The sequence below is a fragment of the Carya illinoinensis genome, chromosome 15 (assembly GCF_018687715.1).
Source record: "Carya illinoinensis cultivar Pawnee chromosome 15, C.illinoinensisPawnee_v1, whole genome shotgun sequence".
In the NCBI taxonomy this organism is placed as follows: Eukaryota; Viridiplantae; Streptophyta; class Magnoliopsida; order Fagales; family Juglandaceae; genus Carya; species Carya illinoinensis.
The window spans coordinates 16210988-16283076 of record NC_056766.1 but is presented as its reverse complement, the minus strand read 5'-3'; the positions used below and the strand labels follow the sequence as shown (position 1 = coordinate 16283076).

General features: G+C 35.7%; 3 protein-coding genes and 4 non-coding genes across 7 annotated transcripts; all 7 read right to left on the bottom strand.

Annotated features, from left to right (window-relative positions):
* Positions 1 to 18069: 18069 nt before the first annotated feature.
* Positions 18070 to 18149, bottom strand: LOC122298031. The gene has a single exon (XR_006239089.1). It is a non-coding gene; the product is annotated as a small nucleolar RNA R16 (small nucleolar RNA).
* A 192-nt stretch (positions 18150 to 18341) lies between these two features.
* LOC122298032 lies at positions 18342 to 18421 on the bottom strand. Its single transcript, XR_006239091.1, has one exon. It is a non-coding gene; the product is annotated as a small nucleolar RNA R16 (small nucleolar RNA).
* An 18252-nt stretch (positions 18422 to 36673) lies between these two features.
* LOC122295825 (disease resistance protein LAZ5-like) lies at positions 36674 to 42227 on the bottom strand. The gene is made up of 5 exons (XM_043105082.1): positions 41683 to 42227; positions 40048 to 41152; positions 39211 to 39495; positions 38121 to 39122; positions 36674 to 38041 (listed from the first exon to the last, which is right to left on the bottom strand). Exons 1-5 carry the CDS (start codon positions 42207 to 42209, stop codon positions 37481 to 37483), a joined length of 3480 nt encoding a protein of 1159 aa, XP_042961016.1. The 5' UTR covers positions 42210 to 42227; the 3' UTR covers positions 36674 to 37480.
* Positions 42228 to 53184: 10957 nt separating this feature from the next.
* Positions 53185 to 60635, bottom strand: LOC122295984 (pentatricopeptide repeat-containing protein At4g01400, mitochondrial-like). The gene is given in 4 exon segments (XM_043105285.1): positions 53185 to 54532; positions 54535 to 54656; positions 58248 to 58831; positions 60309 to 60635. Coding segments are annotated over 3 exon segments (1608 nt in total). The 5' UTR covers positions 58667 to 58831; positions 60309 to 60635; the 3' UTR covers positions 53185 to 53465.
* Positions 55678 to 55757, bottom strand: LOC122298034. The gene has a single exon (XR_006239093.1). It is a non-coding gene; the product is annotated as a small nucleolar RNA R16 (small nucleolar RNA).
* Positions 59854 to 59930, bottom strand: LOC122298033. The gene has a single exon (XR_006239092.1). It is a non-coding gene; the product is annotated as a small nucleolar RNA R16 (small nucleolar RNA).
* A 6879-nt stretch (positions 60636 to 67514) lies between the features above and the next one.
* Positions 67515 to 70884, bottom strand: LOC122297688. The gene is made up of 3 exons (XM_043107827.1): positions 70477 to 70884; positions 69167 to 69505; positions 67515 to 68309 (listed from the first exon to the last, which is right to left on the bottom strand). The coding sequence occupies exons 1-3, from the start codon at positions 70759 to 70761 to the stop codon at positions 67794 to 67796; spliced, it is 1140 nt and encodes a 379-aa protein (XP_042963761.1). The 5' UTR covers positions 70762 to 70884; the 3' UTR covers positions 67515 to 67793.
* Between the last annotated feature and the right edge of the window lie 1205 nt (positions 70885 to 72089).

Genomic DNA, 72089 nt, shown 5'->3' with positions numbered 1-72089 from the left:
TGAATATTGGATTTTGATCATGTGAGCATGGGATGGATTGAAGAAGGAAGAGGAGAGGGAGCTTCAAATGACTCAGAAGAGGAAGGAGACAAGACACTAGGGTTCGGTGACAAACTAAGCAGTGCTGGAGAAGACGAAGGGATATCGGGTTGAGAGGAAGAAGCAATTGTGTTAAGAGCATTGTTAATAGATTATGCATATATAAAGGACAATTTTGATAAATGTAAAATGAATTTAGATTTTGGCTATTTCATTTATATAAGTCTCCACATTGGAATAGCTATTTTTTTATTATATAACAATAAAATAATATAAGATAAATTTAACTTTGACTATTCACATCAAATCTCTACATTGGATTATCAATTTATTTATTATATAGTAATGAGTAATTAATAATTTAAAAAATATTTAATTTTATTAATTATTATTTTATTTTATTTTATCATATTTTACTATTTAATTTAAAGAAACTGATGAAAGTTTATAGATGTAGATGAAGAGAAGAGAGAGAGTGTTATAAAAAATAATAAAATAAGTATTTGATATATGTACAGTAATATCTATCAAATTTGGTTTTAGTTTTGGAATTACAGTAGCTAAAAGTTACTGTAGCAAAGCTTTGAATAATCCGATGTCATGCTTTTTTATGCCCTATTATGCTTTTGAAGATATTTTTTTAATGTTTGGCTATTCCATTAACAATTCTCTTAGATGAAGGGGGCTCAGGTGTGAGGGTGAGTGACGTGGGCTTATTAATTTGAGGAGTGGGCTGAGTGGGAGTAGAACCCGAGAGATGGTGAGAAGATTTGAAAGATTGTATTTCGGAAAAATGGATGGGCAGAGTGGAAGAGTTGGGAATTTCAAATTGACTATCATGGGAAGCAAACAAAAATTGATTTTCATTAAAGCGAACATCTCAAGAAATGTAGATTTGACCCGTTGGTACATGGAGGCAATTATGTCATTTATCATCGGGGCTATAGTCCATAAAAACACAGAGTTAAGAACACATATCCATTTTATAACAATTAAAGGGTCGTAAATTGGGCCAACAAATAACACCAAAAATACGTAGAAAGGAGTAATCAAGGTGTTGCTTAAATAAAACTTGGAATGGTGAGGAATTATTAAGAATTAGCGTGGGCATATGATTTATAAGAAAAATAATTGTTTGAAAGGCTTCAGTCCAATGTTTAGTAGGAACCAAAGACTAGGCTAATAAAGAAAGCCAAATTTCAACAATATGAAGATGACATCTTTCAACACTACCATTTTGAGCATATGAGTATGGACACGTGACCTGATGAATAATTTCAAATTTTTTAAATATGGTTTGAAGAGGGCGAAATTCGTCACCCCAATCAGTTTGAATGGAAATTATATTTGAAGAGAAAGTATTGCACACATATTTGAGAATGACTACAAAAATAGTAGTAACATCCGATTTAGCATGAAGAGGAAAAAACCAAATGTACTTAGAAAATCATCCACAATAGAAAAATAAAATTTGAAACCATTAGAGGAGAGCACAGGCACTGGTCCCCAAACATCAAGAAATAAAAGTTGAAATGATGAGATGAACGGGAGGGAGATGGGGGATGGGGGATGGGGAAGTACATGAGACTTAGCTTGGAGACAAGCAGAAGAAAGAGGAAGAAATTGAAGTAGAAGTAACTGGGAGATGAAATTGCCAAATGGTGAAGGATGTTATTCGTGGGGAGGGATGGCATAGGCGGGAATGCCATATATGTGAGGAGGTTCTTTCTCTAATGAGAGCTTATTGTGGAGGAGGTGTAGTGGAAAACTTTTGGGAAGAGGGAGTCACGGCCTCAGCATCAGATAGATGAACATACAAACCATTCATAATGGGTCTCCAAAGAAGCACCTCCTGAGTATGTAAACCTTCCCAAGAAAACTGAATAAATTAAATTCAAAGTAAATAGAGTTGTCAAAACAAAATTGACACACAGATAATAAATTTCAAGAAATTAAATGAATATGAAGTAATTGATGAAGAAGAAACTTGTCAGAAGGTGTTTGAAGAAGGCTAGTGCCAAAATTTTGTATGGAAATAGAGGAGCCATCGCCTATACTGACTTGAGAAGTCAGCCGTGAAGTGGTTTGTAGCCGTTGTATCAAGGAACCAATTGGTAAAATTGGAAGTGGTGTTTGGAAGAGTTGTGTAATTGGCCGATAATGACGATGGTGCAAGAGCTTGGTAGGCCTAATTAAATCTATGGTAACATGATAAGACTGTGTGACCCATGATCAGCTTAAAATTTTGTCTTTCAAGCGTAGAAGCTGTCAAAGTAATACAAGGATGAGTCCAGGATCGTATTCCACAGGGACAAAGAGTTATCAAAGCGTTCGTGAGATTTCCTTTGTGTAAAACAAATGTATCGATTATGAAAGATGAAAATAAATGTGAATCTATGTTTCTAAAATTACCAAAACTAAGAAGTTTAGAGAAAATGTGTAGCAAATGAATTAAACTTGTAAGAAACAATAAAACAAACACTTGGGATACAATTTTCACCTACTGATTTGGAGATGGATTTACTTCTCTTTTCATCTTCTCTCAACCATGCTCTCATTCCTATAAATCATGGTCGGATAATATAGCAATGAATCTCAATTCTTAGCCTAATAAAATTACTTGACAAATTATATAATAATTGTGAAATAGTGGAAGAAAGCCATCAAAGTCTTGTTACTTGTTCAAGTATTAATTGTGCCTTTATGTCTACAACTAATCTAAACCAAGAACAAAGAATTTCAATCCTTTCTATATGTAAATTGAAATATTATCCAACAAGTTAAATATTAAAGTCAAATAATATTGAAGAAAATCCACTCCTAAACAGTCATAGGTTACTCATTGAATCCTAAGTCTAAAATCTAGCCTATCATCTCTAAATTAGTAAAATGCTCAAAAATGATAAATCCTAACATTTCAAATTATTGTATGAAAATAAATGAAGAAGAATAAATAAAACAATTCAAATGAAACAAATCTGGAAACCCAACCCGTAACGTCAAACGTAAAACTAAGCAAGAAAAATAATTAAATCCAAACCAGCCGGCAATCCTTTCTTCACTATTTGAACGAAAAGTAAAGAAAAGAAATTAAGAATTCTTCTGCGCCGAACGAAAACGAAGTGAAGTAAGAAAAAGAATAAAATGAAGCCGCCTTCCCTCAAACGAAAAGAAGCAGAAAAATAATCAATAAAAACTAGCCGCCAGCGTCTTCAACGAAAGAAAAATACTCCCTAAAGAAATAAAAACTCTACTGTTGTGTCCCCGTCTGAAGGAAAGAAAGAAAATAAAACTAAAACTCCCCCTGCTTTCTTCAGCTAAACGAAAAAGAAAATGACTAAAAAACAAAAACTGCCACCTAAAGAGTCTGGAACGAAAGGTAAGACACAAAAAAAATAAATCCTCAAAAATAAACTGCTGCCGCCGAACAGAAACCAAAAGAAGCAAAGTGAATAAAATCCAAAACCAACCGCTTCCTCCAAAACGAAAAGTAAGCTACTCGAAAGAAAAGAAAGACTAAGAACTCAAAGCTACTCTACTGCCTGCGTCTTTACCAAAAAGAAAGAAAATAACAACTCCCAGCTAAGCTACCGCTAGGTCTCCAACGAAAAATAATATAAAGGCAAAGCTCAGAACTCCTCTGTTGCCTAGCGTCTGCAACGTGCTGCCTCATAGATGAGATTCCAACATGCTGCCACGTCCAGTGGTCTCCAACATGATATGCAATTGATCTCCTGCTGCTCCAGCTACCCGAACGAAAAAGAAAGAAAAAATAACTCTGCTGCTGCCGCACGTCCAAGTTGGTGCCAACGTGATCTTCTGTCAAAGTTGAGGGCCAGCTGTTCTGCTGACCTGCTGCACGTCCGAGTGCCCCCTTGTGTTCCCTTCATTTATTTCTTTCACTTGCTTTTTGAATTAAAATTATTCTCAGCTTGGACGTGGGCTTCAGTAGTCTTTTATCTTCATAGATTTTTTTCAACTATGTAGGCAATGGCTTTACTCCTGGACACCGACCAAGATTCAAATATAAGTTTTACGTAAGCATTAGTCGGCCACACATCAAAATGCATGCATTTATGTTTAATTAGGGGTAATATCTTATTTCGCATGTCAAATAAAGTTAAGTCACATTATCTAATTAATACTCTTATTTTAACTCATAAAGCACTTTTAACTCAAAATATTTAAGAGTATTAATACCACATAATTGACTATTTATCAACCCACTTGGTGACAAACTTGACAAATGGGTCGATTGGTGGTATAAGAGGAGAAGAAGTTGGAATTCGAAGAAGGGATGTTACGACCACTACCCTGACCTTGCTGAAAGCCATGGCCATGACTTCGGCTAGATAAAGGAGATTGTGAAGGTGGCCTGATGGAAGTGGCGTGGGCATGAACTGTCGGAGAGGAGGGTCTGAGTTTGGTGAGCAAGGCGTGACTCATGGTTCAGGAGATAACCATAGATTTGAGAAGAAGAAAGAGGGTCTGGTCAAGTGCTGATGGATGTTACTAGAGACTCATAGTCAAATCCTAGACCTGCTAAAAGATAGATGATAAATTCAAAAGAGGAGAGGGGCTATCCAATGGCGCTAAGGGAGGAAGCTAGGGGAGTTGCTTCGTGAAAATATTCAGAAATTGTGTCTAAGCCTTTTTTGAGAGTGGTGAGTTGGAGCTAGGTTTGCATTATATAGGCAGAAGTTTGGGCAAAGAAAAGGTTGTGAAGCGTGGTCCAAACCTCACATGAGGTGGAGTACTCCAAGACATGGGAAAGAATAGTGGGCGTAAGAGAGGAGTTAAGGGTAGAAACGAGCAGTTGATCTTGAAGGAGCCATTTAGTGTGTTCATGATTGGGAAGCCTATCAATGGTAGACGCAAGCAGTGTTCATTTTCTTCCATTCCTCTCAAAAAAAAATATGGTGAATTTGTTTATGTTGAATTTAATATTTAGCATGAACCAAATTTTCTTTATTATAGGAAAATGATGTAATCTAGTTTCAAACTATGCTTGTTTTTCTATACTAATTTGATGTAATTCTCTTCTATATTTGTCTAATTTGTTCTAAGCTTATTACTTCTAATTGACTGACCATTAATTAGGTGATTTTGATGCTATGATTTGCTATCGAAAGTGGAAATTATAGTATAGGACATCGATATTTTAGCAAAGGTAAATATAGAGATCGAAAGACTTATATGAACCTATTTAGTCTTAAAATTGTTGGTCTTAATGTTTTCTTACTTTATTAATTTTCATATTCTTGTGTAAAATAATAAACAAGAATGTTTCCAATTGACTATCAAAAGAGGCTTTTGGATGAGTTTGGAGTTTTTGATAACAAATAGAGAGAATTAAATTTAATTAGTTAGATGAAAAAAGTATAGTGAAGGATTAGATGAAATCAATTTCCTAGAAGTCTTGTTTCTCATTAATCTAATCTTTGAACAACAGCTTTCTTTTCCTTTGAATATTTTCTTTAAATTGATTTTATTTCAAATTGCAATTACAAACAATCTTAGTGACTTTTCTAAATAAAATCGAGGTTTATGTAATTTCGGTATACTAAAATTATCAATTCCTGAGGACAATACTTTTTTCATCACTTTACTATACCGAAATTAAATAAATATCGACTTTATTTAGAAAAGTCAGTAAGGTTATTTGTAATTTTAGTTTGAAATAAAATCAATTCAAGAGAAAATATTCAAATGAAAAGAAAACTGTTATTCGAAGATCAAATTAATAAGAAAAAAAAAACTTCTAGGAAATTGATTTCACTTAATCCCTCATTATGTTTATCTAATAAATTGAATTTAATTCTCTGTTTGTTAGCAAAAACTCCAAACTCATCCAAAAGCCTTTTTCAATAGTCAATTGGAAATATTCTTATTTATCATTTTACATAAGAGTGAACAAACTAATAAAGTAAGAAAACATTAAGACCAACGATTTTAAGACTACAACGGTTCATATAAGTTTTTTTATCTCTATATTTACCTATACTAAAATATCAAAGTTCTATCCTATAATTCACTCTTTCAATAACAAATTATAAGATCAAATTCATCTAATTAATTTCCAATCAATTAAAAGAAATAAACTCAGAATAAATCAAAAAAATATAGAAGAGAATTACTTCAAATTAGCATAGAAAAGTAAGCATAGTTTGAAACTATATCACATAGTTTTCCTACAATAAAATAAACAAATTTAGTTCATGCTAAAAATTAAATTCAACATTAAAAAAAATTACCATATATTTTTTGAGAGGAATGGAAGAAAATAAACACTCAAAAAAGATAAGCCTCGCAGTTGCAACATCATCCTTGCAATCACAGCGTCCTCTCTTCTTTTCATCAATAAAGTCCATCCAAAAAAAAAAAAATCCCCAAACACTTATGACCCTTCTACGTGTTTATTTCGTTTGTGCCAGCTACTTGCATCCCTCATTTGATGCCTTGCCAAGTCAAAACCAAAATCCCAACGTGTGTCTGATAAGCCACAACGGTCGGCAATGGCCCTTAGGCCAAATCCCAAATACTTAGGACGAAGTTGGATGTGGAAAGATAATTGCATGAGACAAGCATGCAGAATTGTACATGAGACATATGTGAAAAGAGTCACAGGCGACGTAGAGTCACAGGGGACGTGCAGGCAGAGAAGAATTATGGGCACGTGAAGAATGAGATAATAAACTGGGAAGACTGGGTCACATGCAAGACTGGGTCACTGGCATTGCGGTTGCAAGTTTTACGTCATTAGTTATTGTTATGATTTGAACCTGAATACTTATTGAACTCAAGGATCCCAACACAGAAACCCAATCAAGAATTTCAATATGATAAAATAGATTCAACATCGAAACCCAATCGAGAACTACAATATGATAAGATAATGATAACAAGATAACAAGATAGGCAAAATAAATCTATAAAACAACAAGAAATATGCAAGGAATAAGGAAACAAAAGATACAAACAGGGATTACGTGGTTCGGCCCTAATGGCCTATGTCCACGACAAGAACAGCCTCAGAGATCATTTTATTGATGAATCTGCAAAGCCAATGTGCCATTGTACAAGATTGAACTAATATCGAGCCAAGAGAAGCCACAAGATTTGGCTCTCCTTTTCCCTCAACAAACCCTAGTTCTCTCTACCTCACAGATTCACTCACAAACTCTCTGACGGCCACACTGTACAGAATCTTCTCCCTTAACCCTAACTCGAAGAACATTTATATATATATATACATGAAGCAGAGATCAATCGGATGACTCTCCTGCATTCACATCCTTTAATTGAGATGGCACCGTTTAGTGCACTGCTTGTGTGTCGTGTAATGCACTGCAGGTGTGTCGTTTAATTCACTGCATGTCCTCATTACTTCATTTAACATATAAGAGCTGCTGAATATCAACATGAATTTAATTTCTGCATGAACATCAGTTAGTAACAAGTTGAGTATAAAAATAGTTGACACATTTATCACAGTTATGCTACTTTTATTTCTGTTAGTTACGCTTTGTGTTTACGTATTGGTATTGTTCTGTTTCCAGCTTTCATTTTATTTCGGTTTCCTTGTACATGGCTTGGCTTATTTAAAGCAGCTGTAAGATATCAATGAAGGCAAGTAATCAATTGTTATCCAGAACTTTGCGGTACTTTCTCATCCGAAGAGAAACCCATTTATTTATTTTCATATTACGTGAGTTTGGGACCTATCATTGGACTCAGAGCTAGGTTACTATGGGAACCAATAAAGAGCGTATTGAACTGTTGGAGGCTGGGCTCGGTGAAGTGCAAGATGGGCTCCACCGGATGGAGCTCGGCGTGGCGGATAGGCTACGACATTTGGAAGAGACTCTTAACCGTCTCTCTAATGTATTCCTTGCAGATCAGGAGCCACCAAATCATGGTAACCAATACCGTGAAGGCCACAATGGGGGACGGCTTGTCATATCCTCCAAAACAGCAAAACTGAAGTTTCCTCGATTCTTTGGAGATGACCCGACGGAGTGGTTCAATCGTGTGAACCGATTCTTTGAATTCCAAAACACTCCAGATAACCAGAAGGTTTCTTTGGTCTCTTATCACTTGGAAGGAGAGACCAATCAATGGTGACAATGGATCCACAGGACGTTCCAAGAAGAAGGACGAGTTCTCTCATGGGTAGGTTTTGAAGATCAACTTTGGGCGCATTTTGGACCTTCGGATTGCGAGGATTTTGATGAAGCTCTATCACGGATCAAGCAGATTGGTTCCCTATGGGAATTTGAACAATTAGGCAATCAAGTCACCGGCTGGACGCAAAAGGCTCTTGTTGGAACCTTCATGGGTGGTTTAAACACTAAGATATCCGACGAGATCTGCATGTTTAAACCGCAGACATTGAAAGACGCTATTCACTTCGCACGGATGAGAGATGACCAACTAATGAGACAAAAGGAGGGTCACTCGACCTGCACCACCAGTGCAAACTCCCCTAGCTCTTCTGCCAACAAATCGTGCAGCACCCACAACACCTGTCTGGCGATTGAGTTGGGAAGAAATGCAACGACGACATCTCCAAGGTTTATGCTTTAATTGTAATGAACGGTTTACTGCCAGACATAAATGTCAAGGGCCACATATACTTATGTTGGAGGGACGTAAGGATAGCAACAATGTATTCTGCAACGACGTCACAGAAGGACAACAAGCGGAAGAAAACCAAGAGGAGCCCCGCGAACTAGAGATTACATTGCATACAGTAACGAGATGGTCCGCGCCTGAAACCATGCGTGTAGCTACCAAGATCGGTTCCCACGAAATCATCGTACTCATAGACAGTGGGTCAACTCACAACTTTATTAGTGAGAGGTTGGCCAATGAACTGAGGTTGCAAGTAGTGCCAACCGAGAGATTCACCGTGCGGACAGCTGATGGAGGCAAACTAAAATGCTAGGGGCAATTTGACGAGGTGCGAGTGGACCTCCGAGGCACACTTTTCTCTTTAACTCTTTACTCTCTTCCTCTGACAGGGTTGGATCTAGTTATGGGAATTCAATGGCCGGAAATGCTAGGATCCGTGGTTTGCAACTGGAAGCAGTTAACCATGGAGTTTCTTTGGGAGAACTAGATCAGGCGGTTACAAGGGACCAACGGTGAAGTTATTCAAGCCGCATCATTCAAGGAGCTTTCAAAGGAGGCTCGCCAGGGCCATTTCATTTTCACAATATGCCTATCCCTCGGTGCCCAGGAGTCAAACAGAAAAATGCATCCGGACATGCAGAAACTATTACAAGAATTTTTGGAATTATTCCAAGAACCTTCGAGTCTACCCCCCACCCGAGAAGTTGATCACTGCATCTCGCTCAAAGATGGAACCAAGCCGATTAACGTCCAATTGTACTGATATGCATACTATCAAAAGGAGGAGATCGAGAAATAAGTTCACGATATGTTAAATGCAGGCCTCATCCGACCTAGTACAAGCCCGTTTTCATCACCAGTACTATCAGTGAAGAAGAAGGATTGAAACTTTTTTGCACAGATTATCGGGCACTCAATGCTGCCACTGTGAAGGATCGCTTTCCCATTCCCACGGTGGAGGATATGTTGGATGAACTCTATGGTGCTTCGTATTTCACCAAGCTAGATCTGAGAGCTGGGTACCATCAGGTACGAGTAAATCCCCCAAATATTCCTAAAAATGCTTTCTGTACTCATAACGAACATTACGAATATTTGGTTATGTCATTTGGCCTGTGTAATGCACCTTCTACCTTTCAAGCTATTATGAACTCTATATTTCGCCCTCATCTTAGAAAATTCATACTAGTTTTCTTCGATGATATATTAGTTTATAGTCTGACTTGGGACAAGCATTTGGTGCATGTAAAACAGACTTTGGCCATATTGAAGCAGCAACAGTTCTTTGTCAAGGCTAGCAAGTGTGCTTTCAGGCAACAAGAGCTCGAGTATTTAGGGCACATAGTCACCTGTCAAGGAGTGAAAGTAGACGACAGTAAGATTGTAGCGATGGTAGCATGGCCCCGACCTACTAACATTACTGAGCTAGGTGGATTTTTAGGGTTGATAGGATATTACCGGAAGTTTGTCAAAAATTATGGCATTATAGCATGGGCCCTCACCAACCTCCTTAAGAAAGGCAAATTCAGGTGGCACAAGGAAGCAGAGGATGCTTTTCTGACTCTCAAAAAAGCCATGACCACCACACCAACGTTAGCAATGCCCAACTTCAACGACACCTTCACTATCAAAACCGATGCATCAGGAGATGGGATTGGAGCAGTGTTGTCCCAACAAGGTAAACCAGTAGCTTTCATAAGTCGGGCCCTAGAGGTAGCAAAAAAATCGTGGTCCACCTATGCCAAAGAGATGCTAGCAATCGTGGAAGCAATACGACTATGGCAGCCTTATCTCCTAGGCTAAAAATTCTATATTCAGACATATCAAAGAACCCTAAAATGTTTTTTGGAACAACACATCTCCACGCCTGAACAGCAAAACTAGGTAGCCAAACTCTTAGGCTATGACTACGAGATCACTTACTGTCCGGGACGTGAGAATTCGGCAGCCGACGCCCTTTCAAGAAAACAAGGTAGCCCGGTTCTGCACAAAATCTTCATTTCTCAGGTTAACTTATGGGAGGAAATCAAGCGAGCTGCAAAGGAGGATCCCTATATTCAGAACATGAGCCAGGTAGTTGCGGACTAGCCCAACAGCCATTATGTGTGGCGCAATGGTCTACTACGTTACAAAGAAAGGGTCATCGTACTAGCCAATCCTACTTTACGTTCCAAGCTAATGCACGAGATGCATGACACCAAGACGGGCAGACACTCAGGCGTACTGCGCACATACAAAAAATTGGGGCAACAATTTTATTGGTCGGAGATGCTCAAATCGGTCCAGGAGTACGTCAAGGGCTGCATAGTGTGCCATAAGACAAAGGCTAAAACCTTGGCACCAACAGGGACTCCTACAACTATTGCCCATTCCATATCAAGTATGGGATGACATCACGATGGATTTTATTGAAGGGTTACCGATTTCACAGGGCAAGGATACCATCATGGTAGTCGTCGATAGGCTCAGTAAGTCAGCCCATTTCCTTACTTCAAGCCATCCCTTTACGACTAAAGGTGTCGCAGAAAAATTTTTGGAAGGTGTTGTTAAGCTACACAGGATGCCCAGATCAATCGTTAGTGACCGCAACCCAATTTTTGTGAGCAACTTCTGGCAAGAGTTCTTCAAGATGTCGGGCTCCAAACTGCAACTCAGCTCCGCGTATCACCTACAGACTGATGGACAATCGGAAGTCGGCAACCGATGTGTCGAACAGTATCTCAGATGCTTTGTACACCAGTGGCCACGCAAATGGAACTTCTACTTACCTTGGGCTGAATACTAGTACAATACCACTTACCACATCTCCACGGGAATGACCCCTTTTCAAGCACTATATGGTAGATTGCCACCCACCATTCCTTCGTACAGCGAGGGCCTCTCACCAGTGCATGAAGTTGATCAGCAACTACGAAACAGGGATGAATTACTCCAACAACTCAAGGCCAACCTTGCACGCTAAGTTAATCGAATGAAACAATTAGCAGATCAAAAACAACGTGATGTGTCGTTCGAGGTTGGAGAGTTAGTGCTTCTAAGGCTACATCCGTACTGCTAGCAAACCGTTTTCAAAAGAGTTCACCAGAAATTAGCCAGCCGTTTCTATGGGCCCTACGAAATCTTGGAGAAAATTGGTTTGGTCGCATACAAGCTCCGCTTACTAGACGGGTTGCGCGTTCATCCCATATTTCACGTATTCTTACTCAAACGGTACAACACTAACAAAGAAAATGGGGTGACGCCTAGCAAAGAGTTGCCACCATTCACTGACGATGGAATAGTCATAATGAAACCACGTGCTATACTGGATCACCGCTGGATAAAACGAGCCTAGATTATCGAAGAGAGTTTGGTCCATTGGGAAACTCTACCTGTAACAGCCCGCTAGAAATTCAATTAAGGAATTTCTATTGACTTTAGGAACCTCGTGAAAACTCTGTAAGTTTACACGAATCGACTAATCGCATAAATTTTAGCCTGTCAACATAGTTAGTGTTATCACTCACTATTGTGCCAGAAATGCGATTTTAATTATTTGAGATAGTTAAAAGTGTCAGAATACATTATAGACTACACCACTAGGCTTAATTGAATATTTAGAATTTTTCAGTACTAAGTTTATTACGTTTATTTTTGGAGTGAATAGTAACCTCGGTAAATGTACTGAGCGCAGTGTTTTCAAAATCATAGTGTGAAATGTCCAAATTAGGATAGCGATATTTTATTTGGACACTTAGCAAGATCTTAACCACACATAATGAATAGTATTAGATACTTGGCACAAAGAGAAACCATTAGATGGAATTGTGAAGGAAATCAAGGTGTGAGATCATGACACCTAAGCAAAATACACATTTGGAAAATATCTTAAGAATAGAGATTTAAAATACACATAGAAAGATTTTAGCCACCTTACTCTTCCAAGTCTACTCCACATTTGGAAAATATATTGAGCTGATTTTTATAGATACTATTGGATAGAATATTTTGAGATAATATTTTATAGATATTTTGGGTAGGAGAAAACCACACTCAACTCTCAACTCCAGCCTTATCATCTCCCTTATCTCTTCCATAAGCATCTCCAGCCATCACCCACGAACTTATCTTCATTTACACGTTTCTTTAAAAGAATATCAAACATTCTCTCTCGGACAGCTTTTAGGAGTTCTTTTGCATGCCCATTTCGAAGCTGTTGTAAGTGTTTTATCATAAAGTCTCCTTCATATAAGTTGTTCCTTTTTGAGTCTAGTTTACATGGATATCTTATTTGCCCCATTTGAAGATCATTTGATCAGTCAAATATTGTGTAAACTATAGAAAGGTCATTCTGGGAGATAAACTGGAGAATATGTTATAGTTTGGAGTTTTTGACCGAGCTAATGGATAGATATTGGTCCGAAATTTTTATGGAGTATTGTTAACATGTATATATGACTATTGGTTGAGGATTTTTGCATGATTGAAGGTTTTGATGAAATATTTGCTTAGATTTAGAAACTTAGAAACTGGAAGAAGAAAAACAGTTTCTATTTTGAGAAAGTTTAACTCTTTGGTGGTCTAAACCTATTCTAATGACTTTGATAATTTTATTGGAGGATCCTAACCATCTTATATACATGTTATATTATTATTTTGAAGATATTTGATGTTAGTTTCAAAGATATGAAATTTTATGTAAAGAGATATTCAGATAAGCCAAAGTGTGGATGTTCTTGGCTAAATTTATGTTTTGGTTAATTTTTAACCATGTGATCTTGAATTAGAAGCTTATATATGTTTTAGGACATCTTTTTAAACCATGTGATGATTTGGTTTGAAGATCACATATTTATAAGTCATAGATCAAAAGGTTGATCAAAACAAGTTGGAAACAAAAATCAATAGAAATAGCATATGAGAATTTCGGCCCTATGGAGTTTTAATAGTTGTGATTAGTTTTAAATTTTTCTAAATTGATATTTGAGTTGAGGATAAAATTTACATGAGGCATGTAAATTTTGGTGACTTTTGGAGTTAGTATGCAAAATCCTTAAGTTATGGGTAAAACGGTCATTTTCCTACATATAGAAAGTAAAATGAAAATTTTACTCTTTAAGTTAGTATTTTTCCATATTTCAAATTATTAGTGATTTAGTACTAACTTTTAGAATCACTAATTACAGTTCCTCGTGATCGCGCTTGAGGTTTTATAAGAAACGCGGAGATCGAGGTAAGTTAGCTTTTAACTTACTAGTAGTCTACTGTGTATGTGTGCTAAGTAAAAGAACTACAGTGTATGTATGTGTGTTATCATATATGTCATGCCACGCCAAGTTATCACGTAATTGTTTATTATAGAGAATTTATTCTCTCATCAATTTTTATCTGTTACATAATATATTCTGTTATGTATTACTGTACATTACAAGTACGTCATGCTAAGTATGCCATCTATTACATGTATGTCAAGTCATGTAATATTCACTGTTGCAAGTATGTCATGTTAAATATGTTGTCTATTATATGTTATGCCATGTTACGAAATGTTTCTATCTCAAGTTGGTCATGTATTTCAAGTTATGTTCAAGTCACGTTTCATCTTGAGTACATTATGTTTGTGTAGAATACATGGGGCTACAACAACTGTGGAGTACGTATTTTACTACAATTGTGATGCGTAGAATACATGGGGCCACAACAACTGTGGAGTATGTATTTACACGTAGAATACATGGGGCCACAACAACTGTGAAGTATGTATTTTTCATATTAAGTCAAGTTTGTGTAGAATACATGGGGCCACAACAATTGTGGAGTATGTATTTATACGTATAATACATGGGGCCACAACAACTGTGGAGTATGTATTTTTCATGTTAAGTCAAGTTTGCGTAGAATACATGGGGCCACAACAACTGTGGAGTATGTATTTACACGTAAAATACATGGGGCCACAACAACTGTGGAGTATGTATTTTTCATGTTAATTCAAGTTTCAAAGCAAATTCATGCTAAGTCAAGTTTCAGATCAAGTTCATGTCAAGTCAAGTTCAGTTCATGTTTCAATTTAAGTTATGTGAATTATGCTACGTTGTACTCCAAGTTATGCTTTAATTACTTATGAATTTGATTATGCATTTATGCTTTTACTGACATCCATGCATCATTAGCTTGTGTGGAAGTTTTTTTTTAACTTACTGAGATTTGTAATCAAATCTCACTTTGGTAGTCCCAACTACTATTCCCCCCGAATGGTAGATCTTGTTACAGGACCTGAACGAGAATCAGGAGCTGATCAACTAGACACAGTTGACTAAGTGACGGTGCGACATAAATGTTGATATAGTAATTAACGTAAATTACTACTTGTACGATTGAGTTGCATCTCTACTACTTTTTGGATCATAACCATTTTGGACTAGTGTTGTGATCTTAGTTGTTCAATGGATTTTTATGTATGAAATATGTTTTAAACATTTGGGATATTTTCAATTTGGTGCATAGTATTGCTAAAGAAAAAAATTTATCCGCTACGAATATTGCATATTGTTAGATGCATGTTAGGAATATTGCATCTTATATGTCATGAACGGGGGCAGGTAACCTTGTGTTGCATGTCTCGACGCTTCAAATGTCTGTCCGATCCCAAACGGAATTTGGGGGCGTCACACTACCAGTAGAAGAAGCAACGTGGGAGCCCACCAAATAGCTGTTGGAAAGGTTTCCGGGCGTGAACCTTGAGGACAAAGATCCACCTAATGGAGGAGGTATTGATAAGCCATGACGATTGGCAAGGGCCCTTAGGCCAAATCCCAAATACTTGGGATGAAGTTGGATGTGGAAAGATAGTTGCATGCGACATGCATGCAGAATTGTACGTGGGATGTACAGGAAAAGAGTCACAGGCGACGTGTAAGCAGAGAAGAATTATGGGCACGTGAAGAATGAGATAATAAATTGGGGAAGACTGGGTCACCTGCAAGTTTTACGTCATTAGTTATGCTACTTTTATTTCCATTATTTAAGCTTTGTGTTTACGTATTGGTATTGTTCTATTTCCAGCTTTCCTTTTATTTCGATCTCCTTATACATGGCTTAGCTTATTTAAGATATCAATGAAGGCAAGTAATCAAGTATTATCCAAAACTTTGCAGTACTTTCTCACTCAAAGAGAGACCTATTTATTTATGAATTTTGCTACATATAAATATAGTCACGTATTAATCTGTATACCAATACTGATTTATTCATATTTAAAATTTAAATTAATATTATTTTTAATAAAATCTATTTTTTAATCAATCACATCATATTAATACATAAATTAATATATAATTATGCTTGTAATTATATTTTTCTTTTATTTATTTTCATATCACGTAAATTTGGGACCTATCAGTGTCTCGCACGTCCCTTGTGACAACAAATCTATTACATGCTGATTCATAAAATCCAAAAGGACCCCACGTGAACTACTTTTACCAAGTCAAACCCCCAACCCGCTCCTCATTACATGCTGCTCCAATTGCAAATGGCAACTTACTTCCACGCCCAAGAACCATGCCAAAGACTCCATCATAGTTTCTTTTGGTGCAGCAATTCCTCTATTCTAATAGAATCTTCATTTAAATGAAAGGTCACTAGGCTATGGCTTCTAAAATTTGAATCTTCATTTTCTTTAAATTTGAAATAAAATTTAAATGACAATAATAATGCCTAAAATCAATAAAAATAAATAAAATTAGACAAAAATTTAAAGTTTAAGTTATAAAATATACTAAATTCAAGTCATCAAAGTTCCATCAACAAAGCCAATATAGCTGGTTACCTTTGAAAAAGGGAATATAGCTGGTTACCTTTGAGAATTATCAATGGTTAGTTTTTAAGTTACTAGATGAGAGGCTGAGTTTATGATCGTTGGTTTGGGTGGAGCGAATTTTTCTGGTTCTATGGTAGACGAGAAGAAACCTGACGGATGAGTCCTTTTGAGGCTCTAATTACCATAAAGAATGAAGGAAAGGTGTTGCACAGAAGGTGCTCGTAAGAATGCCACAAACAATCTAACAGTTTCACAAAATCATTTCTGTATTGATTCTTACTTGCTACTGCACTACATTTGTATTTCAGTATTTATAGACAATGCCAGACTACTTCTACCGACGCATGCCTTTGTGAGAATTCTGTTACAGGAAATATTTCTAGACTCTTCCACAATATTATTCCATTATGAAAATTCTGTTATTCCTTTCTGCTTTGCTTTGGAGCTGATTGCACTAGAAACTTCCTCCGAGGCATAAGGTAAATGTGCTCTAATACATGCAAACCTTTCCCAATAATTGAACAACATTCTCGAATTCTTTAATTCCTTCACAACAATTCCCTTATTCCTTAGTAACAAGTCAACTTCATGAGTAAAAACCAGACACCACTAGATTTTCAATCACATATCTAACCCAGCACTTGAACCACCTGCCATGACGGGTTTCGGTTCCTGGGATGTCAGAGAAACTTCGATCCAAAACATTGTCAGAAATGAAGATCCCAACTAAGAGTTTGAACGGTTTTCTGGAAGTAGAAAAATTATTATTGGCATCCCATTTGAAAGCACCCATATTCTAGAGTTTTTACTTTTAAAGTCCTTTCAACTTTCTTAAATAAAACTTTTAAAATAATTTTGGCACGAGGGGAAGGTTCTCAAATCAACTACCATTACAGACCAACAAAATACTACAGAAACAAAGTTTCAAACTTTCAAACAATTAAACTTTTTTAAATCTTAAAACAAAAATAATATTAAGATATTACTTTTTTTGAACTTGCAACTCTCATCTCAACTTAACCCACTATCCAAACCTCTGCTACCAAGCATGTGCGAGTCTGCTCAGAAGATGCATATATAAGATCATAGAAAAATTTCATATGTCCAGACATAATTAAGCAACATCATCATAGCAGTTGGCACATTTTCTCTCAACATCATTGGTAAAAGTCTGAAACATCTTTGAATGAAAGCGAGGACAAATGCAACATTTATAAAATACTTCTGATGGGTCACAAACAAAACCAAGAACGCCGAGAACATTACATAAAACATGTTTATTAAGCAACAGTAACTGAGAACTTATCAAATGGCACCTCAGATAATATATTCCAAAAGTGGAAATTGCAGACAATCAACACGGCATCAGATTCTGACCGCCCGTCTGCTAATTCTCATCATCGAGTGTACATTAGAAGTAGTTCGAAATTCAGAAAATTGCAAATCTTTTCCCCTCACAATGACTGAATAAAGAGTATATCTTTCAAAAGATTGAAAAACAACAACCTTAATTAAAACAAACAGGCAAAAAAGTAGTATCCCCAAATCAAAGCATAAATAGAAAAATAGCCGAGAATAATGCCAATGAAGACAAGGAAGGCATCAGATAATAAGCGGAGTTGTAGTCTACATCTAGTTCAGTGTGTAGGATAAGAATTTTCCATCATTTGCCTTCCTGTGGAAGAGGGCTTCCAATATCGATCATCAACAACAGAGAAAAGCGAAAAGATTGAATATACTACATCAAATATTCAAAATATTCAAAACAACCAAGATATTCAAAACAAAATATAAAGTAAAAGGAAGAAGAATTCAAATCGAAGAATTCAAAAGAAAAGGAACAGAGAACAATGCCGATGAAAACAAGGAAGGCATCAGATAATAAGCGGAGTTGTAGTCTACATCTAGTTCAGTGTGTAGGATAAGAATTTTGCATCATTTGCCATCGCCTGGAATCTCATGGAATCGGGTTTCCAAAATCGACCATTACCAAAAGAGAGAAAAAAACAAATTGAATATGCTAAACGACATCTTCAAGACTATTAATAAACAATCAGGAACTAACAAGCAGACTAATATACATATGAAACCCAATAGACTACTTAATGGCGTCAGAGTGTGAGTATTTCTCAACACAGTTTATCAGTATATCAATAAGCGGTTTAATCACATTCATCACTTGCCGTTTCATGTGGCATATCATTAGATTTACATACCAGAGAAAAACTTCAGTTACACTAAAATAAAAATGAAATTAAGGGAAAGACAAAAAAAAAAAACAGAAATCAGAGAAGAGAGTATCGGTAGGTCCATTTGACACCAAGGCAAAAGACTTGAGAAGTCTGCAATGGGCTGGTAAGCCTACCTCTCTCTCTCTCGGCACCCGTTATATCTCCTCGAGCATTGAGATTGCCACTCCAGGAGAGGGTAAAACAGATGCACTGATTTCATATAGAGAAATGGAGTTTTCGAACTCGGATAATCGATCAGAATCGAGGAAAAACAGTTACTGATACTAAAGAAAAAAGATTGAGATTTCTGAGTGTTTTCAAACATTTGAGAATAAAAATCGAGAGAAATTAGGGCTTTGGTATACAAGGGTTTGGAGAAGAGGAATGCAAGGGACGGCGAGGTGTATGAATGGCTACGAGGCTCCTATGAAGGCCTATAAATAGGGTTTTACATCGGGGGCGCTGATTAAACGGTGAGTTCTGAGGAGTATACTACTGAAAACCCCACGGAGTGGATTGCTGTTTAGCCCTTACTTGTGTCGTCTCCAGCAGGGCCTAGCCCACCACAGCCTATAAAATCGTCCCAATAAGTAGATGAGTTTTACTAAACTAATACTGTCTTTCGATACTAAGTTGAGCTATTTATAAATAATAATAAATTAAATTGATAGAGTAAATTATATAAAATTCATTTAAAATAAATTTAGATGTATTTAAATATTAAAATGAGTTTAGTACTGTTTATAAAAAATTAAAAAATATACAAAACCTATTAATTATTGAAAAGTTGTTGTAATGATTGAATAATTAATTTATTAAATCCTTTAGTAATAAATAACATAAATCAAACATAAATTTCTTCAATGAATGTAAAACAATTACAAAAAAATGTAAACAAAATATTCCGAGCACTATAAAAATAAAATTTTCTTACTCCAAATTTATAAAAACAAAATAAAATAATTATGAATAAAATTCCTAAGGCTATTTAATTAGTAGTAAAAAAATCTCAAAATTTGCGGAAGGAAAAAAAATAGAGACTCGCCTAGGCAATTGAATCGTCACTCAATAATCAGCTCAAGACATTTGTGTCTGGCTCAAGCGAGCTCAGTTGCTCGAGGTTGGCGCTTGTGGCATTTAAAAAACCAACTCGAGTGAAAATTGTTTATTTCGTACAACAAGGCGCCGCTCAATCCATGAAACCCGTCTTCCTCCCCCAAATTTTTTCCCACTATCATTTTCCTTCCATTTCTCACCTCGAATGTGTGTCATTCTAGTGATTTGTCTAACGAAATCCTCTTCTACTCACAGTAAGCCTATCATCTTCAAATCCTTTTATATTTTGCACATTGTTTCCCATTAGGGATTTTGGTTTGGATGGAAAATAAAGTGTTGGGTATTTCGGTTTTTCATTAGGAATTGAAACAAGGCATTTTCAAGATTTCCTTTAGGTTCTTGCACGTATACATTGAGTCCTTGTTGTACTTTGAAAGTATTGCATCCAACATGAATTTTTATTCTCAACTTGTAAAGAGGGTGCACCGAGTGCTTGAGAAAATTTCCAAATGAGTCATGCATTTCAGGTTGGGAAGTGGATTGACCAAAATGTTTACCCAATCACATGTAAGTTTTGGACTTATATGACTGCAACTTCCTTCAAAATAACTACTATGATTTAGAAGTGTCAAAGATCAAATCAAAAATTAAGGATGAGTTTGCTATTGTTTGGAAATAATTTCTCAACTCCTTAATTAGATGGTCCTTGTCAGATTCTTTGATATCCCCTTTACAACTATCACTTGCCCCTCTATCAGTGCATATACCTTGAAAATCAATTGGTTAGAAAATGTCGGCGAATGAGTTTGTATATCCGAATCATTGGATTTTTTCAAGTAATGTGCCCTAATGCTTTTGTTAGAATGATTGCCATGAGTTTCAATACATATGGATGAGGAGGATAGGCAAGACATGATGGGCTTAGTCCAATTCTCAAGAAAATCAAAGGGTGCAAACTGTAGGGTGTTTGACAAAGCTCCATTCAAGCCTATCATTTAGAGAGAGAGAGAGAGAGAGAGAGAGAGAGAGTACTTCAAGTTTATTGATAGCCCTCACTTATGGCGGAGGAAAACTATGGTTACAATCAAATACCTGGGGGCTACATAATCATAAAGACCCAAACCCAGGCATCAAAAGATTTAAATCATAAAACCACAATACAAAATAAATAAAAGAAAGCACTACCACCAAAGCAAAAGAAGCACAAACAACATGCAAAACAAGGTTAGCACATGCAAAAATAAAGCAATACAACACCAACCAAAAAACCATAATCAACCAAGAAATAAACTAAAAACAGCAAAATCAAACTAAATTAGTAGAAACGTAGGGAAGGAAGACCTAGCACATCAAATTGAATTAAACCTCTTAGTAGCCTCGGCACTTCCCCAAGGACTTGCCACTCCATGTGTTGACCCATCGCACCATACTTTGCAAACCAATCTATAGCTTTATTACCCTCTCTAATGACATGTCCCACAGAGCAAACCATCGAATCCATATTGTATTGCAGCGCTCCCTTATTAGCTTTCTCAGGATCAATATAGACTACATGTAACCAAGTACTCCTTTATTCATCCCTTTACCTACAACTTTCTTGTACTGAATGAGGTTATCAAGGGGATGAGTAATGGCATCTAGCGGGGTGCACTGAAACAATTGACAAGAATTTTGGTGAGCAATTTGCATACTGTACTGCAGCGCTCCCTTGCCTAGATTGCCCCCTTATGGTCTTAGGTGTCTCTCATTTGGGATTAAATAAATTTGTGTTCAACCGAGAGGGAGGATAGAGTGACTAGTTTGGAACAAATCTTTGAAACTAGGAAAGAGGGAGAATCTAAAGCCCAAACACTTTTCTTTTTAAGATCTCTACACAATTTGCTCGATCTATTGTCATGTATGCATGCATACATGATTTTAGTTTGTTTGTCAATATATCCATAGAAAATATTGAAAGATCAAAAAACTCTTCATTTTCATTATGCCATTTGGGAGGTGTTGTGGGTCAATCATCATTAACCCATTTAGTTGTATTTAGAAATTACAAGAGTAATGGAACACCTAGGGGATTTGAAACCCAATCTTCCCAGGAGAAAACTACAATAGAGGAATGACATGCATGCAGAATTATTTAAGTTCCAATGAGATTTTTCCATTTGAACCATCTCAAGTTCCAAATGGCCATAAGTAAAGCCATTTCAGGCCTCATGAATGACTTTTACCATTTGACTAGAGTGAACAATAGCCTAACTTCATATCTCTATATGTTGGCCTTATATGAGTTTTAATATTTTGTGCGTCTTTTGTTCAAGAAAATGCATCAGAGTCATGGTCAAGATACAATAATTTTTCACTTTTCTCAAATATTTCCAACAAATCTAATCATTTTACTAAATAATATAAGCATAGGTTTAGGAAAATCAATATGTGGTTGTTTTTTTATTTGAGTAAATGCATTGGCCTTGTTGGATCATTTTTGTGGAGTGGAGCCATTTACTTCGATTAAATATAACGTCTTTATAACTTGTCTGCTTGACTCTTTATATACACCCTGATTCTTGTTCAACTTTTAGTTTTATGTCTTTTCCTAATTCTTGTTTTTATCAATGTATGTTTTAAATTGTAGAGAGAGAGAGAGAGAGAGAGAGAGAGAGAGAGAGAGAGGACGTGTCAAACAAAGCCTAATCAGTAATAAGTTGGCTATAATGGTTTCAAATTACATCCCGATTGACTTAAACTGACGGATCATGGGAGCGATTATATAAATATCATACTAATATTTTTATATATACATGTTTATAGCCCAGATAATTATGGGAAAAAAATACCCTATCTTTTCTATTGTTTTGGGGTCAAAGTCACTTTCTCACTCAGAAACATTGACTTTCAGTATTTTTTGAATATCCCCATATACATTGGGTCATTCATATTAATTTTGCTCAATGACTAATTTTCTTTATTATGCCTACAAACAAATACCATGCAACGGGTGCGAGGTCAAACAAATCCTTCTGCTCCTGCCCAAGCACACTTCCATAATACTTGGGCACAACAACTCTACACTGAAAAATTTTCTCACCACACTTCCATTGTTGAGTGTGAGATCTCCCTAGGTGAGCTTTAGGAAACTATACTGCCTCGCATTTTTGAGTCTTGCCAGTGGGTATCATTAACCGCTAGTCTCCCTACTCCATTTGTGGAGTTGGTCCAAGAGTTTTACTCCAACATTCATGCCATCTTACTCTATGGTTCTTTGATGTCAATTTTATGAACATCCAATTCCTAGTGACTCTGGACATGTTAACTGATTTGTTTAACACTCCTCATATGTTTGACCCCCCATATCCCTATACTAGCACCTCTACTCCCAGCAACCTGCTATCCATGCCTTCTTGTATGGATATAAGGTTAATTGGGATGGTCGGACACCGTTGCATACCCATCAGTTGCCCCTGACTATCTCTTTCTTATTAGGGTCGTGCTTACTAACATTTACCCAACTGACCATCACATTGATATTGCCCTTGACAAAACCACTCTGCTTTATGCACTGATCAATGACGTTCCCATCAATTTGGGAAGTTATCTTTGTAGGGTCATTCTTGAGGGTTATGAGTCCAACAAAGTACAGACTAGATTACCTTTTGTTAGTCTTGTCACCCACATTGCTTTGTCTCAGTCTATTGATATTCCTCCGACGGAGCCTAGAATCCCTCTTAAGGCTTCTATTGGTCATAAGACCGTTGAGCTGAGTTGTGCGTACATTCGCCCTCATCCTTTGAATGTTGAGCATCCTCCTGCACCCACTTCTCAATCATCCTATTCTAGGTCATCCAGTTCTCAGTCATCTAGCTCAACACCATCCACTTCTGCACCTTATTCGAATGAGCCAAACATACAAATGGTACTTGATTATTTGAGCTACATGGATGCTCATCTTGATCACTTCGATACTTGCTTCTATAGTCTTGATCACATCGATGCTTGTCTTGAGCACATTGATACATGCCTCGATAGTCTAGATGGTCATGTACATTGCATCAAGGATTGTCTAGATACTTGCATTGATAGCATGGATGCTCATATAAATCGCATCGAGACTTGCTATGATAGTTTGGTATATCGTGTTGATACCCTACACACTTGCATTGATATGCTCTAACACACAATGACACGACACTTCGACAAACTTCAAGAAATATTAGTTGCCACCATTGATGAGGATGATGGCAATGCGAGTAAGGTTGGCAAGGATGATCAAGCTCGTGACGATGGTGGTCATTGAGCCCTTTGTCATATTTGTGGGGTAGGATAGGATGAAGCTAGGTGGGAGTAGCCTATAAAGAAAAAACATGTAATTCTTTTTGGCACACATGATTTGTGCTCCTATTTTATTTTATCAAACTCAATTCATGATTAATTTGTAATGAATATTTTCTTGATGAAATTTGTGCTTGTCATATGCTTGTTGTGTCTATAGTTGTTCTTACTTTTGCTTCTTCAATTCATGAGTGGGGTCTATCATCACTATGTTTTGAGGTTGGCTAGTGAGATTAGATCATATGTTTTTAATGAAAGTTTGCTCAATTCAATAATGCTTTTGTTACAATATTTATGATTTTAATATTAGTATTGTTTTGCAATTTGAATAAGATGAATTATTTATTATATCTTTTGTGGAAATTAGAATTTTTGTAATGATGAGATAAGTTTGATTGAGATACAAATTACACCTAGGTGAGCTCAACATGGCTCAAGCAGAACTCATCTTAAGAGTTTGCTTAAGCTTCGCTCGATGTGCCGCTTGAGTGAACCTCATATAGAGAGTATGCTCAAACTTCTCTCGATGTAAAGGTTGAGCGAACCTCACTTGATTCTGTACTTCAAATTTAATTACAATGCAACAACAGATGCATTTAAAAAAAAAAAAAAAAACTGAGTCTCTCTACATTAAACATTGATATATGTAAATAAAGTGTGCTCAATTTCACATCTATTTTACATTGGTGCCATGAACAAAAAACATGGCATACACAATGTTTAACATTAGGGGTTTCTAGATTGCCCAGTACTATTCACCCACATAGGTAGTGCAATAGCTTCCCTCGTTGCGGCCATTACATGTGCCGATGCGCTTGACATGTCAGGATTATGAGATTCTTCATTGTTGTTCTGCTCCTCATTCATTTTTGGAAAATCATCGAGATTGTGCTATAGTTTGCAAATTTATAATCATCAAGCGTAATGGTGCAGATGAAGTTAGGTTCATAACATACAATAATACGATATCATTATCGAGTTGGAAGGTATGAGGGCATTAATTTTAAAATTCAAAAATGCCTCCTCAGTCATTGAGTTGAATTATTACATTTTTAATGCTTTTGGAACCAATATATATTAATTCTTTCATTACTTTATCATTGGTTTTATATGGAAAAATGAATAAATCAAAGTTGTGATTTTAATTGATTAAAAGCATAAATTTCTACTCTAATTTTATCAACTGCCAATTAATATGGATTATGGTACATTTCGCTTGAGCGGCCAAAAGCCACCGCTCGAGCGAAGTCAGGCAGATTCAAACGCTCGATTTTCGCTTGACAATGGGCTCGAGCGAGATGCGGAAAAAGAGATCGCTCGAGCGGAGGCATTTGGCCGCTCGAGCGAATTCAGGCAGAGTCGAACACTCGATGTTCGCTCGACAGGCCGCTCGAGTGAACTTAGGCAGAGTCGAACGCTCGATGTTCGCTCAACACTCCGCTCGAGCGAATATCGCATTTTTACAGATCAGGGTTTATTCTGCCGTCAGAGTATATATATGTTTTTTTTACATCTTAGGACGACTATTGGGCTAAAAAACTCAGTTTTGAGTAAAGAAACACTTAGAATTCATTTTTTTTCTTTGATTTTCGTTCAGATTCGGAGAGGAGGATTCATTCAATCGATCATTCACGCAGCTACACAATTTCCACTGGATCATTCACTCACACTGCAGCAGATTGAAGAACTCCTTGAGGGGTCCAATTGCCACTGTAGCTCAGCCTCCTCCACCGCTTCGAATCTTCATCTCCATTCAACTGGCTTGATCTTTTCAATTCCCTACTTGCTATTTCATTTCAGTTTTGAGTTTCTGAATTATTTTAGAGAATTTTGATTTAGACGTTTGAGTAATTTATTTGTTATTCATTTAATTCGTGTTATTTATTTTTATCGTTTCGTTAAGCTTTCATTTTAGTAGTGATTACAATTACGGTGATTTAATTTGAGAATTTGTGATTTGAATATAATGATGAACCCTAAAACATTGAATTTGGGGCTTTTCAATTTTCAGTGCATGTTTTATCAATTACTTCCTAATTTAGTTTAAGTCTTAATCTAGTTTTATTAATTTTTGAGTTTAATTTATTAGTCCTTTACATGCCAATCCGACAATCAAAATCTAAAAACATGAATCTAGTCCATGACTAGTACCCTTTTCCATCCATTGCACATAGCATCATTTTATTTTCTCTTTGTGAAGTTTTTCACCCTTTTCAACGAGTTTGATTTTTAAGCAACTTTCCCTGAGGAGATGATCTAGGAATTTATTCCTAATTATTACACGGCATCCTCCTGCACTTGGGATAGCTTTAGTGCTACTCATTTTTGAGTGAGTCACTCGGCACATTGAAAGTTTGTTCAATGAAATTCCGAAGGGACGCATGCCGATAATTAAATAGATCTTTAAATCCTTCGAATGCACGATTGGCATAACATTCTGATTGGTGGTACCTCACTCTTGGATACAGAAGCATAAATTCCTCTGTACAGGGAAATGCAAAATCTACTAAATTATAATAACTTGAGAATGTAGTAGAACATTAAAATTTTATAACTAAGGTATAAAAAAATAATCGCAAACTTGGAAGGTACAAATTAAATAATGTGTAAACTTACCATTTTGAGTCCATGGAAAATTGTTACCCAAATGCCTTAACACATTGATTAAAACACGAGCATCATGGGCAGCTCCCTCCCACGTGGCATATACGAATGTGAATTTTATATCGAAATCATAGACACACAAGACATTTTGGGCAACCCGTTAATATCGATTTAGATACCCGTTAGTTATAGAAGTTGGCACAGCACCATTGATCATGACATCATCCATTGCACCCTGACATTTTTGTAGATTTTTGTTAAATTTGCATCAACTTCAAAATCGTATATTGATTGCAAGAAACGGCATATGTAAAGTATACTTCCCACATGCCTCGACCTATTAATGTAGGAAATGCAACAAAAAAAGTTATCTCGAACCATGGATAATGTTTAGGATTTCCTTAGATATAAGGCATCACCCGAGTCATCTCAGTTGGTTTCATCACTTGGTGTGAGAGGCAATATAATGCTCGCATTACTGCGTAGACATGTCGATTTACGATTTCAACTAAATGTTGAAATAGGTTAGCCACATTTCATTACACCACACCATGTCCAACGGTGTAACAAAACATTCCTAAGGCTTCCTCAACCGTGACCTCTTGTAACAAATCATACAAGGTCACATCTCCACTTAGTTGATCACATAAGGCCTGGAATGCATATACCTCTATTCGAAACATCTCATAATAGTTGCTAGGATGTCCATTCAAGACTACGATGATGTACTAGTATCCACGCAACCCAATGTTATGTTGTGGCCTAGGCATAAAAGGTTGCGCATTAAGTTGCTGGTCTGTCGCAGTAAGAGTTAGAAGGGCCACTTGTTCGTAGACATAATCATCACTGCTTCTCTATGCGTCCCATTCTGCCCATCTATTTGCATCAAATGTATTTGAGGGATTATTACCGGAGCCCTCCTCACTCGCATCGTTGATATCGGTTTTACCCCATCGTTGATATTGGTGTTTACCCTATCGTTGATATCGATGTGCTCAACATCAATCCACCAACTATCATTGTCCATTCTACGATGGATTGATAATAATGTCCACACAAACATTTTTAGGCAATATTCTTTATATATGTTTAACATACTAGAAAAAACGTTCAAACATATTATAATGACATTAGCAACTACTTTTATTAAATGCAATATACAATGTTTAAACTTAAATTAGCAAACATGAAATAGGTGTTAGAAATCTAGACAACTAAGATCAAAGTAGTGAAAATAAAATAAAACAACACACCAAATTTTGAAAACTACAACTTATTGAGATTTCATAAAAAAAACGGTGGGGGTCGAAGATGTGTGGTTAGAGTAGCAACATGACCCACTGTAATCTCAACTCTGGAGTCATGTGTTGGAAAACAGTTAGAATATTAGGATCTATAAAACTTGTCGCTGCATGAAGATGAAGGTCTAGTGGTAGCGAAGGGGTAATGTCCTACAAAAATTTCATTCACTCTACAATACTTCTATAGGCTACATCAGACCCATTGCAAAAATCCTCGCTTCTACTACATTTCAAACTACATGCATGATACATCTTAATATCCAACTTGGTATGTGCAACAATTGTCTAGAGGGCATTGCTAAGCTTTGGTGAGATTGACAGCCTGACTGAGTCCGTATGTCGCTTACAAGAATTCCTCAGTTGCATCACCCCTCTGTGAGGCAAGTCGACTGCCTCTATGTCATCTAGATCAATGGCGAAGTCAGTAGTAGTGCCAATGTCTATGCCTAACACGGGGCCCCGGGCCCTCAGTTCATCCTCCAGCCACTACTCCTACTCTCTAGGGGGGTTCTGCGTTGAGACAAAATGCAGAACCTTTGTGGTGACCAACTGATTAGAAATCACCCAGAGGACATCGTAGTTTTGACAATTGTAAGTCTTGAATTTGTTCCACTATGGACGAACCTAAGAAGTTGAAAATATCATTGTTATTTAAAAAAATAATTTAAATAATCATATAATGCATTCTTGATTTATTATACAATGCATGATAAGGAAACGTATTTAGAAACTCAGATCAGGAAGGTTACTCAACAAGCATTCACCCAATGTTCTTCTGTATCAATTACAATTTTCGTGATGAGGTTCCAACCCATGCCCGTTTGTCCCATTAAATCCATAAACCGGTGTTGTGTCTTTTTAAGACGAGCGATTTTTTACTTTACTTGTAATGCATCAACTGGCTTAATACTAAGTTCGGTGAGGCATGTGGCAGGTCAAATATTATTACGGTTTGTAATTTTGGACCCCACCAATTTACCCTCCATTGTTTCTTGGTACAACATATCAACTAACATCTCCTCCAAACCATCAGCCCAAAGGTCACAATCACATAGGACCTCTACGTCACCTATGGTATCCTACTAATGGGCAAGTACGACAATACTAGCAATAGACAATCCCAACAACAGAAAATGCACTTCAAGCCATATGAGAATGTATTGATATGTGCTAAATGCATTCAACACAAACAATTGTAGTTGAGTAATTAAATGCACGTAATATAACATAGAAGGAATCGAACCGTACATGTGAGTAAACAAACAAATAAAATATATTCTACTCATTAATGAATATACCTTATAGGAGGAGCTACCATATGAGCATAGGAAGTATGGCTGCTAAACATAGCAAATAAGAAAATGGTCAAAGCAAAACAATCAGTCTACACATTATTTTCACATGAAATTGAATTAACGTTTTATATTTTCAAGTGTGATTCTTCATCATAAATGATGATATCAATGCAAGGAGTGAATTGCAGAAATTCACTCATCGCAAAAAATTGAATGCAATGAGTGAAATGTAATGAGCAAAATTGCATCAAAGCAAACACATGTTAAAGTGATGAAGAAAATGATTAAAATGATCATAACAATCATTGCTCGACACTAGTTTAACCCAAAACAACATTCAGAAATTTGGACCCACATTATAAGATCTCTATTGGCTAAGTTCAAATCGGATCCTCCAATGGATTCCTCATTGCAATTGTTATGTAAGTCTTGAATATCATACACTAATGAAAATGGCTATATAACCAACTTGATATTGACTCACTTTTTGAAAATAAATGCAAGCATTATGCCCACATATTGCGAGTACCAAATGAAGACATGGAGAGAATGCTAATTGTTACACTAGATTAGAGGCAAATCATCATTTATAAGAAGGATTTCTCAAATCTGAATTATATTCTTAATCGAGACTGATACTATCTTGTCACTCCGTATGCACTCCAAATGTTTGAAAAAATTGTTATGAAACACTAAACAATGAAATGAAACAAGATTGAGTTAAGATTGTTGGTTACCCGATAAGAGTGCATCCTCGAAGTTGTGATTGCTGATCTCTTGATGGTAAGACTTTGGGAGTGAAGCTTGACCGTGTAGGAGCTATGCTTCCATTGTAAGATTCTGGTGTGGCATCTTGCTTTCAGAATTGCAAAATTATATAGGAAAATATAAGCTAAAAAGGAAAAAAATGGTAGTGCCACAATCTAGACTTGCAAAGGAGATGCTCACACACGGGTTTATAGTAGCACCTATGAAATGAGAGATTGGAAATAAATTTTCAGCTAGATGGGTAGAGGAAAAATTTGACGAAACTGTAAAACACTCATCAAGCTTAGCACGCTTGAGCAGAATCTAGAGTACTGTCTGTGTTTAGAATAAAACTACTTTATGTCACATGGAAGGGTCTACAATGGGTAGGGAATTCCATTGAAATAGTACCCAATTGAATTCAAAATCCCAAAAAATGGGAAACCCCATTTGGGTCTAAAACAAGGTGCCACTCAATTGATGAAAAAGTATTGACCGCTCAAGCAACCATAAATGCCCAAGCACATTGCAGAAGGGCTTTACCAATTCTTGACTCCTCAGTGAATCTGCCTTTGTTACAATGGGAAGGATTTGTTGTTGGAATGTTCAACTGCTTGGTGAAAAAGAAGGACGGGTAGGAGAGAGGGAGAGAGAAAAAGGGATGGAGTAATTGGTGACCAATTTTCATCCGTGATTTGTCAAGAATCTCTGACGAGATGAATTGACATGTTACATCAACTACAGTGATAAAAACAACTGAGTTGAGTGTAGATGTAAACCATGTGGTTGGATGTTAAAATAGGCCTAAATTTGAATTGAGCTCAGATGAACTAAATGGAGTCAAAGAACCAAACGAGCATGTGCATGTTTGGGATTACAGTAGAAAATATAACTTATAGTTTTAGGGCTTATGGTTTATAACTTAAATAATAAGTTTTACTATTAAAAATTTATTTATCGTTTAACCATATATCTAAAGCACTTTTAAATATATTGCATTTGTTTGGAAACAAATTAAAAAAGTATTTTTTGATATAGAAATGACGATTATTTGAATTTTTAAGTATTATGATCATATTTTTGAAAGTTTGAAAGTTGTAATTATTTTAAAGTTGTATGAGTATTTTCATCCATTGATAGTCTTTTCAAATATCTTTTTAAAATGACTCTTTTCCTCAAACATACTTTTTAACTTATTTGAAATTAAAATTACTTTAATATCTAATACCTAAACAACCTAATTTTTCCATTAAAGAGTTTTGAAGGCTATTTAAGCACTTTTTATGACTCCTACTGCAACTCCAAATAGGCCCTAAGTCCTAAAATTATAAACTATATTTTCCACCATAATCCTAAGTGCATGTTTGGGATTGTGGTAGGAAATATAGCTTATATCTTTAGAGCTTATAATTTATAGGTTATAGCTTAAGTAATAAGTTCTATTATTAAAAAGGTATTTACTGTTTGACAACTATATGTTTAAAACACTTCAAACATATTACATTTGTTTGGAAACAAATTAAGAAAGTGTTTTCTGAAGTAGAAATTATGATTATTTAATTTTTTTAAAGATTATGATCATATTCATGAAAGTTTAAAAGTTATAATTATCTTAAAGTTATATGGGTAATTTTGTTAATTGATAGTCTTTTTAAAATTTGAATTATGTTACACATTTTTCAGAAAAACATATTTGAGGAAAAGCATCAGATGAATCAAAGGAATCAGAACAAAACCAATCTCACGTTGTCTCTCTTCTTGAAAAATAAGGGAAAAGCCTTAGAAGTGGTGTTCTTAAGAGGGAGGAATATTCAGGCAGCTCATTAGGGATAAAACACACTCAATCCAATTTGTAATCCCTTGATCCACAAAACATGAAAAGTTTAAGGGCCAAGAGGAAAATCTCCAAAGAACTCTTGAGAATATGCAGTTTAGAAATAGATGAGTGAGAGTTTCCTCTTCAGAATTGCAAATAGGACAAATGGTTTGATTTTCATTTAAGGCCAAGCAGTTTTTTAGCATAGATTTTGTAGAGATGATGTTGTTTAGAACCTTCCAAAACTTTTTCCACATCCCAGTAGGCATGGGAGATTAACTAGTATTTGAGATGATGTCTGCATAAGCAACTTTAACAGATAATTTCCCAAAGGCATTATTCACCATATCAGCCTATCCTTGCTCCTATGGAAGTTACATTGAGCTAGAGGTATTTTTTAATCTCATTTACAGTATCTTGGTGAAAAAGGGCTTGTCAATTCAGAAACAACAAGGGATGGGTCTTTTGGAATGGTATCAGATTGAGGTATAGGAATGAAAGGGATTTGAGTTGGTATCCAAGGGTCATTCCAAACTCTGGTCTTTGTGCTATTGTTTATCTGGTAACAAGCATTGCACCACAGGTATCACCACTTTAAGATACATTTCCAAAGCCATGAATCCGAAACTTTTGGTATGATATTCAGGAAAGAGGAATTTTTTAGGTATTTGTTTTCCAGAGTTGACTTCCAAATAGAGATGCTTCCATTCATCATCTGCCAACTGAGTTTGCAAAGAAGGGTCTTATTAAAACTAGAAGTCAATCTCAACCCCAAACCTCCTATAGCTTTTGGCTAGCAGATTAATTTCCAAGCCTTTGGAGTGAAACTATGTTTTTCGTTAGTATTGAAACCCAACCAACACTTCATAAATGATTGGTCTATACTTTTTGACACAGATTTTGGCATCCAAAGGGTTGACATGATATAGGAGGGAATAGCATTAGCAACTGATCTTACAAGATTAATTCTTATTGCTTGAGTCTAAAGCTTGGATTTCCATGCTGCTAGTTTTTGGGAGATATTTTCTTGAATAACTTCAAAAAGAATATTTTTCAAGGTCGTGAAAGATAAGGAAGGCCAAGGTATTTTATTGTTGAAGTAGCAACTTTGAAACCATGAATCTCTTTTATTTCCATTTAGATTTGTTGATGGGTGTTTTGGCTGTATTGAATGAATGATTTTCCTGAGTGTACCTTCTGACTATACCATGTGAGTATTTCTCGATACAGTTTAGAAAGGATTGGGCATTTTGGTTGGTTGCTGATCCAAAGAGAATGAGATCATCAACAAAAAGAGTGTGTGACAGTAGGACCAGATTTGCTTATGTTTATACCTTTCAAATTACCAAGACTTTCCTCTTTTGCAATAAGTTTAGAGAAAACTTTAGCTCCCATTATAAAAGGGAATGGGGAGAGAGGATCTCTTTGTCTCAACCCTCTAGAGGGGTAAAAAAAACCTTTAGGTCTACCATTGATGATGATAGAAAATATGACAATGGAGATACGCTCTTTTATCCAATTTATCCAAGTGATGCAGAAGCTCATGCATTTGAGAAGGTTTCATATGAAATCCCCTTCCATGAAGTCGAAGACCTTTTCCATATCAATTTTTACAGCCATGAGACCTTCCTTTCATTTTCTCCTCTTCAAATGATGAAAGACTTCATGAGCAAAGAGTGTGCTCTACTAAATCATTCTCCCAGGCACAAAGGCTGCCTAATGAGGTGAAATGATTTTTGGCAAAATGGATTTTTGTCTGTTTGCTAGGATTTTTAGGATTTTTGAAATGATCTTATAGCAAACATTTGATAGACTAATAGGCCTAAACTGGTGGACAGTATTTGGATTTTTTGTCTTTGGGATTAGAGAGATATGAGTGCGGTTTAACTCCTTTAGCAACTTCCCATGATCAAAGAAATTTTTTATGGCAGCAATCACATCCATTTTGACAATATCTCAATAGTGCTTATAAAAAAGGCCAATAAACCCATCAGGTCAAGGAGCGTTTGGGGAAGGTGTTTTCTTTATAGCAGAGATAATTTACTCATCACTTGGGATTTGACAAAGAATGTTTTTTCCAACTCAAATATTTTTTGAGGGAATAACTCATCCATTTCAAAAGGGAAAATGGGATAGGATGAACTGTATATATTTTGAAAATGCTCTAAGAATTAGTTTTGGATTTCAGTGAGGTCACCAGTCCATTGGTTTGGATTTATTTTCAAACTTTCAATGGAATTTTTCCTTCTCCTCATAGTAGTGGACATGTGGAAAAACTTTGTGTTAAGATCTATAGTGCTAAGCCATTGAAGTCTAAATTTTTGTCTCCAAAGGATTTCTTCCCTTCTCAGCATCTCATTAAGCTTGGCATTCAACTCCTCTTCCCAAAGAATGGATTGATGGGAAGGTTCATTTGACTAGACCAGAGATAGAGATTGGTTTCAATTTTTTATGGCTGTTTGAATATGCCCACAGCAGTTTTTATTCCAAATTTTCAAAGCTTTCTTGACCTCTTTCAGTTTATTTGACAGAATAAAGCCAGGAGTGCCTTGAAACATGGTGTTCCAAGCCTTTTGAATGATCAGTTCGCTTGTTGAGTCTCTTATCCAGATTTTCTCGAATTTAAAAGAATGGTAGTTGTTCCCACTACCCAGAGTATCTAACAGAATAGGAGCATAATCAGAGGTTAGAATGGGAAGATGCTGAAAGATAGCATTTGGGAAAAGGGTAGTCCAAAGATGGTTTGCTATCCCTCTATCAAGCCTCTCTCTTATATTCCTCATTCCTTGACGATTGTTGTTCCAAGTGTACTTAGGACCCAAGAACCTTAAATCTATCAAACCATTGTCCTCCATGTATTTTTTTAACCACTGGGAATAGAGGAGTTAGCAAAGGATTTGCCCCAAATTTTTCAGATTGCCCTAAGATAGCATTGAAATCCCCCAAAAACAAAGCAAGACCAAAAAAAATATTACTAAGATTTTGCATATTGTCCCAAAATTTCCATGTCAAGTTGATTTGTGCAAGGCAATAAACTAGACTAATTAACCAAGGAATATGAGTAGGACTCGAATATACCAAAAGAGCTATTATATTAGCATCACTATAGATAATTTCTACATCTAGTTCTCTTTTCCACCTAAACAAAAGTCCACCCCACTTACCAACAGGTGAAATATTTACAAACCTAGGATAACCAAGCCTATTAATAGCACCATAGGTATTATCAGAATTTAGAAGAGTTTCTGAAAGGAAAATTGCATCAAGTTAGTGAGTCCTAATGCTAATATCTTTCTAGTATTAACTAAACTAAAAGTAATATACGCATGTGTCTATATATACATGAAAAGAATGAGCCGGAAAAAAGGAAAGTTAAAAATAAAATATCTAATTTCTAATACATTTCCTTGCTATAAAATCCCAAAACTCATTCACACCAAAACTCACTTACGAAATTTTGTGGCATTTTGACATTGGTATGTGAAAGTTATGAGTTTCATTGAGGATTCTTGAATTTTTTGCATCTTCCAAGACAATTTTTTGGAGGTATTCTCAATAAAGGGAGATCTAGGTGTTTTGGAGATTGGATTTTATATGCATTTATTAAGAGTATAACTAGTCCGATTTAATCCGATTTTAGACAAAATCTAGGACTTTAGGACCAAACCAGTAATATTGGTTTTGTATTTTTAAATCGATTACGCACCGGTTAAGTCCCCTAAACCGGTACTTTCAGTTTTACCGGTCTAGTTCGGTTGGATTTTCTGGTTTTAATATATTAATTATATTAGTATTACTAATACATTTATCAAAAGAAATATATTGAGAATTTATTAAGCAATAAAATGTATTTAATATATATTTTATATTTAAAATTTATGATCAAATAAATATTTATATTTAAGATTAAAATGTTATGTTACAAATTATAATACACTATTTCATACATAATTATATATATTATATATAAAAAAATTATATATAATATTAAAATAATATATATATATATATATAATATGCCAACCGGTCGAAAAACATAAAACCAATTCTGAATCTGAGTTGATCGATTTTTAAAATAAAGGAACCGAACCGGTCAAAAGCCAAATTGAACCAACCGGTTCAATCCAATCCGGGCCGTTTTTCAATTTTTCAGTTTATTTTTACAACCCTAGCATTTATCTACAAATCTGTGTCTGAGGTAGTGCTCATCTGGGTGTCGGTGATTCCAGAAACTTCTTAAAACTAAACCACGAGGGTCTCAATTTGCGTATAACTGTTTCTGTTTTTTTCATTCTCCAGCTCCCATACTCGTGGTTGAAACAATGGTGTCAGGGAACAGGCCTTTTTACCCAATTTTCGGTTTTGCATCATAGGTGTGACCTTCACATATATATGTCTTTGGGGGACCTTTTGCTAAATTATCATCAAGAACCAAAGTTTGATTTTGTTTTGAGGAACGGGACTCAAAAGACCAAGGTTTTATCACTTTGTTCTCTTCATTTATTTGCAAGTTTTTGCATTTTACTCAACAGGATATAATTGTCAGAGCGTTGCGCTCTGTTTTTGGCCACCCGAAGAGGGGGGGTTCTGATTTTTCTCTAGACAATCGTTTTGGTGCTTGGATTTCTTGGTTAATCATCTTTCATATTGCTTACCCTGATTACAGAAAAAATAAATAAATAAATAAATCCTGTTTGTCGCTTGTAACCAAGGTTTTTGACATGCAGGCTTTGATACAAATTAGCTTGACTGCCGCTCTATATGTCTATGGCTGAAGTTATATAACATAGAACTGGAAAGACTTAAACATTTATAGGAATTGGTTTATATGTGTGTAGGAATTCAGTACAGATTATTCATCAAAAAAAAAAAAAAATCAGTACAGATAAATTGGGAATCCTTCTGATACACTGTGATTCAAATTGTAAAACGGCACAGGGATGCAATGTTAGAACCCTGTTGTGATGGTGTTGTGATGACTGAATGTAATTGGGAATGAATGTAATAGTGGCTGTGATGTTGCAGGAATGGAATAGGGAATGGATGGAAGCTGTTTGTGGAAATGCCTCAGAGGGCCATACGTATATTAGATAAGGGAAAGCGTCGAAGGTTTCCCAACCTCCATACAATTCTCTAACTTAACAAAATTCCAGAATGATCTTTCCTGCACCTCACTCTCCTCCTTAAGTCGACGTACACCCTTGTACCAGACTGGGTAGAAACCATAAACTGATCTGTAGCAATGCCAAAGTAAATCACTGACCATAGACCCAACACAGAAAACACTTTAATAAAACGGTGCGCAGCAACACTGACGCTAAAACTACACCAAACGACAGACTCAGCATGACTCTACAAAAACGATAGACTTTGTTTCATCAAAACGTTCGTTTTTATTGAAATTCCACAGCTGTCCACCAATGCCTGATACGGTGCCGTTTTATTGGGTCTTTCAACCCAAGCACCTTTTGTTTTTTGGTATTCAGAAAGAAAGGGGGAAAAAGATATAATATGCAAAGAGAAAGAACAAAAATTAAAGGGAAAAATTACTTGAAAATCAAAAGAACACACGTAAAAGATATCCCAACCAAACCACATAGTATAGTATGAACAGGGGTGACTTACTTGGATTATCATTAATTGAATTGCTGTTTATAAGTACCTTGTCCAGCATCATCGGCTTCATCCATTTTTCTTTTTTTATTTGATCTCCTTTCATTCTTATATACCACTTTGGCTCTGCAAGTTGTATAAAATGGCACTGACCCCCTATGAGGATGATGGAGATAAAATTGAATTCGCAAGTTGTCCAAAACATTTAGCTCAAAAGATTGTAAATTGGAGTACCCCACCCATATATTATATCCAAACCAATCCAAATTAATCAATTCCACCCCTTTTTGAATACTGCATACATGATTTGAGCCATCACTGGTTATCTTAACACCACCAATAATACCCTCCTCCCAGTAATAATCATCATCAAAAAATATTGCGAAATATAATACAATTCCACTTATCTCCTCCAAATAGTGCGGCCCCTCAATATCTATTGCCCACTCTTCTTTTCCCCTTGGTCTAACATCATCGTCAAGCCCTTTCACCATTGTATTATTTTTTAAAAAGTCATGAACATAACTCAACCACTCTGGAATCTGATTTTCTGGAAACAAAGTAGCATCATGATCATAGAGTCCCTGTTAAACAATTATCATCATCATCATCAATTTAATTTGAGCCATGCATGATATTAAAAATGAGATCACAAATACATACCTTCCACAATAAAGGGTTTTGCACTTTATCATTCCATATATTCACATGCAGTTTGTCGCAACCATCCATTTCAATCCATTTTAGCGATCTGATGTGGCTTCCATTGAATTCCAATATTTTTGATACTTCTGTAAATCTTTCTAATGACTTGCATCCCTCAACATTTATGAACCTCATATTTGGAGGAAGCTCTAGTATTTCTTCAAGTTTCTCACAACCGCGCAAGAAAAGATCACTTAGTGTAACGAATTCTTTGATGCTCGTGGGAAGGCTAACAATGTTAGTCTCCGATAGATCTAACAAATGCAAACTAGCCGAGGAATTAAACATGGTAAATAAAGTATATATTGGAAAGAAATTTGATTTTGATTGGAAATAGTTTTGAAGATTCAACACTTGTAATGCAGCACTCTCATTGCTTGAATTCGTTGGAGGCACCAATTCATGGAGTGTTTCTTCACGTAATGATATCTCCTCTTGCATTGTTGTAGACTCAATAGCCATAATGGATAGCCCATCATCCCTCATCTCCTTTACAAGATTTGGACAACCACCAATCTCAAGCTCCCATAAATGTTTCAACAGAATGCAAGCAATATTTGGGAGACAAATAAGGTTTTTGCAGTATGATAGATTTAAATAGTGAAGTCCAACGAGGTTCCCAATGGATAAAGGTAGATCTTCTATTGCGGTGCCACGTAGAACCAATTGACTTAAAGATTCTATTTTACAATCGATCTCAGGAAAATCATGAAGGCTTGAGCAATCCCAAAGAACAAGATTGCGTAAAGATCTCAACTTCAGGCTTCTTGGAAGAATTCGAAGTTTAGAGCATTCAAAAAAATTCAAGTTAGAAAGATTTTCCAGAGATCCAATGGAATCATGCACCTCAACTAATTTTGTACAACATGCGACAATCAATTCCTTCAAATTTGAGACGCTTGAAAGATCTGGAATTTTTTTTAAGAATTTACAATTCCAAAAAGCCATAGTTGTCAAATTCTGTAAAAGAAAAGAAAAACAGTTGAATGGAATGTACTTCATAATTCAAAGGAAACAAAAAATTGTTGGTGATTATAATTGTACGTACCTTGGGCTTGAATCCCTCCCCCAACTTCTTTATGAGGCTATGATGCATCCTAAAGACAATGAGTTTCTTTCCTTGGAAATTATGTGGCAAAGATTGTAAAGAATATTTAGACCAATCAAGTACTCTTAGCTTGTCGGAGAGATAATTGGGTTTACAAGAAAAACCTGCATTACGATTTATAAAGACTCTAAGTCTTTTCATATGTCCAAATGCTTCCGGATGCAAGATTATCTCGTCATCACCTTCAGGTAAATCTACTACTATGCCTTCAATTCTGTTTGGCCCCTGGTATAAGAGAATGCAAATATAAGAGTGTCACTAAAATTAGTGCATAAAGTTGTTCATAAATTACAACTTCCTAAAATTAATAATTTTTGCGTTATATTATTTCACAAAAAATAGTACTCCGTCCATATCATTACATACTATTTTTCTTTTTGATATCTTAAAAATAAGTAGTATTTATCGATTCCTGAAATTTCCAATACTAATATACGCATGCTAAAATATAAAAGATTGTCTTTTTCCCAACTTACGTGCACTCCCATAACTTTCAATAAAACAAACGCTAGCTTGAGGAGACAATAGACACTAAATTAGAAAATATTAGAAAATATAGGATATTTGAAATGAAGAAAAGACATCTAGATTTTGTACTTTTATTGATTCATCTTAATTATTAATAAACGAATTCTATAAATAACTAAAAACTCATATTGATAATTTAAAGCATATATATATATATATATATATATATAAATTTTGTTATAAACTCATATGATCAATAGGTCTCACTTTTGGAAATGGAAACAAATGTAAAACCTAATTTATTCTTACCGTACTTTCTTCTAACACTTCACGGATATCCTCATGAAACCACAGTCTACTACGTTTGCTAGGATCTTTGGGTGCTTCTAGTCGAACAATTTCTCGTCCCATATCTTGTAACAAGTCATGCATCCAAACATATTCATTACTCCCTTCAGTGGTAATAAGACATTTGTCTATCAGCCTCTTGATTCCATGAACCGGAGAAAAAGCACAACTATCAAATATTTTCATGACATTAGCCAAAGGTTCTCCTTTGAAGAAAAATGCAATATCAAGGAACATTTCCCTCTCATTATCATCCAGACCTTCATAACTCACTAAGAGTATTTTGTGAATATTACCATTTGGAATATTTTTATACTTACCCAATGCACTTTTCCATTGATGTATACTTTGATCTTTTAAATCCGAACCTAGCACTGTTAAAGCTAGTGGAAGACCATGTGCATAGTTTATGGCTTGTTTAGAGAGTTCCACATAATCGTCAAGTGGTTCTTCTTTCTTGAAAGCATGCAAGCTAAAGAGCTGAAGAGCTTCATTGTCATCCAAAACCTTCAACCTGTATTCCGAATCAACTTCAAAGACTTTTAATAATTGTTGATCTCTTGTTGTTATGAGAATTCTACTTCCTGAACCAAACCAAGCCCGATCTCCAGCTAATTTTTCTAGTTGGACCAACTCATCCACATCATCAAGAATTAGTAGAACTCTTTTAGAGCGAAGTCTATGCCAAATCACATTGACTCCTTTATCAACATCATTAATATCAAATTTTGTTCCTAAGATCTCGGAAAGAAGTGTATTTTGCAATTGAACTAGACCTCCAATTTGTTTTGATGTTTCTCTAATATTTTTCAAGAAACAACTTCCTTCAAATTGAGAAGAAATCATATTATAAATATATTTTGCAATAGTTGTCTTACCAATTCCACCAGTTCCTAATATCCCTACCGCATGTATAATATCATTTCTTCCGATATTTAAATGCTGATAAAGATCTCGTATACGAGGCTCTATTCCAATTGGATACTTAGCAACACTTAAAGGTGTACGGTATGCTATTCTTGAGTCAACCCACCAAATAATTTTTTGGATAAATTCTGACTCATCCCTATCAATAAAAAAGAGAAGAAAAGTTTAGGCTTTGCACAAGTAAATGAATATGAATATAAATATGATTGACAAAATATATTTTGTTTTTCCCTTTTTTTATCTACATGACAAAGTTGACGATGTCAAGGATTAGCCTTCCTCCTTCTTTAATCTGAATGTTTGAATATTAGAAATTAATTGAAACTAAAAACCACTACTTAATTAAACGATTCCCACATCTTATTCCTTATATTACCCAAATAATAAAGAACTCCACCTTTTATTTAAGAGAAATACTATTCCCACAGAAAATTTATACCGAATTATATTTTTATTTTATTTTTCTTTTTTCTTTTTATTTAATGATTAAGAAAATATTTTATAATAATTTTCTAAATTTTATTATTTTTTAAAAAATATTTAAAATGATTAAAAAAATATCCCTGAATCATAAAAGATTTCTAAAATATGACTATGTTTTGTATATAATTATTCAATGCAAAAAATAATCATAAATATCAAATAGTTTTCGGTCCTTCATAAGCTTACCGAAAGTTCGCTAATGGGAACCCAGACAAATCAGCTACTCTTTTCAAAGCTACCTTCCATTTTAGCATCTTTGCACCATCCTTGAGCTTATCTCCAAGTTTATCAAAGCATTCTCCAAAACTCCCATTTTGATGCCGTACTTCCATTGGATCTACGTCGTAAAAAACTGGTAGAACAATTTGTTTTATTGTTTTTTGGCAGTCAAGAATCTTCAATAGCTCGTCTAAGCACCATCTAGATTCTGCATAGTTTTTAGAGAGTACAATGATAGAAATCCTTGACTTTTCAATAACTCTGAAAAGTGCCGGTGAAATCTCCTCCCCTCTTTCAAGATTGTTATCTATGTAAGTAATGATTCCCCTTTGATCCAAAGCATGGTATAGATGGGAAATAAAATTATGGCGAACATCTTCACCTCTAAAGCTCAAGAATACATCATGATTCCATGGAGGGATGGAAGGAGATGAAGAGAATGAAGAAGAAGAAGAAGCACCTAATTGAAAGGCAATGGAATTAGAAATATTCATGCTCTCAGTACGTCTAGAAATTACCCAAGAGGTCCAATTATATAGCACAGATGCCGTCTAGAAATTGATAGAGGCATTATTTGATGGTATGGTCGTTCAAACAAAAGGACGTACAAATTACGGCATTCATGCTATGACCATTTCAATAACGGTCAGAAAGAGCTATTTACAGTTTCCACATCACGAAATCAATAGAGAAGAATCCAAAAACTCCACTCTAGCTCTAAAGTCCACATGTGGAGAATATAAATGCATGGGTGATCTCATGCGGATTTTTTTTTTTTTAATAAAACCTCAGTATTTCATATATAACTTCATTGCATATATACATCTTTCCTCATTTTCCAGACTATGTGCAATGCAATCTGGAACCTCTTCTACCCAAACTTTTTCCTCAACTAAACTTGAGGCAGCATTTGCCAAATTATGTGCCACTATATTCTTTTCTCTATAGTCAAATTGTAAAAACCAATCCTTCCTATTTTTCAATAAATTCCTAATGTCATCAAAGGACCTAAAAAGGACATATTCTCTTCTTCACTCTTCACAGCCACTATAATTTCCTTGGCATCTCTTTCAAAAATTACTTTCTGCATATTAAGATCACTACACACCTACATTGCCTTCATAAGGCTTGACATTCTGCTACCTTTGATGTCTGCGCATTCAACCTGCTATCACATACTGCAAGCAAAGTCTCTTGATTGAGCTATAATATTGTGATTATTTTACACTTAAATTCGAGTCAATCACATTTTTCTTACTAGTAATTAAATGAATTAGGTCTAAATAAATCAATTCTAACTCAATTGATAATAGTCTAATTTTATGATCTTAATCTCTAATTTATTACATGAAATTAAAGATGTTAATTGTTGTGCAAATATGCAAATAAGCCATGCGGAAATTTTCAAAACTTCACGCACGAAAGCAACTCACGCCATGCCCTGTAGACTCACACACGAAAGTGTTGCAACTTCAACAACACAGAAATGGACTTTTCATATTTATGAAAATTATTAATTTTGCAACACCGATGTAAAAGCATGCTTTGAAAGTATTAATGTGAAAGCATTAATTTTGCACGAAAATGGACTTTTCAACACTAATGTGAAAGCATTAATTTTGCACACGCTAAAGCCTCTCTTTTCCCTCCTCGTCACTTTCAGCGTGCTTTTCACACTCCAAATTCAGCCAATCCGCTGGCAGCAGCAACAGGGAAGAAGACTTTGGACATTTCACACTCATCAATTGCTCTTCAACTTAGATGGGAATCTCACACTCTTCACCACATGGAAAACATGCAGGACGCATGCAGCAGGCCAGGAGACTTTTGACTCTACAATCAAGTTTATCTTCAAAGTGGACCCCGCTTGACTCTTCAAGTTAAAAGCACAATATGTAAATCACACGGAAAATGGATGCTTATCTTCAAGTGGACCCCAAGGCCTTGACTCTTCAACCCAAACGGAAGTTCTCCCCTGCATCATCTTCATTTCGGACTACTCCATGCCTGCTCCGGAAAGCACTCCACGTCTGTCCCCTGTGTCAAACCACACGGAAATCGTATTGGCTTTTAAGCACAACAAGCGCAGCACCTTTATGGACGCAGCAAAGCTGCGTTTTGAAGTCTGGGAGTTAAACGGAAGTCACGGGAAGCTCATTTGGTTTCTTTGGGTTTTGAAAAAAAATAGGAAGAGAACAGATTTCTTCTTCCGGTTTTGGAGAGAGACTACACGCAACATGGGTTTATTTTGAGAAAAGAAGCTGGGCAGTTTTCCCCTTTCATGGTGAGGACACTGGGCACTTTAGACACTTTAGAAAGGGAGAATTGGGAAAAAAAAAAGGTTGGACCAAAAGAAAAAAGGGAGAGAAGAGACGGAAGCAACAGACGAGAGGGAGGGAGAGAGAACAGACGCTTGCTAGAGGGTTGTAGACTGGTTTGCGGCCAACTCCCAAGCTCCACCATTCCCCTCACCTTCGATCACAACAATTTGCTTTCCATAAGTTCCAGCCGTGTTGTTTCATTTTCATTGCATTTACATTTAAACTTATCTCATTCAGTTTGCCTTAAATTCAGTCTTGTAATTCCTGCAGCTAGTATCTGAATTTATTTTTGGTTGCTTTAAATCTCTCTGCAGTAGCTTCTATTCCAGCAATCGTTTTGGGTTACGTATAAGTGTTTCCATATTTATGTTAGGTCGTTTGGGTTTGTATTTTGGTTTTATCTCAATTGTATACAATGATTTTAAGTAGTGTAATTTTTTTTGGGGTTAGATTGAACTCTATGGAATGGAAAATAGTGACTTTCTGATGTGCACACATGGTATTTGATGAAATGTCTCTTAGAAAGTAAGCTTTATTATCTTCCTTTTATTGCTTGGAATCATTGGATTAGATGATATTGATGAATGTGGTTTAACTTCTTAAGCGAGAATAATCATAATTTAATCAATGCACTTTCATGAATCCACTTAATGTATGAAAGTAATTGAAATAGTGTCAAGGTGTATTAGAGCAAAAATTTCTTAGAAGCGGGGATAATCATAATTTAATCAATGCACTTTCATGAATCCACTTAATGTATGGAAGTAATTGAAGTAGTGTCAAGGTACATTAGAGCAAAAATTTCTTAGACGCTAGCTAAATATTTTCTATTCCCCACTCGTGTTTGACACATTATATTTTTCATTTTTCTTGCATACTCTTTAGCACTCATCCACCATCTCATGCAAAAGGAAATGAGGGCATTTTTTATAATATCCAATAATCAATTCTCATTGTGAATATCATTATAAATAGTCTTAATTAATAATTTTCTTTTATTTTCAATAGTGACTGAATTTGAATATTAAACTGATCGTTCATTGAGGAAATGACTTAAGGACTCCTCTATTACTACTTGACAACTCTTATACTTGGGAGTAATTCTTAAAACACTTTTTAAGGCGAGTCACCTCTCCATTCTCATCTCTCATAATCATCCACATCCTCATTTTCCTCATCTTCATATTTAAAGAGGCATTCCAATTTACCTTTACAAAATCAGCTGCAGGTCTAACCCAAGCTGCCTTATTAACTATACTTGCATTCTACTAAGTTTCTGATCTCTCTGTCTTCTATTTCCTGTTTAAACTTTAAAGTCCTCAAGAGTCTCTACAGCTAATAATAACAATCTTTTTGGACATGTAAGCCTATTCTTGAAAACAAAAGTGTTCCTTCTCAACCATACTTTTATAAACTAAATAGCCACTTCCTCTAATTTTTCTTTATCAGGGCCTCCCATCAGCTTTCCCCAAAGCAACAGAAAATCCCCTCCATCCCTTTTCCATTTTTGTACCCCACTCAAACTATTTGTCCAGACATCATTAGTTGTAGGGCACTCCCAAAGCACATGCATCACTAATTCTTCCTCTTTATGGCAGATTGGATAGAAAGGATCCTCTACTATCTTTTTCTGAAAAAAGATTTTTTTTAGTAGGAAGTAACTCATTTGTTGTCTTCCACAAGAAAACCTACACTAGGTTTGGCACTTCTAGTTCCCATGTTCTCTTCCATCTATTATCAACCTATTTCTCCATAGATGATTCACCTTTGCCCTTTCTTCTTCTATCAAGTTGTAGGAAATAAGCACTCCTAATTGTGAAAACCCCCTTCTTTGATGGCCCTCATATTGCCTTATCTTCAATCTTGCCTCTACTAAGTGGTATACTCAAGATTTGCCTTGCTTCTTCTTTCTCAAAAATAGCATTTACCCTTTCATCATTCCACTCCCCTTTGTTCTCTCCTAATAAATCTTCTACCTTTGAATCTGCTCTAAGCACTGAGATTGGCGACTGAACTAAGAAGGATGTAGGAGTGTTCAGCCATTTATGACCCCAGATTTGTATCTTCTTTCCATCTTCCACCCTCCACCTCATACCCTTCTTTATTAAGTCTCTTGCACTCCATATGCTTTTCCATATCAGAGAAGGTTTGGTACCTAGCTTAACATCTAGAAAATTTGAATTCGTAAAATACTTTTCTCTAAAAACCACCAATGCCAGAGACTTAGGGGATTAAATGAGCCTCCAACCTTGCTTAGCTAGTAAAACTAAATTGAAACTACCCAAGTCCCTAAATCCCAAACCACCCTTCCCTTTTTATGCAGCCATCTTTTCCCACTTTCTCCACTGAATTTTCCCCTCCTTCTAATGCTTCCTCCGCCAAAGCTTCAAAAACATGTTGTTGATGTCATTGCATAGTTTGATAGGCAGCTTGAATACACTCATAGTGTATGTGGGTATAGCCTGTAACACTACATTGATTATTAATTCTTTATTTACCTAGACAAGAAATTATTCTTCCAGCTAGCAATCTTTTGCCATATTTTTTCTTTCAGCACTCTAAAATTGTTGTACTTTGATCTTCCTACAATAGTAGGTAGACCTAAGTATCTCTCATTGCTGCCACAAGCTAGTGCATCACCTGCTTCTAAAATTTTGTTCTTTACCTCAATCGAGGTATTAGTATTAAAAAAGATGGAAGTTTTATCTTTATTAAGAAATTGCTCTGATGCCTTCTCATACTTCTTTAAAATCTCTTACATTTTATTCCCTTCCTCAAGAGTGGCTCTACCAAACAAGATGCGGTCATCTGCAAAAAGTAGGTGATTTATAGAAATTCCACCTCGTGCCACTTGTACCCCTCTTATGATCCCAATCCTTTTTAACTGATCTAGCAAACAGTTGAGCCCCTCAGCACACAAGATAAAAAGATAGGGTGACAAAGGGTCAACCTATCTTAAACCCCTTGTTGGACTAATTCTTTCTCCTGGCTTGCCATTGACAAGAACTAAATAGTTCACTGAGGTTACACACTTCATTATAAGGTTAATCCACCTCTCACAGAACCCAAGTTTATTCATGACAGCCTCCAAAAAAACCCATTTTATTCGATCATATGCTTTTGACATATCTAGTTTCACTGCCATGCTCCCCATCTTACCCTTCTTCCTAGTTTCCATGGTATGAATCATCTCATAAGCTACCATAATGTTATTTGAAATGAGTCTTCCTGGTAAAAAGGCACTCTGTGTAGGGGCCATTATCTCAGATAAGACTTTTTTAAATCTATTGGTAATGGTTTTAGTAATTAATTTGTACAAAACATTGCACAAACTAATTTGCCTGTAGTCACTCACCAATTTAGGCTCTTTTATCTCGGGTATCAAAGCTAAAAAAAGTATAATTCAAAAAGGGAATCCAAGAGTTACCATTAAGCATAGACAAAGCAGCTTCACAAACCTCATCAGCTACTTGATTCCAATGGCTTTGATAGAAACAAGCACCAAATACATCTCGTCCAGTGACTTCAGAGGGGACATTTGTTTCACAGCCTCCTCAATCTCTATTCTAGAAAAATTCTTTGACATCATCTCATTCATTTCCCTTGTCACTCTTGGCTCCATGCTTCTTAAACAGTCTTCTAAATCTGCACTAGATGGATCAGTTGAGCTAAACAGGTTCTCAAAATAATGACTAAAGGTTCTTTCAATCTCACTACTTCCACTAAATACTATGTTTTGCTCTTTAATAACCTGCCTTGTTGTGTTTCTCTTCCTTCTTTGATTTGCACAAGCATGAAAATATTTTGTATTTTTATCCCCAATCTTGTACCAATTGACCTTAGCTCTCTATTTCCACCTTAAATCCTCCTTCTCCAATAAGTTACTTAGCTCCTCCTTTTCTTTTCTAAACTCATTAACATTTTGTTGACATTCAATTGCCTGCAGCTGTTGAAGCCTTACTGTTTTTTCCTCTATCGCCCTTTCTCCCCCTCTCCTTCTTTGTCTACTCCACATCATTAGAGCCTTCTTGCTTCTATTCAAAAATCCTTCCACTTTTTCTAGAGGATTCATTTTGCCTTCATCATTGTTCCACACCTTCCTTACCACCTCTTCACAGCCCTCCTCTAAAGCCCAATTTCATACTTGAACCCTTGGTTTTTGACCCAACTCCTCTTCCTACCTTTCAGAACATGAATCAATAGAGGCTTATGATCTAAAGTTCTTGCAGGTAGTACTTCCACCCAAACCTCATTATAGACCTCTAACTATTCTAAATTTGCAACTACTCTATCTAGTCTCTCTTTAGTGAAAGACTCATCCCCATGCATGTTGCTCCAAGTATACTTCTCAACCTTCCACCCCAAATCATGCAGGTTCTTTTTTTATAAAACTTCCCTAAAATCCTCCATTTGTTTCTCAGGTCTTGATCTCCCTCCCTCTTTCTCATCATTAGTAACTATTTCATTGAAATCTCCCACTATGCACCACCCCAACAATCCTTCTGGTTTCAGAGAAGCTAGTAGTTCTCATGATTCCTTTCTTTTTCCCACCTCAGGCTACCCATAAAAACTAGTAAGCAACCAAAAGAACCACCAACGAATGAACCACCAATGGCCTTGTGAGAGTCACGGGTCTAGCCTTCCAGTGGCCTTACCTCTTTCATGGAGGAGAGCGGGTCCAACCTCTTAGCTACCCAAAAACTTACCCCTAACCCCATCACAGCGGACCAACTCCTTAGCTATTAGGCAACTTACCTCCCCTGAGGGACCAAAGAGGTGGGTTTAGCCTAAGGCATCCCAACCTCTCCTCCAGTGGAGTGCGGTTTCAATCTTGTCGACTACCCGACATTACTCCTGGGATGCCATCTCCTACAATAGAACACCAAACGGATAAGACCTCAAAACCTCGCCACACTCCATCTCTATCAAACGAGACACCAAGTGAGTAATGCCTCAAACCTTCACCACATCCTAACAAGATAGCTCAAGTTTGCCAATTTCACACCCGTGATTGGAGATTATTTATAGTAACCAATTTGACTTTTACAACATGATCAAACATCTCCTACTTACCTTCTCGTTGAGGGTCAACAGGTAGGTCCAACCTTAAGGCGGCCCATCTGCCTCATGATGAAGTGCGAGTTCAGTCTTTCGATTGTCTGACGTTACTCTAGGTATTGCATCTCCTCTAGCAAACACCTAGCCTCTGACATTTGTTGTAATCTAGGGCAACTATTCAAGTTTGCAAATTTCGCACTTGTGATTGGGAATTATTTACACTTGATCGGTTTGGCTTTTGTAGCACGGTCAAACATCTCCTATTTACCTTCTTGTGGAGGGTCAACAAGTCAGTCCAGCTTTAAGGTAGTCTGGCCTGCCTCAATGCAAAGTGCTGATCCAGTCAGTCTTTCGACTGCCCGACATTACTCCTGAGACATCATCTCCTCCAGTAAACGCAGAGTGTTTACACTAGAGCCATGACCGCCTCTCTTAGGTTATTTTCGACAATGAGTCAACAAATGAGAAAGCCAAGGGACCGCTCGGCCCCCTCCTAGCGCCCAACAGGCGGGTAGGTCACTCGACTACCCAACCTTCACACTTTGAGATGAGCTATGTGCTCGCAAGTTATGCGGTCAAGCAAATCTCCTGCAAAAGCCAAGCTCCGCACTCGCACCTTACACGGTCGAGCTCATCTCCCTCAAAAGACAAGTTCCGTGCTCGCACCTTATGCAGTCAAGCACATCTCTCACAAAAGTCAAGCTCTGCGCTCGCACCTTACAAGGTTGATCTAATCTCCTGCCAAATGTGAGCCTTGCGCTCGCACACTACGCAGTCGAGTGCAAGCTCCGAGCTCGCACCCGACATGGTCTAGTCCATCTCTTGCTTATCTCTGTAAACCGAGCCTCGCGCTCGCACCCTACACGATCGAGCTTACCTCCTACTTATCTCGCCAAGCTGAGCCCGCTCTTGCACTTAACGCAGTCGAGTTTATCTCCCACTTATCTCTCTAAGTCAAGCCCCGCGCTCGCACTTAACACAGTCGAGCTTATCTCCCACTTGTCACTCTAGCTGAACCTCACGCTCACACTTAACATGGTCGAGCCTATCTCCTGCTTAACTCTCTAAGCTGAGCCCAGCACTCGTACTTAACGCGGTCGAACCTATCTCCCACTTACCTCACTAAGCCGAGCTCCATGCTCGGACCCTACATGATCAAGTTTATCTCCCACTTATCTCTCTAAGTCGAGCCCTGCGCTCCCACTTAACAAGGTAGAGCTCATCTCCCCGCCAAAGTCGAACTCCACTTATCTCTCTAAGTCGAGCCCTGTGCTCCCACATGTTCGTACTTCACGATTAATCTTGCGCTCAGAGATCTATACTGGGCCTATGGTGCTTTCTAGGCCCAGCCCAAGGTGGGGGATTCATCAAGATGGAAGAAAGAGAAAAAAAAAAAAAAGGAGGGGACAAAAGGTTGATGGACGACAGGGTGTAAGGATAAAAATAGGGGATGTGACATAAAGGAGGAGGGGGATAGAATATAAGAGGGGAAGAACCAGACGACTTCAAGGACTTTGGGGCCAAACTACTCCTGGAAGGCTTCTTAAACCTCACAACAGGAGCTCCAGCAATGAGATGTCCACCATAAGATAGTCCTCCAATATCTATTGTACAATGAGGATGAGAGACTGTAAAACAAGCATATTATAGTGGACTCTCTCTTCCCCAAACCCCCATGAATGTAGGCCTAGTGTCAAACCACGTAAATCTGTGTCCATCTCTCTTTATTTTCTCTGCATGTAGTTACTGTTAACTGCCATGGATGTTCAGGGGGAAACCGTATAGCTGCATCGGAACATTGCCGGAGGCTCCACACCACACTAATTGAGGTCCAGATCACCATAATGGGCCAGGAATGACTTTTTCTCCCCTTCCGACCTATTGTTGCAATTTTAGGTGTTAATATTCAAGAATGCCTATTCATGCATTTGATAGAAGGCTTACAACCAAGTTCGATCATGGTATAGTAGGTGTTGAGGGCCCTATTAGGCAAATTAGCCTCACCTTAGAGTTTAATAACGTGGGAGAAGAAGAGGGACAGGGTGGCCATGTAGCGTTCAAATTCGAGGCGAAAGAGAAGGTGGTCAATGAGAAAGAATTGTTTGGCACAACCGAGTTTAAAGATAAGATTGATGTAAGAATTAGCGCTACAAGGTAAGTGACATGATCATATCCTTTGTGTGTGCTATAACTATTATGTTTTTGCATAAAAGAAAATATTGTTTACTTAAGCTATGTACAACCGCATTCAATGTTAGCCCCTTTTTATAAACCCTTGATGAATTATGACAATGTGTTTGTGGATGCAATTATGTATGCTATACTGATTTGGTTGTTTGTTTAGAATGGATGCTATGTCTTGATAATCACTTTGAGATTATGTAATGCTTATTGATTTTCATATGTGGATGCTTTGTTACGATAAATATGTCATGTTAATATGCCAGGTTTAGTACTATGGCATATGAGTATGCACACCACGAAAACCCTGAAGACAACTTGTTAACATGCATGATGATAAGTAAAAAGTCTTGTGAATGATAAGTAACATTTAATGCTTGGCCTTATATTATGGGTGGGTGTGCAAGTCACAGAACTAAGCGTGGTTCACCATATGTCATGCAATGATTTATGCAATCAACAACATTTAGACTTATGCACATGTTATGATGACCGAATACACGTGAAAGACAAGATCAAGAAGTCATGCATGAATCATATTAGATGCATGGAGTGAGTCATTCATTCATCTATGTCGTATATGGAGCCATGATCACTTCTTAAATTTTGCCTATGTTATCGAATGATGTATACGCTATATATATATATGTATAGTTATGTATGATAATTCTCAAAGTCAAGCATTAGGTCAAGTTAAATTATGTTTATAGTATGATATGCTATTACTAAGTCGTCGACTCATTTTTTTTATTTGTTTTTATGTTTTAATGTCTCACAAGATGATGGCGAGGACACCAAGCAGAAGTGCCAGGAGTAGATTTATTTTCCAAGGACATACCTTTTAATAAGTGTTACTATCCCATAGGATTAGCCTTTATATTATGAAACCTTGTTATGCCAAACTAGATTTATGATTCAATAAATGAAGTACTTTTATGATTTTGAATTTCTTTATCATGCATAATGTTATGAATGTACGTAATATTCTTGACCTACGAGAAGGGTTGTTACACTACGTCTATTGGGATTTGTACAATATAGGATTATGAATCTACAAGGATTTGTACAGTATTTATTATGATTGGTATTCTCTGTGTATGTGGTCATCCTTTGTAAACCAATAAGTCGTAAAATCAGAATAGATGTATGCTAGTATTTGACTTTTTAAAAGCATTATGCTTTTGGTTTGCATTTCCAACCTTAGCACTAACCCAATGATCATTCAAGTAAGAGCAATTTCATTAGATTAGACAAAAGCAAACTCTAGTTTTGCCTAATATCGCGTATTTAATCTTTTACAAACTCTATTCAAAACGTATCAGATTATCCATTTACTCTCTATATAACAATAAAATATTATTAATTTCATATTTTTTATTTTTTTATCTATTTTATTTGTCGTATTTTTCATTTTTCATTTTTACTAATCATACATTAATTAATAATCATATTCTAGTTAAATTATTGTTTGAACAATCATATTTTAAATGATCATTTCGCGCTAATAGCATCAAATTACATCTATTTCATCTTTCAAAAAATGTATAAAACTTGAAAAGCAAAAGAATTGGCCGTGTATTTGATATGGAAATTCTCAACATCAACCCCCCCTTCTCTCTCTCTCTCTCTCTCTCTCTCTCTCTCTCTCTCTCTCCACAATGTTGAAGCAATATAGCTGACCATTCCACAACTCTTTAAAGATCTTCCCCTCTACTCTCAGCAAACATTACAGCAAACATCTTACTTGAATCCTCCCAAACATTACAGCAAACAAAAAATGAATCCTCCCAAACAGTACAGCAAACATAAAATGAATCCTCCCAAAGCAAAATGCCAAACAACAGGTGACAAGATAAATTGCAACTCAGCCAAACATTAGCTACCCAACTCATGCAAGCATTCTTCTGTATTATACACAAAACAACCAACAGTTTCAATATTAGCAAAATTAAACAGAGTTTCAGCATCCAACAGTTTCCCCAATATATTTCAAAATACGTCTACAACATCTAAGAACACTTGTAACATGTAGAAGACTAGATACAGAAAACTATGAGAAGCATAGCAGGAAATTGGATGGCAACATATTGGATGTGAAAGGAAACATGCTTTTACCGGGGAGGATAATTGTAAGCACCGCCCATGTCATACGGGTAAGAACAAACCAGTTAGTCATTTACCAAAATACAATTAAGGTTTCCTTGGGTCAACTTGTATCTTCTTGATAAGGTAGTCCTCCAAACTAACACCTACTTCCACTATTCTAGTGTGACGCGTTATTTCTATCCTCATGATCTCTTCCAAAACTTTTTCCATTCTTTCAGTTTCACAAATCCTAGGTATTATTGTCATCCAAGTATCTACATGAGGAGCTTCCCCGTGCTTTAGCACCTCCCCTAGTACTCCGCAAGCTTCCTCAGCCCTACCAACATTACAATACCCCTTAACTAGAGCATGAATAACAGAGAAATGTGGAGAAAATCCTTTTGTTGTCATTTCCTCCATATATTTTTTCGCCTCGTCAAACATTCCCGCATCACATAACCCATTAACTAGAGTTCGATATGAGACCAAGTTCGGCAAGCACCCATTTGATGCCATATCCTCAAGAATCTTGCAAGCATCCATTGCACGCCCTTCTCTACAAAATCCTAAAATAACTGTATTATAGTGAACAATATCGGGGTTGCATCCCTTGACTTTCATCCTGCAAAGAAGCTTATATGCCTCCCTTAGCTTCTTTTTCCTACACAAACTATTCAACAAAGTGGTATAACACAACGCATCTGGTACATACCCCTTGTTCAACATGTCCTCCAACAAATCCACCGCCGTATTCACCTGACTTTGTCTACAAAAGCCCTGCATCAGAATCCGATACGACTGAACATCCGGATAAACATCTCTCTTAAACATTTCATTGAACAGCTTGTATGCAATACTGAGATTCCCACAAAAGCAAAAGGCACGCATCAAAACATTGTAAGATTTTGTATTAGGTTCAACACCGTAGTGATGAGCATTTCGGAAAAGGTCAAGAGCTGGCCGGGCATAGATCCGATGACAAACGAGAATCTCAAGAATGCAGTTCAGGTGTTTGACAGAAGGCTTACAACCAAATTCGATCATGGTATAGAAGGTCTTGAGGGCCCTATCAGGCAAATTAGCCTCACCATAGAGTTTAATAACGTGAGAGAAGAGGGACGGGGTGACCATGTAGCAATCGGTTTTGAGGCGAAAGAGAGGTGGTTTCAATGAGAGAGGTGTTTGGCACTGCCGAGTTTAAGGACAAGAGTGACGTAGGAAGAGTAAGAGTTGCAAAAGTTGGGTTGTTCATAGGCGTAAACTAAGCTTGGGGCTCTTTCTTGATCATCTAGTACTCTGCAAAGCAATAATAACACAAACAATCACGTTAGAATGTGTAAAAACCTTTTTCTAGTTGTTTTCCCACAAAAATTTTGAGAGAAAATTTTGTTGGCAATAAAATTAGTTAATTTTGCATTTATAGGTAACGAAGAAGTTTTAATCATAATATATTAGGCATGGCCAAGTGTAAGGACGTACATGAATATTAAATGAACATGACTTACAACTGAAATAAGAAACTCATGGCCCATCAAAAAAGAAAGTATTTAACTCATCTATTCAAACACACCAACACTTGCATACAGGGGCCACCTTTCACTTTTTAGGGTGTGCAAGCCCTGCACACTCCCTTTGAAAAAGGTAAATAAATATGAGACTCACATGAAAAAAATTAATTTTTAATGGTAGTCTCACTATTTTTCAAAATGCCTGTATAACACTTGCATGCCCTAAGACAGTATTTAAGATTAATTATTAAATTGAGAATGGAAAAAGTATCTAAAAAAACTCTTGCTAAATCATTTGAACCAAAAGTAACTTTAGATTATAGAGGCAAAAAATCAGAAAAATCAATATATTATTTTTGGAAACTTGAAAGACCAATAAAAGACTTTTCTAACAAAAACAAAGTTTCAAATTTAACTGGGGAGAGTTCTCAAATTGTTGGGCCATACATAACGAAGATTAAGAAGCATGCTGAGTCTGCTCAGACGATGCGTATAAGATTATAGACAAGTTTCATATGTCCAGACATAATTAAGCAACATCATCATAGCAGTTTGGCACATGGTTTTTCAACATCAACGGTAAAAGTCTGAAATATCATTGAATGAAAAGACAGGAGAGCTTCGACATTTAAAACACTTCAGATGGGTCACAAATAAAATCAAGACCACCGAAAACATTGCATAAAACATGTTTATTAAGACTGAGAGCTGAGAACTGAGAACTTATCAAATGGCACCTCAGATAATATATTCTTCAAAAGATTGAACAAATAGGGAAAATAACAGACAATTATGCTGATGAAGACAAGGAAGGAATCAGATAATAAGTGGAGTTGTAGTCTACATCTGGTTCAGCGTATAGGATAAGAGTTTTGCTTCATTTTCCATCACATGGAAGCAGGTTTCCAAAATCGACCATTACCAAAAGAGAGAAAAAAAAAATTGAATATAATAATTGACGATTATTAAAAAACGAGAATCAGCAACTAACAAGCAGACTAATACACATATGAAACCCAATAGACTACTTCACGGCGTCAAAGTGTGAGTATTTCTCAACACAGTTTATCAGTTTATATGGGTTTAATCACATTCATCACTTGCCATTTCATGTAGCAAATCATTAGATTTACATACCATAACTTAAATTATACTTAAATAATGAGATCAAAAAAAAAAAAAAAATCGGAGAAGTGAGTATCGGTAGGTCCATTTGACACCAAGGCAAAAAGACTTGAGAAGTCTGCAATGGGCTGGTAAGCTTACCTTTCTCCCTCGGCACCCGTTATATCTTCTCGAGCATTGAGATTGCCACTCCACGAGAGTGTAAAAAAAATGCACTGATTTCATACAAAGAATTGGAATTTTCGTACTCTAATAATCGATCAGATTCGATGGAGAAAAATTACTGATACTAAAGAAACAAATCTCGTTTTTAGGTTTCGAGTGTTTTCCATCATTTGAGGATGAAGATCGAATCCCCAAAAGATCGAGAGAAATCAGGGCATTAGCTAAACTAGGGTCTCAAGAAGAGGAATGCAAGAGACGGCGAGGTGTAGATACGACTCCGTGCTCCGATGAAGGCCCATAAATTGGGTTTCTACGGGTTAGGCTCCGGTTTTACATGCTGGGCATTAAACGGCGAGTTTTGAGGAGTATACTCCTGAAAACCCAATTATGTGAGTTGCTATTTGAGTAATGTTATTTACCATATTATTATTTTATTTTTATCTTATTATATATAATATAGCATATTTATCACTATTTGATAATAAAAAAATATATAATAAATAATCATTTAATGATAATAAATATGTCACATCTTACTGGAATGCAAATAAAATGATAGTATGATGTATAGAATTTTCTATAGTATTATAGTCGCAAAAAAATCTTATATTTATAAAAATAAATTTATAAATTGATATGATTTTATATAATACGTTAGATATATTTTATAATAAAAAAAATTTTACAATCTAGCATACCATATTAAATCACATTAATTTATGAGATTTTGTTAGATATCTTTATGATTAGACGATTTCTCTAAGCAAATTACCCGAATATTAGAAGTGAGAAACATGGTCAAGGGTATTATTTAAATTTGATTCTACAACAATCTATAATTTGAGTTAATTTTTCAATTAAAAAGAAGTGGACATGTTATTGAAAAACTTCTGCTTGTAAAAAGAATTACAGAAAATTGCTACACAAATTGATGTGGATCAATATATATCAGAATTATTTTTATTATAAAATAAATATGATATATCACATCAAGTCATATCTATTTATAAATTTTCATCTTATAATTTACGTTAAATCACATCTATTTATAAACTTTCGGTTTATAAATGAATCCTCCCAAACATTACAGCAAACAAAAAATGAATCCTCCCAAATAAAAATGCCAAACAATAGGTGACAAGATAAATTGCACCTCAGCCAAACATTAGCTACCCAACTCATGCAAGCATTCTTCTGTAGTATACACAAAACAACCAACAGTTTCAATATTAGCAAAATTAAACAGAGAGTTTCAGCATCCAACAGTTTCCCCAATAAATTTTGAAATACATTTACAACATTTAAGAACACTCGTAACATGTAGAAGACTAGATACAGAAAACTATGAGAAGCATGGCCGGAAATTGGATGACATAACATATTGGATGTGAAAGGAAACATGCTTTTACCAGGAAGGATAATTGTAAGCACCCCCCATGTTATAAGGGTAAGAACAAACCAGTTAGTCATTTACCAAAATACAATTAAGGTTTCCTCGGGTTAACTTGTATCTTCTTGATAAGGTAGTCCTCCAAACTAACACCTACTTCCACTATTCTAGTGACGCGTTATTTCTATCCTTATGATCTCTTCCAAAACTTTTTCCATTCTTTCAGTTTCACAAATCCTAGGTATTATTGTCATCCAAGTATCTACATGAGGAGCTTCCCCGTGCTTTAGCACCTCCCCTAGTACTCCGCAAGCTTCCTCAGCCCTACCAACATTACAATACCCCTTAACTAGAGCATGAATAACAGAGAAATGTGGAGAAAATCCTTTTGTTGTCATTTCCTCCATATATTTTTTCGCCTCGTCAAACATTCCCGCATCACATAACCCATTAACTAGAGTTCGATATGAGACCAAGTTCGGCAAGCACCCATTTGATGCCATATCCTCAAGAATCTTGCAAGCATCCATTGCACGCCCTTCTCTACAAAATCCTAAAATAACTGTATTATAGTGAACAATATCGGGGTTGCATCCCTTGACTTTCATCCTGCAAAGAAGCTTATATGCCTCCCTTAGCTTCTTTTTCCTACACAAACTATTCAACAAAGTGGTATAACACAACGCGTCTGGTACGTACCCTTTGTTCAACATGTCCTCCAACAAGTCCACCGCCGTATTCACCTGACTTTGTCTACAAAAGCCCTGCATCAGAATCCGATACGACTGAACATCCGGATAAACATCTCTCTTAAACATTTCATTGAACAGCTTGTATGCAATACTGAGATTCCCACAAAAGCAAAAGGCACGCATCAAAACATTGTAAGATTTTGTATTAGGTTCAACACCGTAGTGATGAGCATTTCGGAAAAGGTCAAGACCTGGCCGGACATAGATCCGATGACAAACGAGAATCTCAAGAATGCGGTTCAAGTGTTTGACAGAAGGCTTACAACCAAATTTGATCATGGTATAGAAGGTCTTGAGGGCCCTATCAGGCAAATTAGCCTCACCATAGAGTTTAATAACGTGAGAGAAGAGGGACGGGGTGACCATGTAGCAATCAGTTTCGAGGTGAAAGAGAGGTGGACTCAATGAGAGAGGTGTTTGGCACTGCCGAGTTTAAGGATAAGAGTGACGTAGGAAAAGTAAGAGTTGCAAAAGTTGGGTTGTTCATAGGTGTAGACTAAGCTTGGGGCTCTTTCTTGATCATCTAGTACTCTACAAAGCAATAATAACACAAACAATAACGTTAGAATGTGTAAAAACCTTTTTCTAGTTGTTTTCCCACAAAAATTTTGAGAGAAAATTTTGTTGGCAATAAAATTAGTTAATTTTGCATTTATAGGTAACGAAGAAGTTTTAATCATCATATATTAGGCATGGCCAAGTATAAGGACATACATGAATATTAAATAAACATGACTTACAACTGAAATAAGAAACTCATGGCCCATCAAGAAAGAAAGTATTTAACTCATCTATTCAAACACACCAACACTTGCATACAGGGGCCACCTTTCACTTTTTAGGGTGTGCAAGCCCTGCACACTCCCTTTAAAAAAGGTAAATAAATATGAGACTCACATGAAAAAAATTAATTTTTAATGGTAGTCGCACTATTTTTCAAAATGCATGTATAACACTTGCATGCCCTAAGACTGTATTTAAGATTAATTATTAAATTGAGAATGGAAAAAGTATCTAAAAAACCTCTTGCTAAATCATTTGAACCAAAAGTAACTTTAGATTATAGAGGCAAAAAATCAGAAAAATCAATATATTATTTTTGGAAACTTGAAAGACCAATAAAAGACTTTTCTAACAAAAACAAAGTTTCAAATTTAACTGGGGAGAGTTCTCAAATTGTTGGGCCATACATAACGAAGATTAAGAAGCATGCCTGAGTCTGCTCAGACGATGCGTATAAGATTATAGACAAGTTTCATATGTCCAGACATGATTAAGCAACATCATCATAGCAGTTTGGCACATGGTTTTTCAACATCAACGGTAAAAGTCTGAAATATCATTGAATGAAAAGACAGGACAGCTTCGACATTTAAAACACTTCAGATAGGTCACAAATAAAATCAAGACCACCGAAAACATTGCATAAAACATGTTTATTAAGACTGAGAGCTGAGAACTGAGAACTTATCAAATGGCACCTCAGATAATATATTCTTCAAAAGATTGAACAAATAGGGAAAATAACATAGAATTATGCTGATGAAGACAAGGAAGGAATCAGATAATAAGCGGAGTTGTGGTCTACATCTGGTTCAGTGTATAGGATAGTTTTGCTTCATTTTCCATCACATGGAAGCGGGTTTCCAAAATCGACCATTACCAAAAGACAGAGGAAAAAAAAATTGAATATAATAATTGATGATTATTAAAAAACGAGAATTAGCAACTAACAAGCAGACTAATACACATAAGAAACCCAATAGACTACTTCACGGCGTCAAAGTGTGAGTATTTCTCAACACAGTTTATCAGTTTATAAGGGTTTAATCACATTCATAACTTGCTATTTCATGTAGCAAATCATTAGATTTACATACCATAACTTAAATTATACTTAAATAATGAGATCAAAAAAAAAAAAAAAATCAGAGAAGTGAGTATCGGTAGGTCCATTTGACACCAAGGCAAAAGACTTGAGAAGTTTGCAATGGGCTGGAAAGCTTACCTTTCTCCCTCGGCACCCGTTATATCTTCTCAAGCATTGAGATTGCCACTCCACGAGAGTGTAAAACAAATGCACTGATTTCATACAAAGAACTGGAATTTTCGTACTCTAATAATCGATCAAATTCGACGGAGAAAAATTACTGATACTAAAGAAACAAATCTCGTTTTCAGGTTTCGAGTGTTTTCCATCATTTGAGGATGAAGATCGACTCCCCAAAAGATCGAGAGAAATCAGGGCATTACGTAAACTAGGGTCTCGAGAAGAGGAATGCAAGAGACGGCGAGGTGTAGATATGACTCCGTACTCCGATGAAGGCCTATAAATTGGGTTTCTAAAGGTTAGGGTCCGGTTTTACATGCTGGGCATTAAACGGCGAGTTTTGAGGAGTATACTCCTGAAAACCCAATGAAGTGAGTTGCTATTTGTGTAATGTTATGTAACATATCATTATTTTATTTTTATCTTACTATATATAATATAGCATGTTAATTATTATTTAATGATAAAAAAGTATATAATAAATAATTATTTAATAAATTGTGTCACATCTTACTGAGATACAAGTAAGATGGTAGTATGATATATAGAATTTTCTATAATATTATAGTCGCAAAAAAATCTTATATTTATTAAAATAAATTTATAAATTAATATGATTTTATATGATATATTAGATATATTTTATAATAAAAATAATTTTATAATCTAATATACTATATTAAATCACATCAATTTATGAGATTTTGTTAGATATCTTTATGATTAGAGCATTTCTCTAAGCAAATTACCCGAATATTAGAAGTGAGAAAGATGGTCATGGGTATTATTTAAATTTTTATTGATTCTACAACAATCTATAATTTGAGGAGTTCATTTTTCAATTAAAAAGAAGTGGACATGTTATTGAAAAACTTCTGCTTGTAAAAAGAATTACAGAAAACTGCTACACAAATTGACGTGGATCAATATATATCAGAATTATTCTTATTATAAAATAAATATGATATATCACATCAAGTCATATCTATTTATAAATTTTCATCTTATAATTTACGTTAAATCACATCTATTTATAAACTTTCAGTTTATAATGTGTTTTTAAGACCTAACATTTTACCTTCTTTTGTATCAATTTATCCAAACCTTCAATAACAACATTCAATGGTGGGAAAGGAAAGAGAAATAATATTTGTAGATCTAGAGTATGCAATTTTCATGTACTCTTTTTAAAAAAAGTAGATAAATCTAGGATTTACATGAAAAAAATATCTTTTAATATAAGTCCCTACCTTTTTTTAATAAATATGCAGGGATTGCACACTTTAAAATTGTATATAGCATAATAAATTATATTCTTAATCCGGTTTTCAAATTACACACCACACACCCTCTGATGTGGCAAACTCGATCTAAAGGAAGTCCGGTCCATAGGTTAACCTTGTCCCCCTGATCGATTTCACTTCCGTAGCAAGTATCCCCTTTGAGAAATCCCCTCTCTCCTGTGACTCCATGACAGAACCACCCACCCCCTCCATCAATCCCCTCCCCTAAGAGTCCAAAACAAAATCCCCCCTCCCATCGATCCCCTCTCCCCTGTGACCCCCATGCGAGAATCCCTCTCCCCATGCATTGCCATGTGAGAAATCTCCTACACTTCCTAGTCTTACTTTTCTTGCTCTTCCAACAACAAGGAAGTCATAATACCCTTAAACTCTTTCTTCTTGTTGGCTTTTCTATGATATTCACTATCTCCATCTCCATCTTCTTCTCTACCATTTCTATATTGCTTCTAGTTGTTTTCGTTGTTGTTCCCGTCACTTGCATCATTCATTTGTGGAAACGAGCTCTAGACCTATTTGTAGAAATGGGAAAAGTCTTCTGCATTCAGAACAGAAGGAAAATTCATGTAGATAAAGCAAGGATGCACTTACGGTTGATCAAAATTTCAAAAATCCAACTCTGCCTCCAACTTCGTATCGAGTCTGTTCCGACTCTAATAAGTTGAAGTCGGAGTCAGAGGTAGCGATGTACCAACTCCGACTCTACTCCGATTCTGGCTCCAATTCTGACATTGTACATATTTTATAAAAATATATGTATTTTTTATATATTAATCATCTATATATATTTTGTATAACTATAACTTATATAGTTATTCAAATTCAATAATATACTAGTATGAGCAAATTATTTTAAAATAATATACTTATACTATAATATAAATTGACTGATAATAGTCTAGTATATGTAAACACCATACTATTAACTATTAGTACCATGTAACACTAATAGATAATAACAACTAATGAATAATAACATGTAATACTAATTATATAATAACTAATGTATAATAACATTTACATTTAATACTAATGTATTATGTATAAACAAAAATATATAACTTTATAATAACATGTAATACTAATATATAATAGAGTTGTGCTGCACAAGGATGGCTACTAATAAGACCAAATGGTCTTTTTATTTTATTTTTTTCATTTATTTTTTTTATATTCTTAAACATTTTAAGAAAAAGTTCACAATATCAATAAAAAAAAATACTTACTTAATCACTAAGTAATAAAAACAAAAACCAAAAAAAAAAAATTATTGGGAGAAATGCTCAGAACCATTATTAGGATCCCAAGCATTTCCCTATGTAATAACAAAAGCATAATAACATATAATAGTGATGTATAATAATCAATGTATAATAAAAAGTAATGTTAATGTATAAATATTAACATATAATTAGGGGTGTACAAGAAACCGGCCAACCGACCTCCACCGACGGCAACCGACCGGAACCGGAATGAGCCGGCGGTAGAAAAAAATAGGAACCGAGGTCGGTCGGTTCGGTTCCGGTTCGACCACACAGGAAACTGGTAAACCGACCGACCGAATATATATATATATATATATATATCTCTTTAAATATATATCTTATATAAAAAATGGCGCCGTTTCATATGAAACGGCGTCGTTTTATTTAAGTCAGTAAGAAAAAAAAATATAAGTTGGACGACGCCGTTTGATTAGACGCCGTTTGGTCTCAATCAAACGGCGTCGTTTGGTTGGGAACGGGTTAGGGTTATTACCCTTCCCGTTCCCCCGTTCCCCTCTTCCCTCTCCCTATTCTCTTCTGCCACCCCCCCCCGATTCTCTCTCTCTCTCCGATTCTCTCACTCCCTCGCAAGCTGGTCTCAGTTGAAAGCCGCCGCAGGCTGAACCGGTGAACCGCCGCAGCACATCTCTTACTCCCTCGCAAGCCGGCCTCTGTAAGTTTTCTTGTAATTTTTCAATTTTTTTGTTCTGTTATATATATTATATATATCTGTTTGTTATATAAATCTTATATATAAATCTGTTTGCACATCTACTTATATAAATCATATATATTAATCTGTTATATAATTATATATGTAATGTATATATATTAATCGTATTTTATATATATAATTATAATGTTATATATATCTGTTATATATAATAATATGATTATATATGATTATATATGATTATAATCTGTTATATATATTATATATATAATGTATATATATTAATCGTATTTTATATATATAATTATAATGTTAATTGTTATATATATATCTGTCATATATAATAATATGATTATATATGATTATAATCTGTTATATATATTATATATATAATGTATATATATTAATCGTATTTTATATATATAATTATAATGTTAATTGTTATATATATTTGTTATATATAATAATATGATTATATATGATTATAATCTGTTATATATATTATATATATAATGTATATAAATCTGTTATATAATTTGTTGTGTAATGTATATATATATAAGAGATTAATTATTTATATAAATTGAGAGAAGATGAGTGAACAACTTAGATTAGAGTCTTAGACTTGTGATGTTTGCCATGTTACAAACTAGCTGCTGGGATATTTTGTGCTATGTTTGCCAATTTTCAAATTTGTGATGTTGTATAACATTTATATTTTGTTTTATAATTTAGATAGATTCTTCTTCGTCTCCTATTGATGTTGATACAAATGAAACTCAACCAACTATTAATTTGGAAGAAGATGTGAGAGAGACCAATGTCCCAAAACCCCTTAGTGCCCCTACTAGTAGTACTTGTCCATTACCTAAGAAACGGAAAGGGACGAACAAGTCGATTGTATGGGATCATTTTACGAAGGTGGATAGTTGTCCTGTAGATGATCCAAAAGCTAAATGTAATTATTGTGGCAAGATGTATGCTTGTCACTCAAAGAGGAACGGAACTTCAACGATGCAAAATCATTTGCCTTCATGTCGTAAAAATCTTCATAAACGTGGACCTTTGGATAGGTATCAAAAAACATTAACAGGTGAGGCATCACCTGAGGAGGGGATTGGAGAAAGTGATGGTAGTATATTAAGGACTCTTCTAACTCACAAATTTAGTGAAGAGATTGCGAGATTGGCTATTGCAGAAATGGTAATTGTTGATAAAATGTCATTTAGGGTTGTTGAAGGACAGGGATTTAGAAAATTTGCTTGGTCTCTTGAACCCCGGTTTAATGTTCCATGTCGTGTCACAGTTGCAAGAGATTGTATGAAGTAGAAAAGGGGAAGCTTAAAAAAGTGTTTAGAGATGGTGGCATGAGGATTTCCTTGACGACAGATACATGGACATCAGTACAGAATTTGACTTATATGTGTCTGACTGCACATTTCATTGATAAGAATTAGAAATTGCAGAAAAAAATAATTAACTTTTGTTTAATCCCTAATCATCGAGGGGATACCATTGGAAGATATGTTGAGTCGTGCTTGCTTGATTGGGGTATTGATAGAATATTTACTGTAACTGTTGATAATGCAAGTTCGAATGATACTGCAATTTCCTATTTGAAACAGTTTTTGACAGGGAATTTGTTGGGGGGTAAGTATATGCACATGAGATGTTGTGCTCACATATTGAATTTTATTGTGAGTGAGGGTTTGAAGGAGTGCAATGATGCAATTACAATGGTTAGAAATGCAGTGAGATGTGTGCGTTCATTCCCAGCAAGATTAGAGAAGTTTAAGAGATGTGCAGAAAAAGAAAAAATTGATTGTAAGAAAATGTCGTGTCTTGATGTACAGACACGATGGAACTCAACCTATTTGATGTTGGAGGCAGCTGAGAAGTTTGAGAAGGCTTTCAGGTGGATGGAGAGTGAGGATTATAATTTCCTCTGTTACTTTGATGATGGGCACATGGGACCTCCTAAAGCTACAGAATGGGAGACAGTGCGGGTGTTTGTCAAGTTTTTAGAGATGTTTTATGAAGCCACTACGAGATTTTCTGGATCTTTATATGTGACAGCTAACACCAGTTTTTTAGAGATTTGTGATCTCCAAACAGAATTGATTATGCTGAGTGAGAGTACTAATACTTGTTTGAAGAGTATGGCCATAAACATGAGAACCAAATATGATAAGTATTGGGGGTCATTAGATAGGATGAACTTGTTCATGTTAATTGCTGTTGTGCTTGATCCACGAAGCAAGTTAGGACTTCTTTCTTTTCATTTAAAGAAAATCCATGCTGAGGAGTTGGTTTCGAATGTGAGACAGGTATTAGCAGATTTGTATGAAGAGTATAATGCTACATTCGGTTCCACCACGAGTACTCTAGTTTCTCAACCCCCTCCAATATCTAGATCCATGAATGTTAGTGATGGCAAACATGAGACCAAATGGTTCAAGGAGTGGTATAGGGCATCTTCCACCATGGGAGCAGGTATTACCAAAACTGAAGTGGATCAATATTTATCAAATGCTTGTGAGGCACTCAGCGAATCATTTGACTTGTTGACTTGGTGGAAAATAAATGAGGCTAACTATCCTATACTTGCGAGGATTGCATGAGACTTATTAGTCATGCCTGTTTCCACAGTTCCATCCGAGTCAACATTTAGCACGGGAGGTCGTGTGCTTGATCCTTTTCGGAGTTCGTTGGCTCCAAGAACTGTTGAGGCACTTATTTGCACTCAAAATTGGTTAAGACATCCGGCAACACACATTGATATCCGAGAGGCTATGGATAATGTCGAGAGCTTTGTAGTAGAATCAGGTAATGTTTTCAAATTTTCATTGTAATTTAATTTTGCATATTTTTCATAATATGAATTCACTAACATTTGATATTTTATTCTTATTTATTCTTATAGAGTTAACCGCACAATCGAACGTGACAAGTATTGACGATTGAAGATTGAAGACTTGAAGCAATATTTTTCATTTATTTATGTTATTTGTTGTGCTTGTATTTTTGCTATGCTTAAGACAATTTGGTTTGTTTTTCAAATTTGTAATATGTAATACTAAATATCTAGTGAAGTTGTTTTTATTTATTTTTAATTATGTAGTAAGTAATATAATAATTAGTTAGTTAATATGATGAATGCTTTGGTTATTTATTATTTTTATTTATTTATAATAAATAATTATGATAAATGATGAATTATTAGTTAACAACAAAAAATTAAAAAGATGTTGGATGATGAATTCAGGAAAAATATATATATAACAAAAAAAAAATCCAAACATATTGGATAAAAGGGCCAAAACAGTGCCTCAAACCGGGCCCAAAACCCACGGCCCAAACAGGGGGAACCGACCGGAACCGGCCGGCAAAGGAACCGGCCGGTTTCCTTCCTCCAGCACGGTCGGTTTCGGCCGGTTGATGTATTGTTTTTTTAAGAACCGGTCGGTTTCGGTTTAGGCCTAAAACCGAAACCGGCCGGTCGGTTTTCAGCCCTATATATAATAACATATAATACTAATGTATAATAACATTAATTTGTACAATGATTTAATAAAATTGAAATTGAAAAAATATTTTTTTAAAAAAACTAAAATCTGGAAGCCCAAATCCGATTAGTCAAAACCAAAAATTATTAAATTAAAATTTCAAATGAGTTAAGAAAAAAAGCCCAATAAAAAAGTCCAAATTTGACTCCGCTCTGACAAGTAGGAGTCGGATCTGAGGCTATGCAAATCGGAGTCGAAGTCGAAGTCGGAATCAAAGGTAGGGCACTCCAACTCCAACATTGTCGGTGCTCAGCCCTAGATGCACTGATGCACAGAGAGAGAAAGAGAGAGAGAGAGAGAGAGAGATTAGAAATGCGGGAATGTGTTCGAGATGTGGTAGATGAGTAGCAACCTCTATATAGCATGAAAAAATCTATTTATCATCCCATGATATGACATTAAATAAGAGGTTCACGAGTGAAATATAATAAATAGTTTCCAATCATCTAATGCCACATCATGGAATGATGAAAGGATAACGAAAATTGAGATAATAAGTGGCATTACTCATATAACATTACCCAAAATGAAAGACCGATTCCCAATTCACCTATATATACACGTATGCATTTTCTTCACTCTTTTTTTTTTCCCCTTCTTTTTTTGACTTGCTTGTTTTTGAAAGACAAAAAAAAAAATTAGGTCATTGCAATTCCAGGCTCTGAATCATGTTGTTCCCTCTTAAGCTCAGCAGGAGGTAAAAAGCAATCCATAGAGAGACCACAAATGTTGAAATCAACCTCTTCAATTCTCCAAGTCTCTTCAATCTTTCGCTTGTGATTGTATGCCTCTCCATACCTATACAGAGTTGTAGCAGTCCGACCAGCATGAGCTATATTAATCCCGTCGATGTACTTGTAATCATGGATAAATGTTTCCATGCTCGTTTCCCAAAACACATTGTCATGATTCCCTTTAATTGACTTCATCCGCACCAGTTTTGTGTCCTCAAATTGGATGAGAAGCCCTGTGCGTTGGCTAAAATACCCCCATACTGTGTGGTGGACAATTTCGGTGTTAGGTGTACATTGCACTTTAAGAATGTGGGGAGCTGTGTCAAGCTTGAGTATGAAACAATCTTCTTCCTTTATGGTTTTCTCTCCAATGCATACCGCATCTAGGAACAAGTTAGCTATAACCCTGGGATCCAGTCCCTATTCAGATCACAATGACAAACAAAAAAAAAAAATATTCATGTTATGTTGGAATATATTATATATACATATGTAAGTACTACTTAATAATTATTAGAAATATCATCTACATATCAAAGTAAACACCAAGGGTTGTGGCTCAATGGTTCTTGGGTTACTCCCAAGTGGTTTGGCGTGTACTAAGTTTTGGATTTAAATCCGAATATAGATTCACATTAGACTATTAGTTTCAACTACCTAAAGAATCATTGAATTCCTAATTAGTATGGTTGGTTTGACTTGAGAGAGTCTCCGCAGTCCCGTTGTTCAAGTCCATTTATGTTAGTAATGGGTAACCCATGACCCATTTTGTATCCACATGAGTGAAAAAATTATTAATTAACTCCCCACCACTACCACTTAACTTCAAAAACGTTGATAAACCATCAAATGAGAAAACTCTATAAATAAGAGTTTTATGTACGTTAAAACAAAAAGAGTGAAAAGTTACGTACAAAGCAAAGCTCTCCTCTCTCTACAATTTCCTAAAGCAACCATCTTGATAAGCTCTTAATCTTGAAGCATACAATTATGTAGGAGACTTTAATAACCTCCTAAGCGATGTAGAGGTGTAATTACAATAAAGTGACGTTGGCTGTAAGACGAGTAAAGATCAAAGCTTGTGGGAATTCCTCTCCTTAAAGTAATTCAAATTAACCTTATTTAACAATTGGGTTCTTACTGGATAGAGTGCTACTATGGTCACGTCCAGATAATAAAGCCACCTCTGATTGCCCTATCCTACCTTTTTTAATAGCAAAACAAAAATCTACATATCAGAGTAAATTGTAGTCTAAAGGGATAGCGTGTGTATGTACCTGGAAGAACCGACGAAGGGGCCTTGGAGGGCCTTTATTTGCATGGCAAGGTTGAGAGGAGGATTGATTCCAGGCCACCTTGCCATCGCTCCCTGCACTAACCTTTAAACCAGAAACAACCAATTCCAAGTACCAAAGGTCTGGATTCTTTTGCCATAGCACAAAGCCACCAACCTCGCAATTGCCTCTTGTATGCACACTACCATCACCTTGCCGCATTTCCGACCCAACCATCTTTACTTGTCCCACAGCATACATGCTGTTCACTGAATTCAATGATGCTTGTCCTCCAATTGCTGCTATGTACTGTTGCACTATATACTTGGCAGTAGAAGCTTCCTATTCATACAAGCAAATCATTTGTTTCACCATGGACGAAGACAATTGCTATGGGACATGAAATTTAAGTGTTGGGGATTTTTTTTATATGCATGAGGAGTGGAGTTTTCCAACAAATATCCCATTACAAACAAGAAAATTGATATTTGCAATCATAAAGTGAGCAAGCATCGCACATTCATCTTAAAAAAAAAAAAAAAAAAAAAAGTAAATATAAGACCCACATAAAAAAATAAATAATAATTTTTTAATGAGAGACCCCATTCTTCTTAAAAATGGTGAATCCACATAAACTTGTCTATTTTAAAAGAAATGATAATAAAAATGGTTAAATTGAAGGAAAAATTGTTGAAGTTTCATAGAATTGATCTCAAAGAAGAGAGGTTCATCAATAAAGACAAAATATTTAAAGACATCCATGAAGAAGTAAAGAAAGAAAAAAGGAAAAATGAAGGGAAATATTTCAATTTACTCAAATAAAAATAATTCAATGTCATCTTATTCTTAATTTTTATTAAATTTTTTGATAATTTAAATAATCTTTGAGTGTTATGTTTTTAGAAGCTATATGCACACACAAAACAAAACAGAAAAAATCAAAACTAAAATAAAATTATACCATTTTCTTTACAAAAGCCAATACTATAAGGAGAAGAAGGGTCCACCGCGTGCCCACCCTAGCCCCCTCCTTTTACTAGCTCTAGTAAATTAAAAAGATATGCTACAACCACAAAGAAATTTCACAAAAGTAAACACACAAACTAACATAATTTTGAATGATACATCAAATTTATTTTATACTAAAAGTAATTTTACAATCAAACATACTACACCAGTGTGATTAGTTTTGTGGGATTCTTTTATAGTTAAAACATTTCTTGAAAAGATATTACTAGTCAAAAACATGTAATTTCATAACACCGCATTGTAAGTTATCCAGAAAGGGAGAAGAAATGTTTGTTTTTACTTACAATAGAACAAACTTTGATGGGGCGGGTGAGTGACTGGTCAGGTTGTACTTGAAAGGGGATGAGAGGAGAACCAACAAGCTTTAGCAATGCCATGAACTCGCTACTCGATGCAGCCGCGAGACGTGATTTCTTATCTATGCCTTGAGCTTTCATTAAAGCACGCAAATTGTGCCAACGCACAGCGGCATTGCTGCCCATGTTGGTAAACATCTCCTCTGGTATAGGCACCTCCAAGACGGTATCTAACCCATTTTCTTTATCAACATTAGGACACATCTTCCTCATAGAAACAAATGAATAATGTTATGAAAGAGGAAAGGCAATCCCAATGAGAAAATGGAAACCCTTAACCTCTTTCTCCCACCTTAAACTGGATTTTTGGTGGTTCAATGATAGGAACAGGTGATTTTGTATGAAAATGATGAAAAAGTAAATTGGCAATAATGAGTAGGGTGGGAGGGAGGAATTTCTTGCCTAAGGCGCTCCTTGCGCGTAGGTGTCGCATGGGCATGTTTTTAGTACATATATGTATATATAGCTTCCTTTGTTTAAGGACCCATCCACCATGTTAATAGGTTGTTTCTTACTTATGTATCTAACCATTTAAACAATCCCACGTCGTCACATTTATTAGTTAGAAGGATATGTGTGCAAGTGAAAGTATCTTCTCCATGAGAAGTGTTAATTAAAGTCACAAAAAGATTCAACAAAACAAAACTCATAAATTGACATGACATACGTTAGATCTACTTTATCATAAAAAGTAGCTTTATAATCTAATGTACCATATCATTCCCAACAAAACAAATTCGTTGCAAAACTGTTACTTTTTTACCAATGAACGAAATTCATTGCAAATTATGAGACATTGGTTGCAAAATGGTAACCCAGGTAAACCATTTACCAACAAAATTCAATCGTTGCAAATGTCTCAGTACCAAGAAAACAATTTTGTTGATATCATCATTTGCAATGATATGATCTTGCTGCTAAAAAATAATTACCAACGATTTTCAATTTTCTAGCAAAAAAAAAAAAAAAAGAATGGAGTTAAAATTAAATTATCAATGATATGATTTTATTGCAAAAAATATCTTAACAACAAGGTAATTTCCTTGCTAAAACATTTTAGCAGCCATTCCATTTCCTTGCAAATGATAGTAGGAGAATAATAAAAATTCATTACCAACGACATTTTTCCTTGCAAAAAGCCTTTATTTCCTTATAAAAGAAATTGGCAATGATACCATGTCCTTGCAAAAAGAAATTAGCAACGACATCCTTCTCCTTGCAAAAATAGATTTTCAATGATACCATTTCCTTTCAAAACCATGTTAGCACGAAATTATTTATTTACAAAAACATTTTACCAACGATATTCTATCCTTGGAAAATTAATTACCAACAATTATCATTCCTTGCAAAGCCACTTTACCCACCATATAATTTCATTGCTAATGTGTAAATCTATATTACCAATGAGATTGATTTCATTGCTATTGAATTAATTGAAACAAAATTAAGTTGTTGCAAAAAATTTAAAACACATTTTAATGCTCTATTTTTCCTTCAAGGCTTTATTTTCTTTCTTACCTACTTCATTCTACCATCCA

Excerpts from the sequence above, each read along its gene's own strand:
- LOC122295825 (XM_043105082.1), bottom strand. The coding sequence starts at position 42,209 with ATGAATATTTCTAATTCCATTGCCTTTCAATTAGGTGCTTCTTCTTCT. Across the intron at positions 41,153-41,682 it reads TTCCCATTAGCGAACTTTCG|GGATGAGTCAGAATTTATCC; the intron begins GTAAGCTTATGA and ends TTTTATTGATAG. Across the intron at positions 39,123-39,210 it reads GGGAGGGATTCAAGCCCAAG|AATTTGACAACTATGGCTTT; the intron begins GTACGTACAATT and ends TTTCTTTTACAG.
- LOC122297688 (XM_043107827.1), bottom strand. The coding sequence starts at position 70,761 with ATGAGGAAGATGTGTCCTAATGTTGATAAAGAAAATGGGTTAGATACC. Across the intron at positions 69,506-70,476 it reads CCATCAAAGTTTGTTCTATT|GAAGCTTCTACTGCCAAGTA; the intron begins GTAAGTAAAAAC and ends TTGTATGAATAG. Across the intron at positions 68,310-69,166 it reads CCCTTCGTCGGTTCTTCCAG|GGACTGGATCCCAGGGTTAT; the intron begins GTACATACACAC and ends TGATCTGAATAG.